The sequence below is a fragment of the Brassica napus genome, chromosome C5, assembly GCF_020379485.1.
Source record: "Brassica napus cultivar Da-Ae chromosome C5, Da-Ae, whole genome shotgun sequence".
NCBI lineage: Eukaryota > Viridiplantae > Streptophyta > Magnoliopsida > Brassicales > Brassicaceae > Brassica > Brassica napus.
Window position 1 is genome coordinate 36,635,831 of NC_063448.1, and position 62,099 is coordinate 36,697,929.

The window sequence follows — 62,099 nt, forward strand, 5'->3', positions numbered from 1 at the left end:
CAAAATTTGCATGTAACCCGCTGTTCATCCGCCCTCCAATAAATCATGCAGTTGTCGCTGCATATATCTATTACCTGATACGATAAACCAAGACCAGCTACGAGTTTCTGAACCTCGTAGTATGAACCAGGAGCTACATTATCCTCGGGTAGAATACCTTTTACAAAATCAGCAATCGCATCCACACAGTCTTCAGCCAAATTATAATCTGTTTTAATGCCAGTCAATCTTGTAGCAGATGATAAAGTTGAATGACTATCTCTGCAACCTTCGGACAATGGTTGCTTTCCAGCATCCAACATATCATAAAATCTCCTAGCTTGTGCATTGGGTAAATCTTCTCCTCTAAAATGATCATTTACCATCTCCTCAGTACCTACACCATAATCTATATCCGTTCTAATTGGTTCTTCTAATCTAACCGTTGGCTGAGTTTCGCTAGTACTACCATGTTCATAACAGTTTCCCCATGATGATACCAAATTTTGTAACTTCGTGTAAACCCACTCAAATATAGATGAGTCCAAACATCCCACTCTTTAATAACCTTTCTATTTTTACAATTAGAGCAAGGACATCTTAACATACCTGTTTTTGCTTCCGGTTGTCGGTGAACTAACCCCATGAATTCGGTTATACCTCGTTGGTATTCTTCCGTAAGCAATCTCGTGTTCGGATCCAAATGAGGTCGATCGATCAAAGAACGAAAATAATTTGAAGAAGACATGTTTTTTATGAATCAAATTCGTGTGTAAAGAGAGTAAGAGGGAGGATGAAGATATGGAGTGAATGAAGAGGAAGAGGGGTGCTTGTATTTATAGTTGAAATCCTGCCGACAGACCGAGAAAATTCCGACGGAAACGGCTAGTTCGTCGGAATTTCCTCGGAATTTTTAAAATCCTCCAACGGCTCTCTAACGGATATAATATATCCTCGGAATTCATCGGTTTTTTCCGAGGAATACGTTTTTCCTCGGTATTCCATAAGAATATTCCGACGGATTAATATTTCCTCGGAATTCCGTCGGTATATTCCGAGGAAATTCCGAGGAAACCAAATTTTGGGTTTCCTCGGAATATCCTCGGAAATTCCTCGGGATATTCCGAGGATTTCATTTTCCGTCGGAATGTCCGTCAGAATACCGCTGTTTTCTTGTAGTGTTCCAGGACATGTTAGAGATCTCAGACATCGAATGTCAGGTTAGTGTCTTCCTTTTTAAACTTTTATGATTATGATCGAGTCTTGCTATCGGAACTTTCACAAACTCGATCACAGATGTGAAGAATCAATGTAATTGCACTTTGTATTAAGAATCAATTGAGAATCGCTGGCTTAACCCAGATGAGTTCTCCTCAAGTCTCGCGACTCAATCCAAAATACAAAGCTATCTTTCCCGAAAGGACGATCATGTGCTTTTATACTTGATTCTTGTTCAACTGCAAAGTCTGTGAAGCAAGTAGAGTATCTCCTCAATGCTAGCTCAGCAAATGAAGACTTCACCAAGCTATCAGATTAACTCATGTAACCTCAGAGCAGAGATAACCGTTTTGTTTTGGTGAAACTGTATCTTACTACTATAAATCTCCAAGTAATTTTGTTAAACCATTCAGTTAACCTTACCATGTTTCTGTATCAGATAGCCATATATAAATACTAAAATGATTTGTTTCAAGTTCAACTAGATACTGTGTCATGAATAAGTACACTCTTGACATAACACAAAACGCATATGTACTGACCCATATATTTCACGTGATACGTAGGTGGAAGTGAAATTTGTACTCGATGATCCATCCAAAAACTGCTGTCTGTGGGTACATATCTTAGGTGGTCTGATGAATTAGATGATGTGTCGGTAGATAAAACAGGGAGTTTTATTGGCGAGGGTTTTGTTTTTCAGAAATAAATGTTTAAAGGTTGTCTTATTGGTGCGGACTTGGTGTGTTCAAGGATGAAAAAGAAGCAAAAGGAAAAAGGAATCAGATAGAAATTCTAGTGATTCAGGTTGAATTAATCGAGTCTGTCTAACGTTAGTTATGTGTATAGATTTCTCCCCGTAATCTTTGTTACTGAATTTCACAATCAACATTGTAAATTATGATCATTGATTAGACCAAGAACACCCATGAATGTCACCCTCATTTTCTTTAGTTTTGATAAAATGCAAATCATATTAGTACCAAAGGAAAATGTTCGATTACAAGAAGCATTAGCAGAGAGCTAACCCAAAAAAAGAACCCCAAGGAGTTGCTACAATAGATTAGACTTGTTTGAACAGGTTAGGACTTAGTTACAAGTAAACCAAGCTGATAATAGGAGCTGAGAACACTCTTTACGGTGCCTTTTTAGGGGTTTATGTTGTTTACTTTTCTGTGAGACCGTACAAAGCCAAGCAGCATATCTTTGGCCTCCACAATTGGCGTGCATGTTCATGATAGATGTGCCTAAGACTAAGACACAGACACAGTCTCCACTTTATACTGGTGCATGTAAGCATACCGTTTCCCAAAATTTCCCAGATCGAACCGGACTTTCGACTTAAGTATTATTTTGATTCTAAGTATATAATTTTTTTTGTAGATTAGTGTTCATAGAAACTAAAAATAGTAAATGACAAATGAGGGAAGAGCCACCGGTGAAGAAATTTCAACCCCACAAATCGTCAAATGCGGCAGAATTAATGGCCTTAGAGAACTCCTGAAAATTAATCCGGCCGTCTCCGTCGCTATCAGCCTCCTTAATCATCCCTGTTAATTCCGCCACCGTCAAGGCATGGCCAAGCCTAGCCATGGAATGAGCCAATTCCTTCGCAGTGATAAACCCATTACCGTCAGTATCAAATATCCTGAACAACCGGAGAAGCTGCTCCTCCGTGTAAGGAGTCCTCGTTTTCTCTTCTGAAAGAAGCTCCGGCGAGACCAAAGACACGAACTCTGGGAACTCCACGAGTCCGTTACTTTTAGTGTCAGCTTTGTCGATCAGTGTCTCGAATTGGTCTGGACTCGGTTTAAGCCCGAGTGCTCGGAGAAGTGATCCGAGCTCGAGCTGTGTTAAGCTTCCGTCTTTGTTCCGGTCGAATGAACGGAAAATCTCTCGGAGCTCATTGATTTGCTCTTCGTCTAACTTCTTGGAGACTTTGTGACTCATAATCACTTGCTTAATCTATACTTTTTCTTATGTTTTAAATCTGAGAAAAACACAAACGGAAACTTTTGTGTTTTGTGGTATATTCAGTTATTAAAAGATCAAGAAATGTGACAGATAGGTTTCAGATATGGGAAATTGGATTAGATTCAACGACAAAGGCAAGGTCTTGTTCTTTGGCTCCTTTTTTGGTGGATCTTCCTTTTTACTAGGATCCAAACTTAAACTTGTTTTAACCAAATAATAATAATAATAATAATAATAATAATAAAATTTGTTTTATAGTTCTAGTAGATTTTGATCTGTGCTTTCAAAACGCGGGATTATTCCTTTGTTGATTAAATTGATAGTTTTTATAAAATTGTAAGTTTTTATTATAAAGTATAGAATTTATAAGAGTTATATTATAATGTTTTTCATAAATTTGTGTCAATCATTTATTTGTTTTTATTCAATAGATTATAATTTTGGACGGCGTAGAGAATATTTACTTGTGCTATAAATGATACTTTTAGTTTAAATATTTAAGTTTTTGCCAAGTTACAAAAAAAAAAAATTAAGTTTTATATGAATTTTATTTTCTTGTAACAACAAATATAGTTGTTAATGTTTAGCTATTGATCTTAAATTTTAAAAAGTAGATTATGTTTTTAGTCAAAAACAAATACATTTTAAATATATTCAGTTTTTGAAACTGAAGAAATAATTTCTATAGAAACTACATTTTGGACCGTATTATATTGCATGTTATGCCACTAAAAACCACATTTTTTTATTTCTCATTATTTTTACTCAATAGATTAAAAAATTTGACGGTATATAGAATATTTACTTGTTCTATAAATGATACTTTTAGTTTAAATATTTATGTTTAATATGAATTTTATTTTCTTGTAACTACAAACAGTTGTGAATGTTTGGCTATTGATTTTAAATTCATAAAAAGTAGATTATGTATTTAGTCAAAAACAAATACATTTTAAATATATTCAGTGTTTGAAACTGAAAAAGTATTTCAATAGAAACTACATTCTCAACCGTATTATAATACATGTTAGTAATTCAAAAAACGCAATCTTTTATTTTAATAAGATACTCATTGTATTTTTGGAGACTATATTTCTTTCGACTAATCTATAAATGATGGTAAAAAATTGTTAAATCCATTGTATAAACATCATTTATAATGGAGATATTTTTAATATGCTATAAAGTTGTTAAGAAGTATGATATAACAATTTATAAACTAAGCATAAGATTCAGATATTAAATACTTTTCAATCGTATACAAATATAAAATATGGTTATTATTATTGAATGACCTCTCTCTCAAAAGCAAAATGAATATATTATTATGTTCGCGTAATGTTGGTTATTGCTAGTAATTTCGAATAAAAATAAAAAAGCTTAAAATAGTTCACTGTAGACCACATAAAAATGCATGTTGCTTATATTTAGGAATGAAATCTGTTCATATAAAATGTACGCGATTTTGTATACACTACAAGAAAATGTTTCTATAACAACGAAGATTTACGAGGAAAATATTTCCTAGTAAATTTACATGGCGTTTACAACGAAATTACGACGAGTCCAAAATTCGCCGTAAACTCCATGTAATTTTACGAAGAAACAGTTTCGTCGTAAAGTCAATGTAAGTTTACGATAATGTAAGTTTACGATGAAAGTACGTGGAAAGAGAAATTTGTCGTAACCGTTACATCGACATTACAACGAAACATGTTACCGATATATTTAGGTGAAAACGTGTATTCAATGTGCTTTAACTTACCTAACTTCGTTGTAAATTCATTATTATATATTCGTTGTAATTTCGTTGTTATATTTCACCTACCAAACTCGAAAATTTCTATATATATATGTCATTTCCCACAACTATCTTCCTTACAACACAGAAACGAAAACAAAAAAAAAAATCAGAAAAAAAAATTTTCAAAACAAAATCTAAGAAAAAAATGGCCGGTGGCGGTAGTATTTACGAGTTACGGAGTTGAATGTATTTGCACAAAGAGTCCGACGGGAGGGTGACGAACACATTTCTGAGCGGGCTAGAGACATTCATGCACCAGGCGGGCTGTACATCGATCACACAGGAAAGCGGTAAGATGTTATGCCCTTGTCGGAATTGCAAGAATTCAAAATTTGCACGTAGTGAAACTGTATGAAAGCTTTTAGTAAACAGAGAATTTACACCACAGTACTACATTTGGTATCAACACTGAGAGGGTTATGGGGGAAATGAAGCTAGTAGTAGTAATAATAATTTTGAGGATGCTCATCATAATGAAGAACCGAATCATTTGCATAATGAATATAATTATCATTAGGAGGAGCATATGGTAGACCATGATAGGGTTCAAGATATGATTAGTGATGCATTTTTAGAAACAACTACAACAATAGCTGATGGAACTGGAAAGATACATCACCTCTATTGCCCCTTTATCTTGTAAGCCAATCTCTGAAGGACCTTAGTAAAAACTATTTTCTTTTTGAATTATTTTTAATTCGAAAAGTTGGTTGACTACATTTTTGTCTCTGATTATTAACCCTAAATATCTATGAATCAGTTTCTATTTACTAATTATCCTATTTTTCCTTTTCTTTCTCTCTTCTTCTACGACGTCTTTTCTCTTCCTCTCTGCAACTTCTCTTCTTTTTTTGTTTCTTCTCCTTTCTTCTTCGATATAAAATCCGATAGTGAAGATTTCTTCTTTCTTTCTTCGTTTTATATCTAATAACCACATAATCAAAGATGGCAGAGAAGCTACAGCGGTTATAAAGTGCATGTGGTTGAACATGATATTAGATCTGAAAACAAGAAAAAGAAACAGATCCACGATGGCTCAGCCTGATGTGGCGACGAAGAAGGTGACAAAAACAGAGAAAGAGATCGGATATTCTTAAGATCTACTTAGTTTTAGGGTTTTTATTGTTCTGGTGTTTTTCGATTTAGGGTTGTTGAATATATTTCTGGGTTTTTATGATTTAGGGTTCTTATTGTTCTTGTTCCTTCGTGTTTGTAATTTATTTTCATCTTCAGATCTGGATTCAGTATAACTTGGTATTACTCTCGGTACAACTAACTCAGTAATACTTAGTAGAACTCATTAGTACTTAGTAGAACTCAGTAGTACTTAGTAGAACTCAGTAGTACTTAGTAGAACTCAGTATAACTAATAGAACTTAGTATAACTAGTAGAACTCAGTATAACTAACTCGAGTAGTAATCAATTTTACATAGTATAACTCAGTAGAACTTGGTATAACTGCACTTAGTAGTACCACTCAGTAGTACTTACTTAGTAATACTTAGTAATACTCAGTATAACTCAGTATAACATAGTATAACCAATATAATTCAGTATAACTAAACATCAGTATTACCCAGTAGAACGAAATATAACTCAGTAAAACTATACCGTATACTTTGAAATTTTTGAAATTTTGAAATTTTGAAATTTTGAAATTTTGAAATTTTGAAATTTTGAAATTTTGAAATTTTGAAATTTTGAAATTTTGAAATTTTGAAATTTTGAAATTTTGAAATTTTGAAATTTTTTATTAAAAAATAATTTCGAAAATGAGAAGGGCAAAACCGGATATTCATGTTTCATTAAAGCAATGAGGGTATAGGAGATTTGAGAGGCCCATAGGAGATTGTCTCTAGAGATAATGGGGGCATGAGAGAAGTTGGCTCAACTGGAAATGTAGAAGAACCTAATTTGGATGCAAAAAAGTTTTATGAAATGCTAGATGCTGCAAATCAACCAATCTACACTGGTTGTAGAAAAGGTCTCTCTAAATTGTCTCTAGCAGCTAGGATGATGAATATTAAAACGGATCATAATTTACCTGAGAATTGCATGGATGCATGGGCGGAGTTGTTTAAAGAGTATTTGCCAGAAGACAACGTGTCTACTGAATCTTATTATGAGATTCAGAAATTGGTTTATAGTCTAGGGTTGCCTTCGGAGATGATTGATGTTTGCATCGACAACTGCATGATCTACTAGAAGGAAGATGACAAGTCACAAGAGTGTCGATTCTGCAAAAAAACATGATTCAAACCGCAAGGCCGTGGGAGGAATAGGGTACCGTACCAAATGATGTGGTACCTACCAATTACAGACAGGTTGAAAAGATTATATCAATCTGAGAGGACTGCTGCATCGATGAGGTGGCATGCTGAACATGTCCAGAGAGATGGTGAGGTTGCACATCCTTCAGACACAAGAACGTGGAAACATTTCAACAAGGTACACCCAGATTTTGCTACATATATTCGGAATGTCTATCTTGGGTTATGCACGGATGGATTTAGTCCATTTGGAATGTCTGGGAGACAATATTTTTTGTGGCCAGTCATTCTTACGCCGTACAATTTACCGCCGGATATGTGCATGGAACAATAATTTCTATTTTTGACCATATTAATCCCTGGGCCGAAGCATCCAAAACGGTCACTTGATGTTTTTCTTCAACCGTTGATAGAAAAGCTAAAGCAATTGTGGTCGGAAGGGGTGAGGACGTACGATTGTTCCTTCAAAAAAACTTTTACGATGCGAGCAGTTCTACTGTGGACGATAAGTGATTTCCCTGCTTATGGGATGTTGTCTGGCTGGACAACACATGGAAGATTATCTTGTCCATATTGTCTTTGATCGACGGATGCTTTTCAATTGAAGAATGGTAGGAAGAGTTATTGGTTTGATTGTCATCGTCGCTTTCTTCCACTTTCCCATCTGTACAGAAGAAATAAAGCATTGTTTCGGCACAAAAAGTTGTCAGAGACAGTCCTCCTCCATATCTCACCGGCCAGTAGATCGAAGCGGACATTGATTATTACGGAGCTCAGGAAATAGTTAAGGTTGGAGGAAACTGGCATGTTCCTGGAAATATGCCTGATGGGTATGATGTCTCTCATAATTGGAATAAGAAGAGTATATTTTGGGAGCTATCCTATTGGAAGGATCTTCTCTTACGCCACAATCTGGATGTCATACATATTAAGAAGAACTTTTTTGATAACATCATGAATACAATACTGAACGTCCCTGGGAAGACAAAAGATTAAAAAAAAAGTCAAGGATGGACTTACATGATATTTTCTCAAGAATTGAGTTACATATCAAGGGCAATGGAAACGTTCATGTTCCCATCTTCTGGTTGTCATCAGAAGCCAAAACAACTTTGTTTGACTGGGTTGCATCAGAAGTTAAGTTTCCTGATGGTTATGTTTCAAATCTGTCAAGATGTGTTGAACGAGGTCAAAAGTTCTCCGGAATGAAGAGTCATGATTGTCATGTGTTTATGCAACGACTACTTCCATTTGCTTTTGCCAAGCTCCTTCCAGCAAATGTCCATGAAGCACTTGCATGTAATTATAAATTAATAATATATATACATATGTTATGAAATGTTATTAATTTGATTACTTTTGCAATATACAGCCATCGGAGCATTCTTCAGAGATCTTAGCACACGTACGTTCAAGGAAGAAGTCTTCGAACAACTTCATGAGAACATTCCGATCATATTGTGTAACCTGGAGAAGATATTTCCTCCTTCATTTTTTGACGTCATGGAGCATCTAGTTATCCACCTATCGTATGAAGCATTGCGTCGTGGACCTGTTCACAACGGATGGATGTATCCGTATGAGCGACAGATGAAACATTTGAAGGGGAAAACAAGAAATCTTGCAACGGTGGAAGGTTCAATAGTTGTGGGGAGTTTGACAGCCGAAACATCTAACTTCACATCATACTACTTTGCTCCAACTGTTCGTACGAGAAAAAGAGTTCCTAGAAGATATGATGATGGTGGAGTACCGACATCATATGCAATGATGGTGTTCCTGACATTTTCTGCCAAATTGGATGGTTTGGTGGTAAAACGAAAGAAGTATGGTGGTCATGTGAAGAGGATAAACATAGTGCCCACACTTATATTCTGCTCAACTGCGAGGATGCAGTGACCCGTTACTTTGAAAGGTAAATATTTTTGTGAATGTTAACTATGTGAATGTTAATTATATGAATTGAAGTTAATTATATATGACTTGATCATTTGTTTAATTTGCAGCATGTTTGTATCTCAAGTTGAATAAGCAATACCAGGAATATCTGCAACTGATGTGGACATACGGAAAGATAAGCACTTTGTCAAGTGGTTAAAATCACATGTACGTAATATATCTCATTCATATATTAATTAAGCAAGTTTTTTAATACTTCAATATTAATTAAGAATATCTGTTTTTTGCAGGTTGATTATGACGATCCATATTATCCCGTATGGTTTCACGATTTGGTTCAAGGTCCAGTAGCAAAGGTCACCATATCACCTATGTATTTCACACGAGGATTTACCTTTCACACATACGTGTATGGGAGACATCGGGCAACGAGTAACTAAGGAATATGTGTGAAAGGTGAAACAAACATTTACAGGATCTTGCAGGAGATTATTGAAGTGGAATTTCCGGGGTTATTGAAGCTAAAATGCGTCCTCTTCAAATGTGAATGGTTCGATCCTGTTGTGAACCGAGAGATTCGGTATAACAAATTTGGTGTTGTGGATGTCAATTTTGGGAGAAGATACAACAAATTTGAGCCTTTAATTTTAGCTTCACAAGCCGACCAAGTTAGCTTCCTTCCTTATCCTCGCCTTCGAACTTCCGGGATAAACTGGTTAGCTGCTATCAAAATTACACCTCGTGGACGCATTGTCGCTGAAGAAGAACCGCCTTTGCAAGAAGAAGACGCTATCACTGAAGTTGAGGTACCTGAACAACAAACTGATGAAATCCTTTTGATCGACCCGAAAAACATTCAATATGAAGATCTTCCCGAAGATGCGACAGATGAAGCACGTGAAGACGAGTTCGAGGGAAGCGACGATGATGATTGTACTGATATTGATGAGAATGAAAACGATTTAGAGTGATGTAATATTGATGAGAACGAAAACGATTTAGAGTGATGTAATATATGTAACAAATGTTGTATTTCTCTATTGTAATGTTTGTTTAAGGAAATATTGTTTTTATATCATCTTAATGTATGTGTAACAAATGTTGTTTTATATAATATGTATTTCTTTAGATTTTAAAAAATTATTTGGAGTTTTAGGGTTTAAGTTGGAGAAAGAGTAAGAATAAGTAAAGAAGAAGATGATGATGTTAGATGATATGGTACTTTGGGGTTTAGGGATTTCATTCTCGGGGTTTAGGGTTAAGCGTAGTAAAGTCCTTGTAAAAATAATTCGGGGCTGGTAACTTCGTCGTAAATGAAAAAAGACGGGCCTGGTAACTTCGTCATAAATGGTTAAATCGATTCCTCGTAATTTCGTCGTAAATGAAAAAAGACGGGCCTGGTAACTTCGTCGTAAATGGTTAAATCGATTCCTCATAATTTTGTCGTAAATGAAAAAAGACGGGCCTGGTAACTTTGTCGTAAATGAAAAAAAAACGGGCCTGGTAACTTCGTCGTAAAATTACGTGGAGTTTACGACGAATGCCTTTCTCTATATATTGAGACGCCGCAGAACGAGGCAGCCTCGTTCATTCCTCCCAAGCTCCTTTGCTCTCTCCCTCTAAGGTACCCCTGTCTCTCTTCCTTTTTTTTTTTAGTTAGTTAGTTTAGGTGGTTAGTTAGGTAATTAATTTAGGTGATTAGTTAGGTGATGGAATAATAGTTTAGGTGATTAGTTAGGTGACGGAATAATATTTTAATTATGTCATAATTGATTAAATTTATTTTAATTTTTTTAGATGGCTCCTAAGAGGAAACCAGCAGCACCTACTTATTCTCAGTTGTTTGGCGATGGTTCCGGAGCATCTTTTTCCGGTTCATCATCTTCCGATGCAGTTCCAGACTCTCAGACTTCTCAGAGAGTTTCTTGGAGTCCTCCTCCTCCACCGCAGATGCCTCCACCTCCTCCTCTAGCGGCTGCATCTCAGCCTGCCCCAGCAGGTGCAGTTCATCCAGATTTGCGTGTGCCTTCATATGCACCATACGCGAGATATATGGTGGAGGATTTGCTTGGCCGGCCTGGACGGGAGGGTTTGGATGTTCTAGACCCCGATAAACCGCGAGGAACTTTTTGGTAAGTTATTAATTTTTATTACATTAAAATTTAAATTATCTTTATTTTCTAACAATTAAATTGTTTTTTTGTTTCAGGTTTTGGGCTAACAACCGTGTTAGCCGGAGCGTTTCGGAGACGATTAAGGGTTACTACGACAGGGCATATCCGAACTGGAGCATGACACCAGATCACATTAAGACCACTTGGTTTAAATGTTTTGCAGTAAGATTTTTAAATTTAATTAAATTTTCACTTTTAAATATTACTTTTTATTTTTAAATATTTATTATTAATTGTAATTTCTTCAAAATTTTTGTGTTTCAGCAAAAGTGGCATTGGTCTTTGGGAATCACCGAGATGGTGAAGAGGGAATTCGTTGCAAAGGCAAAGATTCGCCTTTGCAACACTGTCTCCGATTGGAAGGACAAGTGGGAGATCTACGGGTATGAGGGAAAGCCCATTGAGTTCACGACGGATGTGTGGGATGGCCTCATCGCCTATTGGAAGCTACCCTCTTCGATCAAAAAGGCCAATTCGTGTTCTGCTTTTCGAAGAACGAAGGATAAAGATGGTCATTTTCCCATGGTTCACAGAACCGGACAAAAACCTCATGCATGAATCCGTCTAGAAGCTGTAAGTTTTGTTTTTAATATTTATTTTAAAATTTTCAATTAATTTAAATTTTAATATTTAATATTTTTTTGTGTAGTTAGAGAAGACGGGAGTCTTACCATCTCTGTCTGAGCTATTCAAGATGACTCACGCCACATCCGACGGAGTTTTTGTGCATCCTGCATCTGAAAAACTCTTCCGTGCAGTGGCTGCTCGGATTGAAGAACGAGAGACGCAACTAACCCAGCAGTCTCCCGATGGATTACCCGTCACATTGACCACCGAAGAGGTCGATAGAATCTTCGAAGAGGTACAACTTAAAATTTTTGTTTACAATAATTTTAATATTTTAACATAATTAACTATATTAATATATGTTTTAATTTTATAGGTGGCTCCTAAAAAGAAGGGACGGACAGTCGGCATTGGCTCTGTTAACGAAGTTGCAAGGGCAACTTCGTCATACACTTCGAGACGGGATGAAGAGAATTCTCAGATGAAAGCTCGATTGGATAGCCAGCAGGTTCGTTTAGACTCTCTTGAGGATCTGCTAGACGTGATGGCGGTGGGAAACCCGACTATGCAGAGAATGTTGAGTGAGAGACGAGCCGCTCTTGGGTTGCCAGTACGGGATCCCGAAGAGTCCGATCCAAACCGTCAACAGCCGAGAAACCCCACCGACTACTTCGAGAATATGTAGTTTTTTTATATTTCGGTTTGTATTATGAATTTAAATATTATTGTATGACTTTTAAATACTTTTTTAAAATATGTTTTTCATTTTCATATTTCGTTTTAAAATTTAAAATATTCTAAATTTCGAATATTAAATATAAATTTAAATTTATTATATATAATATAATAAGAATCGTTGTAAACTCCTCGTAAACATTACATGGAGTTTACATCGAAAATTTACGAGTGATTAACATCGAAACTTTTACGAGGGTTTTACATCGAAACGTTTACGTGGGCTTTACAACGAATTCGTTTACGTGTGCTTTACATCGAATGCATTACGTGGGCTTTACCACGAAGCGTTACGTGTCTTTTACGACGAAACCTTTCCTTTCGCTTTACGAGGAATTTATTTTGTCATAAACATAACGAATCATTTACGACAAAACCTCCGTTACAACGGACGTTTAACAACGAAACGTCTTTCGAGATTAATTCTTCGTAACCCACCGTTTACGACGAATTAACCTCGAATACTGCCCTCGTAAAAAATATGTTTTCTTGTAGTGATATACAAAGTACACGATTTTGTATATTCGGCGTGATATTTTGATCAAAAGTTGAAGATGAAATTATGGTACTTAATAAGAAGGTAAAAATGATACAAATCTTCAGTGACTTATAATACAAAAGTATATTGATTTTTTAGGATTTATGGGGTAGAATATAATTTTGTGAATAAATTAAAATAATCAAAGCTAAAATTATTTTAATCATTGATACTGAAGTAAACATATCATTATTCTAAATTTTCTGGGTTCTTCTATATTCAAATACTTTAGTTTCATTAGTTCTAAAACATAGTCTGCCATGTCATAAAGATTGTCTAAAGTCTAGCGGTCTCATATGCACACACTAACGTCTCATCCAACTCAAGAACTACATGTAAACACATCTTCTGTTCTAAGACCTACTTCAACACTACCAATAGCTACTACAGCACATATCTTGATTGCTCACACCCAGACTCAGCCAAAGGATACACCAAGGAACTTTTAAAGGTTCCCTTAATATATTTCAGAAATAATTTTCACCTTGAAGTATAAAAGGAGAAAACCAAACTAAACCAAACTAAAGGTTCCCTTAATATATAGCACAAGAACTCAAATTGAAGAGTTGAAAAACAACAATTCGCTTAATGTTTTATAATTGTTTGTTTACTGAAATATATTTCTAAAATTTATATTTCTACTAAAACTTACGGCATAGTTCTTTGGGCTCTCAACTTTTCATTTAATTTTGGGGAGTTTACTAAAATGACACAAATTTATTGTGTTATTACTAGAATGACTCATATTTTTTGAAAATTATTAGAATATTTTTCTAGTCGAAATTGTCCTTGCTCATAGTTTTTAAAAAAAAATTACCAAAGTACCCTTAGCATTTGTCGGCGGCAGATTTATTTTTAAAAAAATAAATCTATCGAGTAATAAGTCTGTTTATAAAATCTATTTAGAAACAAAAATCTACCGTTAAAGTGGTGTCAGACTTTCGGAGAAACGTCAGATTTGTTTCCACGGTAGAGTTAATTGTCCGATTTGAATATAAAACAGATTTTTTATAATATGTCTGGCGAATGATGCAGCAGATTTGTTATAAATGGTAAATTTTTGTGGTCAACTTATTTTCTTATGAACCGATTTATTTTCTTACGTTCGACTTGTTTTCTTATGGCAGAGTTATATTGTGGGAACCGAAATTCGCACTGTCGATTTACGTTTAAATTAGGAAACTAGGAAAACCCTAATTTCCCAGAGGTCTCGGAACTCTGCGAGAGCCAACGGCAGGCGACCAAATATATGCGGAAATCATGAAAAGATAACAAACGAGTTTAGAGAAAACAGTAGATCTTATTTCGTGTCCGCGTGAGAGCGTTGCGATCATTACAAGAGATCATAAAAGCTTTGGCCGCAAAGGCTGTCAGCGAGTTACCTAGTTCTAGCGGCCTAAAAGATCAAACCTAGTTGACTCGCAGCTCGATAACTAAAGACGAAGAAAATACAGAAAAGGTTTTTGATTGATTTCGGACTGAACCTTATGAAAGGCTGCCTACGTACCCTTTCGAGGATCAAGCCGAACGTACTTCAAGAGTGAACCAAGAGATCGAACTGCTTGTGCACGTTCGTCTGGTAATCGGGTGCCAGTCATGGAAACAGATCATGTTGATAATAATGCCTCAGAGTTTCTAAGTGCCGAGAGTTCTGAGTCACCAAAGTCATCTCCCGTGCCTCTCGCCTAGGACTCCTTATATACTCGCTCCTAGGTCGGTTTACGCTCTTTCCTCTTCTGCCCTTAAGCCGTCATAACTTAAAAATGGAGATATTCCGCGGAAACTTGACATTTATCTTTCCTTGCGAACCAAGCATAAACCGTCCTACGGTTTATGGGCTTTTGGTTAAGAAATCGTAAGTGGGTTTCGAATCACGTCTTAGGTCTCTTTGGGCCGTTGTTTGACTCGAAACGTTTATTACGGCTTCTTTCGATAAAAATAAACTTTCCGCGGATTTTATAGTAAAGTTCGATTGATGACTTCAAATGACGAGAAACATGAAATGGGTTGGCTACGGTCTTCGGGAGATAGCATTAAAGAGTAGACGAGAATGCATGGATTCGTGTTGTATCGATTTTTAAGAAAGCACGGTCGCTACGTAGTGACCGAGTCGTGTGCGTGCTCGGTCGCTACGTAGCGACCGAGCTCTCCCCTAAGCTCGGTTAGCGACCGAGCTTCGGGGAGAGCTCGGTCGCTACGTAGCGACCGAGCTTCGGGGAGAGCTCGGTCGCTACGTAGCGACCGAGCTTCGGGGAGAGCTTGGTCGCTACGTAGCGACCGAGCCGTGTACGTTCTCGGTCGCTACGTAGCGACCGAGCTGTGTACGTGCTCTGTCGCTACGTAGCGACCGAGCCGTGTACATGCTCGGTCGCTACGTAGCGACCGAGCTTTGGGGAGAGCTCGGTCGCTACGTAGCGACCGAGCTTCGGGGTAGCGACCGAGCCGTGTACGTGCTCGGTCGCTACGTAGGGACCAAGCTTTGGTGAGAACTCGGTCGCTACGTAGCGACCGAGCCGTGTACGTGCTTGGTCGCTACATAGCGACCGAGCTTCGGTGAGAGCTCGGTCGCTACGTAGCGACCAGATTTTGCGCTGGTTGCTACGCGGCAACCTTGTTCGCGTCTTTCTCCGATTTTTCGTGAATGTGTTTTCTCCGCAAGATTCTTCGTAAAAATAAATCTTTTTCTAAGATTTATTTTTCGTAAAAACGTTCATGCCAATTTTTACGGACTTTCAGACATTGATTTCGTCGTGACCGATTTTGACCCCAACATATATAACCGACTTAAAATAGTTGGTAGACTTTTTTTTATGTGGTCGCATACTTTTTAATTTATGTTGTGGCAGATTTGTTGACGGAAATATGGGTTTAAGTAAACCACACTTAGTTTAATGTTCAATTTCGTCCCGGTTTATATTATTTTCGAATATTGTTTATTTTTAGGTTAATTACAATCATAATTAGATAAACCTTTGGTAATTGTCGTCATCTCTTTCATCCATCTTTTCTTCCCTATCAAGTTGTCCCTTTTCATGGTGGTTTAATCATTTGTTTGCAATCTTTATTACTTGGAGAAATATGGATCACATTATTTTCGTCTGCGGAAAGTGAAAATTTGAAAGAAAGAAATGGTTATTTTAAGTGGATAATGATCAAGATAGTAAATTACTTGCGGCCGAAGAAACTAGACATGAGGATTTTCTAAAATTCATATATGAGGATTTTCTAAAAATCATATATGAGAATTTTGGAGTTGATTTCTCAGAACACGAGTTGGAGCTTACGGTTTCTGTAAGCCTAGCTTGTTTTTTTATTTTTCTTTCCTATGAAGATTACAGCTTTAAGAAAACTCTTACAGTTATCTATAATCTATCGAATGCCAAGTCTTGACTTTGGTACATACATAAATGATTCTTTTTTGAAAACTTTCAACTATCCTGAGTTTAGGGTTTCAAAGAATGAAGTACCTGACGAGTTTGGGTATGAACATTAAGGAAACAAAACACAAACCTTTCTTGGTAACACAAATGTTTTGCAACAAAGAATCAAGGAACAAAAACAGTGCCATGTTCCTTAATGGTATCAATACAATCCCTAGCTTCCCTTCAATTCTTTCACCCTTTCTTGGCTTATAAGACACAGCATACACGTCTGCTTCCATTGAACGATCAGCTATGAGCCTGCGGTATATTAATCCTTATATTTCTTGCATTTGTGGTGGCAACTGAAATGACTTTTCTTGTTGGCCTATGCATCACTTTGGCATGAATGAACTTCCTGTAGAAGAAGACATTGAGCAGGAAAGGTCTCATGTGCGTGTCTGTTCTTTGCTTCCATGACTCCCTGTTGGGTCTTTTAGCTGCTTCACTGCGTGATCTTCGAGTCCACGCAGCTTGTACAATAAGTCTCCTAAACAATCCATAAAAAATGTATCTTTAAGTTACCCAAGAGATAAAGAAACAAGCTTTGAAGAGAATAACTCTCAAGCATCAATGGCAGATGCATATAAGTGTTTATGACAATAGAATGTGAGACAGAGGCACAAACCAAGAAAGGCCATATTTTTATTCACATCAAGGACGACATGCAAACAAGAACTGAGTGGTTGTGTACAGATAAGGCAATAAGCTCAACATACAAACAAGAACACACACTAAGCTACGAAAACAAGAACGGAAGAACAATTACAGACAACAAGTAAAGGTGACTGCTTTACCTTAATGAACAAGAAGCTCAATATACAGACAAAAACACACTCTAAGCTACAAAGACAGAAAAGCACCGGTGGTTGTGTACAGACATAAGGGTTTACCTTGTTGACAATAGGAGATGAGATAATGATGGAATGAGTTAGCCGAGTCAGACTTGTGTCGAAGGGGACGAATGAGCAAGTTAATGAGACCAAGCAAGACATCTTCATCGAGCAGATGGAGAACGAGTGAGACAGTAATTGATCGGATAAGGCTCCCTCGGAGACTCTCGATTCACCCACGTCACGTGTTAAGTTTTTGCTTTTGCAAAAGTACAAAATTCAATTCCATTTTTTTTTCTCTTTTTCACACAAAATTCAATTCCAATATTTGCACCAAAACGCTATACAATGATCATTAGCTAAGCTCTCTATTAAGAAAAAATAGGAACCTTTGTTAACGTCAAAAATAGGAACCTTTATTAAGATTGGGGCTGCGCCTTATGACGGCTGCCTACGTACCCTTGTTGAAGGGATCAAGCCTTTCGTAGTTCGTCTTGGAGTTAAGGTTCATATGACTAGTTTTCCAGCGAGACCTTTACGGTCTGGTTTTTATGTAGAGGTTATCAGGCGTGTTGCTGCCGATGGCATTTTATATGGGTGTAGAAGGATGACTACGAGTTGTCATCTCGTAATCTAACTCTGTGTGAACTGCTATATCCGTGATCTGTTTCGAGAGTTTTCCGCAGTGTGTAAACTTGCGGGATTTCTGAAGACGCTCGAATATTGGCAAAGAGACAAATTTTAGGATCTTGTATCAAGGTTTTTGATACTATTCCTAGAGATGTTAGAGACCAGTGCGCTGGGTTTAGGGCAAGACCTAGGTTTACTCCTGGTTTTAGAGGGTGCGATGACTAATTCGACTTACGTATCCCATTTCAGTTTCATCCTGATTCCATACCGATTTAAAGTCCGCGATAGGTTCTCGGCTTATACGACTTGTATGGTTGGAACCGAGCATCTCTCCAAGGACAATTTTTAAGCCTCCTGGAAGTGCTGACCAAAAATTTTGGGTTTCGTTTATAGCGCTATTATCCTTGTGTCGAATGTACGAGAGTCATCTCTACGAGATGGCTAAGTTTGTTTAGGACGTTAAGAGTTTGTTGTGATCAGCAACAAATTTAATGGTTAAAATTATCATTTCGAGTCTTCGCGAACAATATGTTTTGAGAAGATGTTAGTGCGTATGACTGTCTGGTCTTCCAAGAAAGTGTTTTTATCGAGGAAGGAAATTTCGTCGAAGAACGAATCTTCAGGCGTCTGCGACGTCTCGCGATGCTGAAGATTTGTTATTCTTTCGTATGCCGCATTTAGTGCTTGAAATGTTCGTGGGCTTGAAGATGTTTCACGATGTTGCAAGGGATTAGTCTTAGCCCTGCGTTTGGGAAACATTCTGGTTTGACTACGGATGTTCGCAGCCAGAATTGTTGTTCCTGTTTGGATTTGATTTGCGATCGAGGAGTTAGGACCAAGGGGTCGCGTAAATTTGTCCCTGAAAAGAGGCATCCTCCTATACCGTGCTTTGTGTGGTGTTGACCTTCCGAGATTTCTTTCGTGTCTATTTGAGGATGTTCTGTATAGCTATAGGAGCTCTGTTACGAGTTTTCCTTACATGCCGCATTTTACGAGTAAAACACAACGGGCTTAAAGTGAATCGTAGTATATGGAACTTGGTCGATTTTTGAAAAGTGGAACCTTTCCGTTAACTGTTTGGTTGTTAGGACTGAGTTTTGTTAAGACGAATTTACCGTATGATTCCCGTTTTTGGGTGGTACAATAATTGTGTGTGTAATCGTTACTTGGCGTTTCAAGACAAATTCCAGATTACTGTTTAGCCGTCAAGTTATTGGAGCGGTGGTTGCTCTATTGTTTTGGCTTTGCATGAAGACTGTGCTCAGCTTTATAGCCAAGGACGTTGTTGCCAAAGGATTAGACCATGACACTTTCGTGCTGTCAATAAGGTCAAGTCGGTTAGAATCATCCTTAAAGGGGATGCTGTAACCTAGTTCGGCTTCGAAGGAAAGGCGTAATTGGGCGAGTGACGAATGGCGTTTATCGAGATTGATAGGCCGAGTATGCCCATGGTGGTAGAAAACATTTTTCCACTTTAGGGTTAATTTATACGATGAAAGTTTCGTATAATGTTTCCTTTATCCGTATGGAAGTTGTTTCCTTTGTTTCCGAGGGAGATAAAGCCTAAGAAGCTCGATACAGAGCCCGTGCGGAGTCGGTTGCGGGGTGATTTCCTGCTCGGACGTGACCAAGCAGAATGAGAGCGGATACCAGTGAGTCGCGGGGCTAAAGAATGAGACCTTTCAGATCGTGGTGCGAGGAAGTAAAGTTTATATTGGTCGTCCAATGTCGGATCATACAGCTTGGTTTTTTGCTATAAGGAAAGTACTCTTTCGTAAAACCTGTTACGTTTACTTTCGAAAGTTACTTCGTATGACATGATCTGGTTATACGAAGAATTTTTTGCGTAAGTAACGGGCGACCGGTTTTTACGAATTTATTAAATTGACGCGGCATATGGAGATGTCAAAATAACGATGTTTCCGCAGATTTTTGAGAAACGTTTTCGCTTTTGTTTTTATTCTTCGGTGAAAGTTTCTCTGAGTCACTCATGGAGTTTTACCAAAGGTTATTTCACCGAGATCTAGTTGCGAAACATTTTTGCAGGTTTCTTGAATGAATCAGTTAAACAGCGATAAACTTAGTCGACGAGCGGGGAGGACGTGTTCTCTTTGTCGTATTTTCTGTTACTTTTGTTCTTGATTTTGCTTTGTCGCAAATGTTTTTGATGTTTTTCCGTGAGTCGGTTGGTTCAACGGAAAATGAGAGTGATGCTTTGATGCCTGAAGATTTCTCGTATAATGATTCTTATACGAAACTCGTTTTATCAAATCGGAAAAGATCTTTATGACTTCAGCAAATCATCGACTTTCATTCTGAAGTTTGGCAGAGGTTTTCCAACATGGTTTGGATCAGCTCCTAGCGTTTAGACGAATCTCAGATTGTCGTTTGCTTTTAGGATGATCTTGACGAGACATCGCATTGTATGAATATTTCTCCGCATATTTCTACGAGAGTTTGCTTTGTCAAAAGCGTTTTCTTGATCTTGACGAGACATCGCAATGTTTGAATATGTTTTTGAAGTATGGGAGTATACGAGTATAGTATACGCACCTACTCCGTCCTTTTTTCGAGGAATAGAATGATCGACAGTCCGAGTCGGTTTGGAGACGACACTTGGACTGTGATTTGGTTGTTTCCAGGTTGAAGACTTGGAATATGTCGATTCCGAGAGAATTGCCAGAAACGAATCGGTTTTAAGACGACGTTCATGTCTCTAGTTTTTTTTTCTCTCCTTAGGAAGCGAGCTTGATATGCGTGGCGATCGTTTCTCGAGTTTCGGAGAGTTTAGATCGGTTTGCAAGATCTAGACGAACAGTTATGGGACAATATATCGAGACAGGAAAAATCACCTAAGACTTAGTTCGCTAGACTATCCACATAGGTTTTACGTTCCCTAAATTTTTTTGGCAGTCTCAAAGGCGTTTTTATTTTTTAGTAATTTTCTACAAAAAATCCAAGTCTGATTTCAAAAATTTCAAGTCGCAAATACCTTAGTTCTCTTGACGATGCAGTTTTGTCTCTTCTCAGTTTTGCTTGCTCATTTCCCCTTCCTCTTCTTGTGTATGTTCGCCTTTTTCGATATTGGTGTTTATCCTTTGAAACATGACATTTATCTTCCGAACTTGACTGATACGAAGTCAATAAAAAGGTTCAACGTAATCGTATAGTTGAGGCGGCTAAGGTGTTAAGTTAACCGTTTCCGTATTATACGATTAATCTGAATCCACGCGAGAAAACTAGTCTTTGCGGGTTTTTTTTATCGTAAAGTTTCAATGGTCACTCCAATCGAGACGAGACAAAAGATGCTTCGATTGAGATTTGAAGGAGAACACAAAGATGGAGGTAAGGGCGAGTAGGAGCAAGCGAAGGAGTTTAGACGAGTCTTACTTATTTTCGTCGTAAAATCTCAACGGAAACTCCGATTGAGACGAAACGAAAAGCGTTTCGATCGGGATTCAAAAGAAAACACAAAGGAGGAGCTTTTTGAGGCCTGACAGGTAGCTATGGAGCGTTCTGGAGGTCTGACAGGTCGCTATGTAGCGAGTAGAAGTAAGCGAAGAAGAGTCCTACTTGTTTTCGACGTAAAATCTCAACGGAAACTCCGATTGAGACGTAACGAAAAGCGTTTCGATGAGGATTCAAAAGAGAACGCAAAGGAGGACTTTTCTGAGGCCTGACAGGTCGCTATGTAGCGAGTGGAGGTCTGCAGGTCGCTACGTAGCGAGTGGAAGTAAGCCAAGAAGAGTCCTACTTGTTTTCGTCGTAAAATCTCAACGGAAACTCCGATTGAGACGAAACGAAAAGCGTTACGATGATGATTCAAAAGAGAACCCAAAGGAGGACCCTTTTTAGGCCTGACAGGTCGCTACATAGCGAGTGGAGAGTTGGCTTGAGCTCGGTTGCTACGTAGCAACCGACCTGTGTGCTTCCTCGGTTGCTACGTAGCGACTGAGCTGTGTAATCGATTTGTTAGGGGTTTTCTGCGGTTTTTGGGAGAACAAGTTTTACCCTTCCGAAATGTTTTCGGAAAACGTGTTTTGGTAAAACCCTTACGCATTGAGATTTCTTTTGTTCGGTAATGAGCAAAACATACGGGGTTTGATAAGATTTATCGTTTCCCTTTATGATTAAAAAGAGAAATCGCGAGCTCGTTTCATTGCACTTCCTGTGGCGAAATGTCGCAGCAAGGTTTTCGATTTTCTTAAGAATTGTGGCGTTTGCATAGGCATTGGCCATAGGCGCAGTGGCGGCTGGAGGTTTCTTACCAGCGTTGTTTTGATCAAGCGTTTTGCGGCTATGAGTTAGAGTAATCCGTACCCCCCCTCCTTCTAGCGCCAAACTGTGGGAAACGAAATTCGCACTGTCAATTTACGTTTAAATTAGGAAACCAGGAAAACCCTAATTTCCCAGAGGTCCCGGATCTCTGCGAGAGCCAACAACAAGTGACCAAATATATGCGGAAATCATGAAAAGATAACAAACGAGTTTAGAGAAAACAGTAGATCTTATTTTGTGTCCGCGTGAGAGCGTTGCGATCATTACAAGAGATCATAAAAGCTTTGGCTGCAAAGGCTGTCAGCGAGTTACCTAGTTCTAGCGGCCTAAAAGCTCAAACCTAGTTGACTCGCAGCTCGATAACTAAAGACGAAGAAAATACAGAAAAGGTTTTTGAATGATTTTGGACTGAACCTTATGAAAGGCTGCCTACGTTCAAGAGTGAACCAAGAGATCGAACTGCTTGTGCACGTTCGTCTGGTAATCGGGTGCCAGTCATGGAAACAGATCATGTTGATAATAATGCCTCAGATTTTTTAAGTGCCGAGAGTTCTGAGTCTCCAAAGTCCTCTCCCGTGCCTCTCGCCTAGGACTCCTTATATACTCGCTCCTAGGTCGGTTTACACTTTTTCCTCTTTTGCCCTTAAGCCGTCATAACTTAAAAATGGAGATATTCTGTTTTTCCCGATCTTTCTAATTATCTTCGAATACTTCGTATTTATCAGCGGAAACTTGACATTTATCTTTCCTTGCGAACCAAGCATAAACCGTCCTACGGTTTATGGGCTTTTGGTTAAGAAATCGTAAGTGGGTTTCGAATCACGTCTTAGGTCTCTTTGGGCCATTGTTTGACCCGAAACGTTTATTACGGCTTCATTCGATAAAAATGAACTTTCCGCGGTTTTTATCGTAAAGTTCGATTGATGACTTCAAATGACGAGAAACATGAAATGGGTTGGCTACGGTCTTCGGGAGATAGCATTAAAGAGTAGAGGAGAATGCATGGATTCGTGTTGTATCGATATTTAAGAAAGCACGGTCGCTACGTAGCGACCGAGTCGTGTGCGTGCTTGGTCGCTACGTAGCGACCGAGCCATATACGTGCTCGGTCGCTACGTAGCGACCGAGCTCTCACCTAGCGACCGAGCCGTGTACGTGCTCGGTCGCTACGTAGCGACCGAGCTTCGGTGAGAGCTCGGTCGCTACATAGCGACCGACCTTCGGGGAGAGCTCGGTCGCTACGTAGCGACCGACCTTCGGGGAGAGCTCGGTCGCTATGTAGCGACTGAGCCGTGTACGTGCTCGGTCACTACGTAGCGACCGAGCCGTGTACGTGCTCGGTCGCTACGTAGCGACCGACCTTCGGGGAGAGCTCGGTCGCTATGTAGCGACTGAGCCGTGTACGTGCTCGGTCACTACAAAGCGACCGAGCCGTGTACGTGCTCGGTCGCTACGTAGCGACCGAGCTTTGGTGAGAGCTCTGTCGCTACGTAGCGACCGAGCTTCGGGGAGAGGTAGAGACCGAGCTTCGGTGAGAGGTAGCGACCGAGCCGTGTACGTGCTCGGTCGCTACGTAGCGACCGAGCTGTGTACGTGCTCGGTCGCTACGTAGCGATCGAGCCGTGTACGTGCTCGGTCGCTACGTAGCGATCGAGCCGTGTACGTGCTCGATCACTACGTAGCGACCGAGCTTTGGTGAGAGCTCGGTCGCTACGTAGCGACCGAGCCGTGTACGTGCTCGGTCGCTACGTAGGGACAGAGCTTTGGTGAGGGCTCGGTCGCTACGTAGCGACCGAGCCGTGTACGTGCTCGGTCGCTATCGGTGAGAGCTCGGTCGCTACGTAGCGACCAGCTTTTGCACTGGTTGCTACGCGGCAACCTTGTTCGCGTCTTTCTCCGATTTTTCGTGATTGTGTTTTCTCCGCAAGATTCTTCGTAAAAATAAATCTTTTTCTAAGATTTATTTTTCGTAAAAACGTTCATGCCGATTTTTACGGACTTTCAGACATTGATTCCGTTGTGACCGATTTTGACCCTAACATATATAACCGACTTAAAATAGTTGGTAGAGTTTTTTTATGTGGTCGCAGACTTTTTAATTTATGTTGTGGCAGATTTGTTGACGGAAATATGGGTTTAAGTAAACCACACTTAGTTTAATGTTCAATTTCGTCCCGGTTTATATTATTTTCGAAGATGGTTTATTTTTAGGTTAATTACAATCATAATTAGATAAACTTTTGGTAATTGTCGTCATCTCTTTCATCCATCTTTTCTTCCTTATCAAGTTGTCCCTTTTCATGGTGGTTTAATCACTTGTTTGCAATCTTTATTACTTGGAGAAATATGGATCACATTATTTTCGTCTGCGGAAAGTAAAAATTTAAAAGAAAGAAATGGTTATTTGAAGTGGATAATGATCAAGATAGTAAATTACTTGCGGCCGAAGAAACTAGATATGATGATTTTCTAAAATTCGTATATGAGGATTTTCTAAAATTCATATATGAGGATTTTCTAAAAATCATATATGAGAATTATGGAGTTGATTTCTCAAAACACGAGTTGGAGCTTACGGTTTCTGTAAGCCTAGCTTGTTTTTTTATTTTTCTTTCCTATAAAGATAACAGCTTTAAGAAGACTCTTACAGTTATCTATAATCTATCGAATGCCAAGTCTTGACTTTGGTACATACGCAAATGATTCTTTTTTGAAAACTTTCAACTATCTTGAGTTTAGGGTTTCGAAGGATGAAGTACCTGACGAGTTTGGGTATGAACATTAAGGAAACAAAACACAAACCTTTCTTGGTAACACAAATGTTTTGCAACAAAGAATCAAGGAACAAAAACAGTGCCATGTTCCTTAATGGTATCAATACAATCCCTAGCTTCCCTTTAATTCTTTCACCCTTTCTTGGCTTATAAGACACAGCATACACGTCTGCTTCCATTGAACGATCAGCTATGAGCCTGCGGTATATTAATCCTTATATTTCTTGCATTTGTGGTGGCAACTGAAATGACTTTTCTTGTTGGCCTATGCATCACTTTGGCATGAATGAACTTCCTGTAGAAGAAGACATTGAGCAGGAAAGGTCTCATGTGCGTGTCTGTTCTTTGCTTCCATGACTCCCTGTTGGGTCTTTTCGCTGCTTCACTGCGTGATCTTCGAGTCCACGCAGCTTGTACAATAAGTCTCCTAAACAATCCATAAAAAATGTATCTTTAAGTTACCCAAGAGATAAAGAAACAAGCTTTGAAGAGAATAACTCTCAAGCATCAATGGCAGATGCATATAAGTGTTTATGACAATAGAATGTGAGACAGAGGCACAAACCAAGAAAGGCCATATTTTTATTCACATCAAGGACGACATGCAAACAAGAACTGAGTGGTTGTGTACAGATAAGGCAATAAGCTCAACATACAAACAAGAACACACACTAAGCTACGAAAACAAGAACGGAAGAACAATTACAGACAACAAGTAAAGGTGACTGCTTTACCTTAATGAACAAGAAGCTCAATATACAGACAAAAACACACCCTAAGCTACAAAAACAGAAAAGCACCGGTGGCTATGTACAGACATAAGGGTTTACCTTGTTGACAATAGGAGATGAGATAATGGTGGAATGAGTTGGCCGAGTCATACTTGTGTCGAAGGGGACGAATGATCAAGTTAATGAGACCAAGCAAGACATCTTCATCGAGCAGATGGAGAATGAGTGAGACAGTAATTGATCGGATAAGGCTTCCTCGGAGACTCTCGATTCACCCACGTCACGTGTTAAGTTTTTGCTTCTACAAAAGTACAAAATTCAATTCCATTTTTTTTTCTCTTTTTTCACACAAAATTCAATTCCAATATTTGCACCAAAACGCTATACAATGATCATTAGCTAAGCTCTCTATTAAGAAAAAATAGGAACCTTTGTTAACGTCAAATCAATAAAACCCAAATTGAAAGGCTTTTGTTTTTCAGGAGATAATTAACCAGATGACAAAATTAATTCGATTACCAAAGATTCATGACTTACAGATTCAAAGGTTATCTTTTAAAGAGATTTAGAGATCTCCAATGATGATTGTGTGGTTTACGATTCGCTACAGAAGTAGTTGGAGAAGGTGAGGGAGGTGATCGCAGACCTGAGGTAGAGATGACGGAGAAAGTGCAGGCAGAGGTGGACGTGATGAAGAGGACGGCAATTTAGGGTTATCTAGGTGAGTCAGAATATGATTGAGATGAAGCATTTGTTTTCTCCCATAATGAGAAAAAGAGAAGTTCTATTAAAAAAAATATTAGACATGGTGTTTTGTGTACATTTGCTTGATAGATGTATTGTTCTAGTAATTACAAAATTATAAGAGTTAGTCCAGTAATAACATGAATGATTAGAGTCATTACAAGTCATTTCTCTTTAATTTTTCATCATATATATTACATTTCATCTGTTTATATTGAGATAATGAATAGCGCATGAAAAATGACTTACCAATTTAATCGTCGTGTTAATACGTTAATTTTATTATTATATATATACTAGGGGCGTAGCCTTGCGCAAGTACAGGATCGTGGATGTTGTTGTTGCTCTATCTAATTCTGTGGAGATGTTTGTGAAGTTGATGTTTTGATGTTGTCATTGATTCCCAAGATTTGTAATGTAATATGGTTGAGGTGGAGTGATGAAATGTGCTACTTTTTGTGGTTGCTGTTGTGTATTTGTTCCATAGGCAGAGTAGTGTACATTGTTGGGTTTATTTGATGGTGTATTTATTTTCAAATAATGTTTATATTCCCAAATTTGGTAGATATTTGTGTTATTTCTTTGTAATTCATAATTGGTCGTAATTTATGTGAAAATTAGATACGGTAAGTGTAAGTGGTTGTTGGGCTTTAATTGCCGAAAATGTAGCGAACTTTTTTTTAGAAAGATGAAATTTACAGGTCGTACTGATATTGGGCCTGTAAGCCCAATTCATAATAAAAGGTAAGCGAAATGTTGGTGGTGATCTTGCCGCATTTATTAGCTCATAAGTTGTTTCTGAATTTTATTGTTGTGCATGTGTTTGACTGTGTTATTTTGTTGGCATAATACATATATTAAGTTCGGGTTTAGCTGAATTTACTTTTATAATCAATTATAAATTTGTAATGTATTACTGATACTCAATTTTGTATTGATAAAAACTGGTTTCTTTCCTTGTAAAACTAAATTTAAGCATATAAGGGCTGTTTAGATTGGAATTTGTTTTTGGTAAAAAAATGAATGGAATTTGCCTAATCTTTAATGTACAACATTTGATTGGTACAAATATAAAAATAGACACTGGGCTCGAGCATGATTCACCATTTTCTCCTATTGTGATGTTTAATTGTCTTCATCTCATTATTCTTCTCAACTGACCTAAAGCCGTCAAACAAAAATAGCACGCAGTACATTACAGCTTCTATGTTCTTCTTTCTTACAACTACTGTATTCCAAGGTTCTCTTTTGAATGCATTTACTCTATTTTGTATGTATATTTTGATGAGGGACAATTTGAAATGGTGGTCATCCCCAATTCCTATCTATAGTGACTAAACCATCATATATAATTGATTGGTGCAATTATAATTCAAATGTATATTGTCAACTAAAGATGATTCTCAGGTATCTCTCTTGATCATAAAATCATAACTCTTGTACTTTTCTAAATGTAAAGAAATTTGAAAAATATAGAAAAGTACTATCTAAATGACAACATGAAGCATCGAGGAAAAACAAACAAACAAATGTCAATGAAAGTTGAGCTTAAGATTTTATTAAGATTGTAAGCAACAGAGGTTTCTCTGAGCTAATAGATACTATGAATTCGTACAGAACATGATCATGATCTAATTGCTTCTTTTTATAGCATCATGTACCATACCCATTTCTATTGACTATTGTACCTACTATGTGTCAACCTTCTCGTTGTCATATCTGAACGAAGTTGCCAATATCACCAGCGACTGTGCATTCTTGTATCAGACTTGAGCTTCTTATGAGACAGCTAGAAGACAAAAAAACGCATTTTCGAATATCGTAAATGTATGAGAAGAAAAACCTTAGAAAGGAAAAACTCTGTAAGAGAGTTGTCGATAAGAAGAGATTGACCTTGAATTCTAGATAGATGTTTCTTCACTTTGCCTTCACAACCTTGACAGTGACAGTGAAGAGACACTTTAAGAACAACCACCTGCTTTTCCAAAACAAACACACAACAAAATCAACCCTCAATACGGCAAACCCTGGTTCGAACCCCGCTGGCCACACGGATATGGGCTATTGCTTTCGGCTCATTTGAATGCCCAGGAGAGGGTCTATCCGTGAACTGTACCTCCATCCAGGGGTTAGGTCTGTGTCTTTAATAGACCCGGGTTTAACCCTTTTTTCGTCCAAAAAAAAAACAAAATCAACCCTCAAATCTCTCTTTGTTTTACATTCAAGCTCTACTCTACTTTACTTCACTTGCCTTGTTGTCTGAACAAGAAAAAAAAACTTCTTTTTCTCTTCCACGGCAGCATTAGAGCCTCCTCTTACCTCAGAAAATTCACCTTCCTTCGCTACAATCGTATCCTTACCCGAAGACTCAGATAAAGAATCTGAGTCGGTTCCAATTTCTTGTGAAGGAGTCCGGTAATGCCCCCAAACACACTTAGACACACAGACGTGTCCCTGCGTAGTTGTAAAGTGGTTAGTTTGGAAATCGGTAGTAGTTGTTCTAATAAAGAGACAGCAACCTGAAAAACTCAGTTGGGATAGGGACATCAAATACAGATAAATCAAATTCTCACCTCTCTGATCTGTGTCTGTTAAGTTTGGGGTTTGGAGCTGATGATGGCTTAAAACATTTATATTGTTACGTCTTCCCCAAATTTCTATGAAGATATCGATGATCAAGCTCTATATTATGATACTGAAACAAATAAATCAATAAATAAAGATACAAAAGTCTTATCTAAGGTCTCAGTATCTAAACCAAAGTCAAATGTTTTTCATCTTTTAATCTTGTTCCAGTAAAATTAAAATACATAAAAATCAAACATGGCTGAAATCAAACAGATAAACTGAGTAGAAGCCAACCAACTATTGGTATGTGGTATTGAGAGAACGGCTGCTTTCTCAAAATTAATGTTCTACTGAGTGGCTTTTTACTTTTGCCTGAAGGCATCATATATACCATTGGAAAGATACGGCGTTGAAGTGATGTTTCTTATGAGATATTGGGAATCGTGTCTCCACAAGGCAGAGAGCTTTGCAATATGAGATGAGAAGTTCTCTCCGGGCGGAGCGAGACGGATCGGTGACGCGTTGAATATTGGAGCTGAGGCTCTTTTAGGGTTTCTAGATCATCTTCTAGAAGCTGCGCTTTGCGCTCGGAGTAAGTGAAAGCAATGTACTTGCGGAGAGGACGGCAGTGATCGAGTGAGTTCGTCTACTTCTCGTTAATGGCGAGCATCAGATTAGAGAGCACCGACGAAGCCATGGCGGATCATAAGATTCTGATGATCGCTCTTCCGATTGCTTATGGAAACCCAAAGGAGCACTCTGTTTCTCAGATGAGTCTGAAGCGATGGAAACCCATTAAAGAGGAAGATTAAGGAGTAAGGACCAAACATGCCTACTAAGCCATTTATTTTTATTTTTTAACCAAATCCATTTCATCCTGCTATATAAAAGGGACTAAATCCCTGGTTCCTAAGCCCTGCCACATGGGCAAAAATATTGTGAGCCAATCAATATACCATGTCACTACCGTTCTGGGCTTTAACCCAATGAATTGGAAACAGAGTTTTGTCATTTTCATTCTCGGGTTGGCCAAAATCACTAACTCACTCAAGCCTAAAAAGCCTAAAGTCACTCCCCCGTAACCCTAATCGATATCTCCCTCAGAACAGGAAACTCTTTCGTCGGAGATCACCTCTTCTCTCTTGCAGGCAATCGGCATGGACTGGTTAAAATCTGTCAAGAGCTTTATCTTCACCGTTCATCTCCATGTTCAAGGTAATGACAATCACCACGAAGGCACAGATTCGCTCCGGCTTGCTTCTCCACCGATTCATCAACGGCGACGTCTCTTCTCCACTCGCTATGAATCTCGTGCTCAACCATCTTTTCCATGGATTTCTTCAAATCCAAGTACAGATCTTATGATTCCAAGGAGAACCAAGGAGAAGAGCATGAAGCCTTCTTCTTCTTCTTCGTCTCTCTTAGTAAGTTCTTCAGTATATATTTTGATTTTCATCTACGTTCAAAGACAAGTCTTTGTGATGATCTAATCATATTCTCTATACACTTTATCTTCGGTGCATTTTCCATGAAATCATCGGTTCTGAAAGAGAAGGATGAGATGCTGCGTGGAGGTGGCTAAGGGTCGTTGGCATTTTTATGTTTGTTAACGGTGGTGGTAGCTCCAGAAGATATTTTTTTAGGGGTTTGTTTATACGATCATAAGTAGCCCAGTGACTTTCATAGTTACTCAACAATAATTCAATAGCTTATTATCACTAGCCCAGTTTACAAAGCAGCTTGATAATTGTAATTCAGAAGGAAAAGAACTCATCGTCAGTTGGCTAGAGAATATAGAGATTAAATTCTTCTTCTCGGTTTGAAAACTTGAATCTGATGTCTTGGAGGTACCGGTATGAAAGAGAGCCAAAGGTTTCCACACATTAAGCATTGATCTTTATGATTTTCTTTTTCCGAAGTTTTTTTTTTTAAGAAGATTAGTTACAACTTATTTAATTTGATTTGTTCGTAATATGTTTCTAAACAATATAAAAAGTAATTTTATTTTGAAAATATAATAAGTTTAGACCTACTTTATATTTTAAAACCAAAAAATTAAATTAATATCTTCTAATGAAAATTCACATATATTAGAACAAAGGAAGTTTAAATGACTTAAAATCCTAATAAAACCAAAATTTTAACTCTCCCTTATTATCAGTTTTGAATCAAAAACATTAATATTATTGAAATATTAATATATTACTTTAACCCAAAACTCTAATAAAACAATTATACAAGTTGTAAATTCACTACATTGTTTCATCATAGCAGGTGTTTCTTTTATGTTTGTAGTATTTTGTTTATATTAAATGATGTATTTCGCAGTATTTAAACATAAATTTATATTGAAAATTAATCTTAGCAGTTATAATAAAAATTAACATTTAAAGTTCAAAATTTCCTAATTAAAATAATATATAGGTGGGTCAAAAATTTTCCAATTTCAAAATCTTAGCATCCCTTAAAAATAAAGAAAATAAATTTATAAATACATAAAATATATAAACATATATGGAACTATAATTTCTATAAAAATAAATTTGAAAAAGGAAAATAATTTTTCCATGTTGTTGTTTATTTCTAGAGTTTGCCCCGTGACCGTACAAAAATTTGTAAAGAAAGGATCAAAAGATCGGAAGGGTTAAAAACATAGTCTACAAAGAAATATACAACGGTCTACCTCACTTACCAGGTAATCCATTATTATTTGCAACACAATACACAACATTATCCAAAAATACTAAACTCCTTTCTCTCCCTCCCCCAGAATCACGATCAGATGCTCACCCAGATCAGGCTCCCCGGAATCACGAACAACTTTCTATACCATAAGATGCAAGCAACAAGTAAGTCTGCCGACCAAAAATCTCCAAACTCAATAATGAAGTTGTACTAACAAAATTCTTTTTAACAATAGGTCCGCCCCCAATAGAAAGTGCCAGCTCTACAAGACCATTCACAGTATACTTCCCAGACATCGCCTACACCTTAACTTATTTTTATTCTTTTCCGTTATCTACCAAATACTATTCCCTTTGGACAATTACTTATTTCTACTCTCAAACTATTTTGTTTTAAACTGTGTGAACTGACTAACGTTTCTTTTAATTTTAAAATTGTCCACAAAAAAAAAATTATTCAACACATAAAGACAATAAAATTTTATGAAAATTTAAAATAAATCAATATGCGGCTACCAATCAAAAATAAAAATGTCTTAATTTGAACATGTTTTCCGCGTGTAGCGCGGACACCGACTCTAGTAAATAATAAAACTCATTATTACATTCCAATACACTTACATAGATTTTAGGGTGGGATCCATGTATGCTGAGGTGGACACTTTTAGAAGAGAGAAAACTCTCTCATTATATATAAATAATAAAACTCATTATTACATTCCAATACACTTACACAGATTTTAGGGTGAGATCCATGTATGCTGAGGTGGACACTTTTAGAAGAGAGAAAACTCTCTCATTATATATATATATGATTTTTCTGGAAACAAGTTGATTTTTTTCACTTATGTTTGATTTTCTTTTGCATTGTGGGTTAAAAAAGTTGTGACTAGCTGAGGATCTAGACAGTGACTTCTGGAGGATGTGGGACTCAGCTCGAATGTGCCTTTGGTGGTGATACTATGGTACACAGACTGAATTCGAACATTAGGAGACCATTAGTTTAGTCTTATATTAGAACCCGTTTAGTTTAATGTCAATTGTATTAGCTTACTATCTTTGTATTTCTAGATTGAATTTAGGGGTAGTAGAAGTGGTTCAATATTTCGGGTAGTGGGATGAACTTGCTCTCACTGTTGTGCTCTCACAGTTGTGGAAAATACAATGTAGTCTAAGATTAAGTAGCGTAGGATCTTTTTAATTGTACTTAGGTGATACTAGGCCACAACATTGTATGTGGGGTTAAAATCTCGATGAAGTTCTAATCGTGTATTCTATGTTTGGTTAATATAAAGTTGACGTTGAGCCAAAAATAAAAGTTGTGACTAGTGATATCAATTAGGCTGGTCCAGTCTGATTGGATCAAATCCCTAAAAATCCAAAATATTTGAGTCAAACATAACTCAGTACAAAAATATATTGGACATATAGTTTAAAGTCGGTCAATCTCAATAAAGCTTCGCGGAGTTTTTCAGACTTCTCAGTATTTTTCAGACTTCTCAGTATAATTTACTACAAAGTTGTATACAACGTTTCACCATTATAAAACGTCTAGGTTTTCATAAAGAATTAATTCCAATCTGTCATCTTGCAAATATAAATGTAATTTTAAACTTTTTTCTTTGATAATTATTTTGTTTCATACGCTTTAAAATCCTATTATAAACAAACCAAATTTAAAAAGAATTACAAAATCGAGCAAGTCGTCCAACTCGCCCGTTCGGCGAGTTGGAGCGAACGTGCAGTCCAACTCGCCCGTTGGATCAGCTAGCCTGCCTTTGTCCCGTCCTCGTAGCTCCCTCTTTCGGATTGGATCAAACCCGCTCTTGTTTCATCTCGAGCGGAGTTATTGTTGGAACTTTATGATTTAAAAACCGCAAGAACTCGTTATCTCGTATGAAGTTCGAATTGATAGTATGAAACGGCAATGGTTAACTAAACACCTCGAGCTGCCTCTTCTGTTCGAGAAATTCGAACTTTCTTCGTTTCGTAAGCACACTTTCAATAAATCTTAAAAACACTCAAGTCGTAAAACGCCCCAAAGGGTCCACGACGCGGCTAGAATCCCACTTACGATTTTATATAAATTGAGCCCAATCGTTATGACGGTTTATCCTTTACTTCACAGGAGAAGATAAATGTCAAGTACGGAAGATAAATGTGAAGTTTCCAAAGATAACCACGAAGATTGAAGAAAAATGGAATATTTTCGCGAAGTGATAAACTTGACCGAGGGCAGAAAGGTAAAGAGCAAACCACCTCTATAGGAGTATATAAGGATGTTGAAGGTGAAGATGCAGGGTGACACAATTTTTCTACTCAGAGCAAAACTTAGCACATAAAGAATTTAGGCAATTTTCCGTTTTTGCTATCGAGCTGCGACTCAACTAGGTTTTCCGCAGTCTTAGGTTGCTAGAACTAGGGATCTCGCCGACAGCTCTCGTAGCCAAGGCTCTTACCTTGTTGTAACGCTCATACGCAAATTCAGAATAAAACCCTTCTTGTTCTCTTTTCGATTGTCATATTTACTTTTAGTCTGTTCTTTCTTGTTCTGATTGCTTGACGTGTGGTTTAGCAGATATCTGGGACCTCTGGGAAATTTAGGGTTTCCTATCTTTCCTAAATCAACGGAAATCGACAGTGCAAATTTCGGTTCCCACAATTTGGCGCTAGAAAGAGGGGGGGGGGTACGGAAATTAATCTAACTCTCAGCCACAACGCTCGATCAAACATGTCAGCCGACGATCTCAATAGCCAACAAACACGTGATGGCAACAACGCCGACGACAACGTTGAAAATACTCTAGCAGTGAACGTTACCGCGAGTAACGTTAGCACCGCAGTGTTCGAGGAGGTCCAGAAGATGTTCTCGACTTTCGAAAAGAAGTCAGCAGAACGGGACAAGGTCATGAGTTCCCTTGCTAAACAGGTCGAAAACCTAACAGCAAGAACCAGGGTCGTTCTTCCGCGCGGAACAACCTGAATCCGTGGAAGAAGACTAGATTTTGCGACTCCTTTAAACCGGTTCAGCAACGCACAGGGAAAATCGTCTGGACAAAATCTCGACGAAATCACTCCTGCGCCAACACGGAAAGACCCGGGAATTGACCCCCAATTGCGGAAGATAAAGAAGAAGGAGAAATAGAGCACATCGATGTGGAGTCTAGCAGTCACTCCGAGCCTACGGACGAAGACGCAGACATGCATCCACGTCGCACAACGAGCCGCGCGGCCCAAGACGATTCCCAGTTCGATAACCCTATGACCAAAGAAGAAGAAGCCATCTTCTAGGACGAACAGGAAGAACTGGCAGAGGAGCAAACTCGGAACACTTGCGGCAAACGCCGAAAAGTTCAGAAATTTACTAGCAAAAAATCCGAGATTTGCGATAGTAGAGGTTAGAGCGGTGAAATCTGAGATCCATCACGCTACCAGCACCGCACCCGAGATCGATCTACTGCTCGAGAAGTCTCAAAAAACACCCTTCACTACTCGCATCACCGGAACTAGGGTTTCGGATCCTGGAAAGATCAAGGTAACACCTTACGACGGTACAACCGATCCAAGGGCACATCTACAAACTTTCCAGATCGCGATGGGGAGTGTTGGGGAAAAATACTCAGGTATTGAATTTCTCCAGACCCCAGGTAGGACACCGGCCTCTGGGTCCCCGCTAGGAGGTACCCCGGTTCCCCGCTACGAAGTGCTCCAGGTCCGGTCCCTGGAACCGCCCCCTTCCCCCGGGAAAAGGAAAACTTCCGATAAGGAGAACTTTCCATATTTTCGAATATGGAAGAGTTTAACCTCCTCCAACCAACTAAGGCCCGCCTTAAGAAGACTATTTAAAGGGAACCTAAGCCCTAAAGCAAGGGATCGACACTTGGAGACTTAGAGATTAGAGCTAGGCGGCTAGAACTAGGGTTCTTACTCAAAACTGTTGTAGTTCCAGCTCTTTGATCTAATAAGACATCTCTTTCTACTTTCTTACTTGCAAATAAACACAAATACCAGCCTTGTCCATCGTTCTGTGGTACTCACAAAGATCCTACACAAAAATCCCCTAACAGTTTGGCGCTAGAAGGAGAGGAGTAATCTAAACTACGTGATAATGGCGGTGGACGAGCAGAACGAGCTACTCGAAGCTACCCAAAGAGAGGCCGAACTCCAAATGCAAATCGATGGTCTGCAAAGTCAAGTAACCGAGTTGCATAAAACTCGGGAGGAGGCTAATTCTGAGCTCTCCTCAGAATTCCAGAGCCTGAAGGAATTCTGAGGAGAGCTCAGCGAACACTGCAAGCAACTGGAGCAGAGCGCCGAGAAGCTCAGCCAGCTCGAATCGGAGAATCTTAACTTCCGAGATGAGAATCAAGCCCTCAACACGACGAGTAACAAGAAGCGTTGATTCCAGGCTAAGGGCCACCCCATGCCGACTGTGGAGACACCCAACTCCGGAACGGGTGTGAATCTCCCACCTACGGCGTCAGGAGGAGACACATCAACGCGCGAAAAGGCTAAGGATGCTCAGAACTACGACGTGGAGGACAGCGAATCTGAGTCGGAACCCGATAAGAAAACACCTGACGGAGCAACGAAAGCGGAGTCTCCTATGGTCACTTACCTGGGACAGATGTTCTCCAAGAGACTCGATGCCATGCAGTCCATGGTAGAGAGGCTCCCAGTAGTAGCTCCCCCCATCTAGAAGAACAACCCCGACTCTTATGCCGATACTCCTTTTACGGATGAGATCACCTTGATCGAGATGCCCATGAAGTTATCCTTCCCCAGCATAAAGGCGTATGACGGCACCACTGATCCGGATGACCACGTCGCCCAATACAAAAAAAGGATGCTCGCCGTAGCTTTCCCAAAGGAGTCGCGTGACGCTACCATGTGCAAAGGGTTCGGCTCAACCCTGACCAGACCCGCTCTGCAATGGTACATCAACCTACCCTCCAGGTCCATAGCCTCCTTCGCGATTCTCAGCGGTAAGTTCGTGGAACAATTCGCCAGCAGCATGGACCTGGAGAAAACCTATGATGGCCTCTACGAAATCCTCCAGCACCGGGCGGAACCCCTACGAGGCTATATAGCCCGCTTCAATCAAGAGAATGTGGCTATTCCCGAATGCAGCATCCCCACTGCTATCTCTGCCTTCAAAAGAGGCATGCTCCCCGACGGGGACCTCTATAAGGAGTTAACCAAATAGCAGTGCAAAACCTTGGAAGACGTCCTATCTCGAGCCTGGGCGCAGGTAAAATGGGAGGAAGATGTCGCCAGCCGCGCTAAGGCGCAACAAAAGCAAGATCCCTAGACGATCAGATCAGACCGAACCGAGCGAGACGACAATCCCTCTCAAAGACCAGCCAGGGACTCCGGAAATCGAAACTGGGGCAGATACCATACCGGCCGATCGAGAAGGCAGAAGGGATGGCAGTGTCCACGTGGCCAGACATCTCTCACCTCTCCGTCTCAAGGCTGGAGCTGATCAATGTTCTGAGGCAGATGGGCCAACAGGTCAAGTGGCCTCAGAAGATGAAAGCACCCCACTCTTTCCGGAACCCTGGTTTCTGGTGCAACTTCCACCGAGACCACAGTCACAAAATGGAGGACAGCGTCGCACTGAAGATCGAGGTGAACGAGTTGCTTAAGAAAGGACACCTCAGGGAGTTCCTTTCCGAGAAGGTCAAGAGCCATCTAAGCAAGGAGGCAACAGGAAAGCCCACTGAAGCTGCTCCTGTCTCGCCACCTCGACATGACCGAGTGATTCATATCATATCGGGCGGTTCAGAGATAAGCGGCATAAGCCACGCAGCCGCGAAGAAAAGCACCTGGAACGCCAAGCACATCCTAGAGGCAGCCAAGCCAAAACGCCTGCTCCTAGGTACGGACGAAATAAGTTTCACGGCCAAGGAGCAGGAGAAAGTTCTCACTCCACATCACGACGCCCTGGTCATATCGCTCACTATAGCGAACTACCTAGTGAAAAGGATACTGGTAGATAATGGAAGCTCCAGCAACATCATCTTCCAGGCCGCATACAAGGATCTGGTGCTGGAGGAAAGCGCTCTAACTAAGAGGATAACCCCACTTATAGGGTTCTGCGGAGAAGTCAAACAAACCGCCGGAGAGGTGACCCTCCCTGTATACGCTGAAGGGATCAACATGCCAACCAAGTTCCTTATTGTTGACTGCGTCTCATCCTACAATATGATCCTAGGACGACCCTGGATTCACGGCATGGGAGCCGTCCTTTCGACCCTTCACCAGATGGTGAAATTTCCTACACCCTGGGGCATAAAGGCGATCAGAGAGGATCATGAGTATTCCCGCTCCTGCTACCAGACTACTCTGAAGGGAAAGACCAAGGTCTTAGAGCAATTACAGAGTAAGCCTCCGGCTCATCACACCGAGGAACCGGAGTTAGAGGAAATGGACGATGTGCCATTAACCGAAGGAGATCAGACCCGACATCTCAAGATCGGCTCCAAGCTGACCGAAGGATTGACGAGGAGATTAATAGACTTCCTCAGGTCTAACTCCGACTGCTTCGCTTGGTCCCATGCAGATATGCCTGGGATCGACCCGGAGATCATCATGCACAAGCTACAGGTGGATCCCCCACATCAACCCGTCAGACAAAAGAGAAGGAAGTTTGCCCCCGAAAGGGACGCAATCATCAACGATGAAGTGAAAAGCCTGCTCGGCACGGGGTTCATTCGTGAGGTGCAATATCCAGAATGGCTAGCCGGCGTCGTCGTAGTCAAGAAAAAGAACGGGAAGTGGAGAGTTTGCATAGACTTCACGGACCTCAACAAGTCATGTCCAAAGGACCCTTTCCCCTACCTCATATCGACAAGTTGGTCGATGCCACCGCGGGGCATCACCTGATGAGCTTCATGGACTGTTCTCCGGCTACAATCAAATATTTATGCATCCGAAAGACCAGGAGAAAACATCCTTCATGACGTCCAGAGGGATCTACTGCTACAAGGTTATGCCCTTCACCTTAAAGAACGCAGAATCAACCTACCAGCGACTGGTGAACATGATGTTTGCGGACCAGATAGGGCGAACCATGGAGGTCTACATCGACGACATGCTGGTCAAGTCCCTAGAGGCTGAGGACCACATATCTCTTCTGCAGCAAGCCTTCTCCACCCTCCGGAAGTATAACATGAAGCTCAACCCAGCTAAATACTCATTCGGGGTCAGTTCTGGCAAGTTCCTTGGGTACATTGTAACCCACCGGGGCATCGAAGCTAACCCGGAGCAAATCAGGGCCATTCATTCAATCCCTTCCCTGAAGAATGTCAAAGAGGTTCAAAAGCTAACAGGAAGAATGGCGGCCTTGAGCAATTCCATCTCCAGACTCTCCGAAAAATCTCACGCCTTCTTCGGAACCCTCAAGAATCCAAAGGACTTCCAGTGGACGGAAGAGTGCGAACCCGCTCTCCATGAGCTAAAGGCATATCTCACCAGTCCTCCTCTCCTATCCAGGCCACTACTCGGTGAGGTCCTGCTGATATATCTAGCAGTCTCGGAACACGCCGTAAGCGCCGTCCTAATACGCGAGGAGGGAAGCAAGCAGCTACCAATCTACTACGTAAGCAAGGCTCTTCTGGATTCGGAAACCCGCTATAGCCTGATAGTCGCCGCTCGTAAGCTACAACCCTACTTCCAGGCTCACCCAATCGTGGTCGTCACCTCCTTCCCTATAAAGTTGGTTCTACACAAACCCAAAGTCTCCGGACGCCTAGCTAAATAGGCTGTGGAACTAGGAGAGTACGACGTAATCTTTCGCCCTGCCACAGCTATAAAGTCACAGGTCCTAGCAGAATTCGTGGCCGAATTCTCCCCTGCCTTACTCCCAGCTTTGGAGCAAGAAATACGCCTCCGAAGCAAAACCAAGGAAGAGGTAGAATGGATCCTAAACGTTGATGGATCTAGCAACGTCAGAGGAGCCGGAGTGGGAATAGTGCTTACCTCACCGACGGGGAACACGGCCTCAAGGGCCGTGAGATGCAACTTCACAGCGAGTAAGAGGCCCTAATCGCAGGACTAACTCTCGCCCATCAAATGGAGGCTGAAAACATCCAGGTCTTCGGCGACTCCCAGCTAATAATCAACCAAGTACATGGAGAGTACCAAGCTAAAGACGACAGCATGATCTAGTATCTGGCGGTCGCCCAGCGACTGATCAAGAAGTTCAAGAGTTGCAAGCTCACTCAAATCTCCCGGGAACAAAACTCGCAAGCCGATGCCCTGGCTAATGTAGGGTCCACCCTCGAAACACACAGCCATATGAGCATACCCTTGCTTGTGCTTCAATGGCCAGCCACCCTGGAGGAACCCCTGTCAGAGGAGGTTTCCGCTGTCGAAGAAGGCAAAACCTGGATGACCCTCGTAGTCCGGTATCTAGAGACCGACGTTCTCCCGGAAGATCGTAACGAGTTCAGAAAAATTAAGAAGCAAGCCGTAAGGTACTGTATCTCCCAGGAGAAGCTATACCAGAGATCCTTCTCACGCCCGTACCAAAGGTGTGTCACACCTCGAGAAGCCGCTAGAATCCTTGTAGAAGTACATGATGGAGATTGTGGATCCCACTCTAGCGGTAGAAGCCTGCTGCTCAGAGCCAGAAGGGCAGGTTACTACTGGCCCACGATGGCCGCCGACGCCGACAGACAAGCCAAACACTGCAACCAGTGTCAGAGGCAAACTCCAGTTTCAAAACTTCTTCCGGAGAACCTCAAGTCCATAAGCTCACCGTGGCCCTTCAGAAAGTGGGGCATTGACATAGTAGGGAAATTCCCTATGGCGCCGGGGCAGAAGGTCTTCCTTCTGGTAGTCACTGACTACTTCTCCAAATGGGTCGAAGCATAAGCACTCAGCCGGATAACAGACCTCCAGATCCGCAAATTCTTGTGGACCTACGTAATCACTCGCTTCGGGGTCCCCCATGAGATCGTCACCGACAATGGACCACAGTTCACGAGAAATAACTTCAAGGAGTTCTGCAAGGACTGGGGCATAAAGCTCACCTTTGCCACATGCCGATACCCCCAGTCTAACGGACAAGTCGAGTCCATAAACAAAACCGTGGTCAACATGCTTAAAAAGCGACTAGAGGGCTCTCATGGGAAGTGGGCGGAAGAACTACACGGAGTCCTCTGGGCCTACCGGACCACTCCCAAAACAGCGACAGGAGAAACTCCTTATTCGCTGGTCTACGGCTCTGAGGCCATAATACCCACAGAGATGCACGTGAGAACAACAGTCTCAGGGTCTACCTCTCAGGAGGAGAACAACGAGCAGATGGCGCTGAGCCTCGACTTACTCGCTGAAAAAAGAGAGGCCGCTCGGCTAAGAAACTGGTCCTACCAGCAAGACTTCACCAGGACGTACATTAAGAAAGTCAGAACCATGACCTTCCAGCAAGGGGATTGGGTTCTACGACGAGCATAAAAAAAAAAACGGGGAAACTCACCCCCGGGTGGGAAGGACCCTATAAGGTCATCGAGGTGCGGAGAGCAGGAGCCTACGGGCTGCAAAATAGCAAAGGTAAAATACAACCCAACTGCTGGAACGCCCTGCACCTCAAAGCCTAGCATTTTTAATACGGTCCCCGGACCATGATTTCTATTATACTACTATATACTATTTAAGCATTATGATTTCCTACTCCTATGTATGCTAAACATTTCCGGAAAAATCTTATAATAAAATAGTTCTGACTATAAGGGAAATCATTATACTTAAAGGGGCATACGAGCTGGATCAGGTCTCCAGAGACCTCTGATCCTTGCCAACCCTTGCAAGAAGTGGCACGGCCACAGTGGCACGTCCACAAAATCAAAATGGGTATGAGACATAAAACAGGAATGGGTATGCGCAAGCCTGAGTATGCTGTCGAAACTACCTAAAACCCCTGTGCAGCCTAAGACGCATCGAGGTCCCTAGAGTACCAATGTGAAAAGTACATGTATTAAACCGCTACGAGCTACACAATACATGGAACACATGGTATATTTATTGCAAAACTACTGTGAAATATAGGGAGCAATCAAAATCCTGCTTCTCCAGACGTGGAAAGCAGAGAAGCCTGGCACTTGGGTCATAACACCCACACCAGCACCCTCTAAAACCTGCCAATGACTTCCCGCAGAAGTAGAATACAGCATAGGAACTCGATAGTGGCCAGCTTCCGAGCGGCAGAATGCGAAATCCAAACAGGTACCGGTCGTAGCCGAAGGCGGAATATGGTCCCTGCGAAAAACTAAATATTTCGGGTTCCCAAGGAACTCCGGGTCCTTATGCAAGCCCCCGATATAAAGAGGAAACCCACGGTTCCCCATACGATTTCGGGTCCTATGTGTAAAATCTGAGGAAGAACCTCCGGGTTCCCCTATAGCCTCCGGGTTCCAATCAAAGATCTCAGGATCTAAGGAAGAACCCCCGGGTTCCTTTAATGCCTCAGGGTCCCTAAGATAAAAAAGAAGCTAGAACCCATGTGCAGCTTAAGGCGCATCGGGGTCATTACAACTTCAAGAAACCTTCGGGTTCCAATCAAAAAATCTCCGGATCTAAGGAAGAAACCTCCGGGTTCCTATGCGGCCTCAGAGTCCTAATATGATTTTAGAAAGAGGATAGAACCCCTGTGCAGCCTAGGGCGCATCTGGGTCATTACATCCCTAAGAACCTCCGGGTTCCCATGCGACCTCAGGGTCCAAATACAAACACCAGGGTCCCGATACGATCCCCGGATCTAAAAGAAAATCTTGTATTCTCACACGACCTCAGGGTCCAGTCACGATCTCGAAAACCTCAGGGTTCCAATTACGATCTCCGGATCGATCAAGGAATCTTCGGGTTCCTATACCGCCCCCGGGATCCAGTCATGATCCTAGGATCTAGAAAAGGACCTCTGGGTCCCAAATAAGACCTCGGGGTCTAGGGGAACCTCCGGGTCCCGAATACGATCTCAGGATTTAAAGGAGAACCTTCGGACTCCTCCACGACCTCCGGGTCCCCAGACGATCTCCGGGTCCTCACGCAACCTCCGGGTTACAAGAACAATCTTCGGACTCCAAGAGTTCATATTTTTGCTCGAAACCTCTGGGTTTACAGCCCATCTCCCGGGATCCTATTATTTAGCCTACGGAAAGAGAGGGATCATGGACTACACAGCCCCACCTCGATCGAGAAACAGGCGGAAGGATATCCTCTTAAAAAGAAACATGCAAAACACTACTATCAGAAGCATGCGAAGCAACAGGAAGGAGTGGAAAAAAGGGAAAAACTATAAAGCATCATTATACATAATCAAAGGGGGCTACAAAGAACCTTTATTGAAAAAAAAAGAGAGCAACAAAAGCTAGAGTGTCAGAAAACAAAGAAAGGAATCATTCAAAAAGAAGGCTCCTCCGAGAATCGCGACCCTACAACGGATCTCGGGGTTGCAGCCTGGGAGAAGCTCCCTGACTGATGGTTGATCCCTCCAGATAGGAACAGATGACGCCGATACTCTTCGTCCGGATTCCAATGTTCCACACGCTTCTCCAGCCATTCCTTCATGAGATCCCATCTAGCTGAGGCTTTCACTTGCTTAACTTGTAGATCCCGGCGAGCCATCATGTCCTGCACCTGGCTACGAAGAAGGAATACCTCGCTGATCAATCTCCGGTGAGCATCCACCAAAGGGTCACGGTTAGGCATAACCTCAGCACTTGTTGATGAGGTGGAAGACTGACCATTAGCCGATAAAGCAGCCCTCGCTAGTCTTGGCGGAGGAGTGTAAGAAAGACGCCGCTTCCACGCTTTAGCCTTCTGATACTCATCATAGACAACCGATACCGGGAGCCTCGCCACATTCCCTGGAAAAATCTATGTAAGGAATAAACGAGACAAAGTCTTACCGGATAAAAAGGGAAGGCTTACCCCAAACACGACTATGACGCAAGGCTTCCCTGCTCACCAAAAAGGTCACGCATCGGAATCGTCAAGGAACTCCCATTATAAGCTTCGCTACTGCTTCTCCAGCAAAGGAAACCGGAAGGGACACATCTGACAAAGCAAAAGCCAAACATCAAATCGGGTTCCCAAAGGAATGGTAAAACTCAAAATCCGAAGGAGAACTTACCAACGATACGCCAAGACGTAGGATAACCAGCCGGCTCATGGATCTTCACGAAAACGTACCGACTGTTCCAACAATCCCAGAAGGGGTAATTGCCCCTGACACCCCTCGAGGGGTCCTCGACCAGAGGGGTGCCATCACGGGATCGAAGGTGATAGAAGCCCGCTTTGTTCATCATAGGAGCAAAGTAATAAGAGTATAAAATCTCATGCACCCCTACAGAAAATCCATAGAGTTTCCCAAGTACTTGGATGGCCATTAAAGTCCTCCAGGTTAGAGGAGTAAGTTGAGAAGGACAGAAACCAAAGAAAGTTGACACTTCGCCTATAAGAGAAGGGATAACGCCCCGGAAGCCTGCTTCCAGATATGCCTCGTAGACAGCTACCTCACCCGCTCCCCCATCTGGAGCACATTCGAACTTAGTCGGACTCCTCATCCCCACTAAAGGATTAATCGCATACTTCCTCCTCATATTAGCCAGGTCTCCCTCTCGGATCTCAAAACGGGGACCGTCGTCGAAGAAACAAGAACGGAGCCTTCTCAGGGGCGCCATCGGAACCGCTTCACTATCAGCCGCCGAAGCGAAACCAAGGAAGAGGGAGAATGGATCCTAAACATTGATGGATCTAGCAACGTTAGAGGAGCCGGAGTGGGAATAGTGCTTACCTCGCCGACGGGGAACACGGCCTCAAGGGCCGTGAGATGCAACTTCAATGCGAGTAAGAGGCCCTAATCGCAGGACTAACTCTCGCCCATCAAATGGAAGCTGAAAACATCCAGGTCTTCGGCGACTCCCAGCTAATAATCAACCAAGTACAGGGAGAGTACCAAGCTAAAGACGACAGCATGATCTAGTATTTGGCGGTCGCCCAGCGACTGATCAAGAAGTTCAAGAGTTGCAAGCTCACTCAAATCCCCCGGGAACAAAACTCACAAGCCGATGCCCTGGCTAATCTAGGGTCCACCCTCAAAACACACAGCCATATGAGCATACCCTTGCTTGTGCTTCAATGGCCAGCCACCCTGGAGGAACCCCCGTCAGAGGAGGTCTTCGCTGTCGAAGAAGGCGAAACCTGGATGACCACCTAGTCCGGTATCTAGAGACCGACGCTCTCCCGGAAAATCGTAACGAGGCCAGAAAAATTAAGAAGCAAGCCGTAAGGTACTGTATCTCCCAGGAGAAGCTATACCAGAGATCCTTCTCACGCCCGTACCAAAGGTGTGTCACACCTCGTGAAGCTGCTAGAATCCTTGTAGAAGTACATGATGGAGATTGTGGATCCCACTCTAGCGGTAGAAGCCTGGTGCTCAGAGCCAGAAGGGCAGGTTACTACTGGCCCACGATGGCCGCCGACGCCGACAGACAAGCCAAACACTGCAACAAGTGTCAGAGGCAAGCTCCAGTTTCTAAGCTTCCTCCGGAGAACCGCAAGTCCATAAGCTCACTGTGGCCCTTCAGAAAGTGGGGCATGGACATAGTAGGGAAATTTCCTATGGCACCGGGGCAGAAGGTCTTCCTTCTGGTAGTCACTGACTACTTCTCCAAATGGGTCGAAGCAGAAGCACTCAGCCGGATAACAGACCTCCAGATCCACAAATTCCTGTGGACCTATGTAATCACTCGCTTCGGGGTCCCCCACGAGATCGTCACCGACAATGGACCCCAGTTCACGAGCCATAACTTTAAGGAGTTCTGCAAGGACTAGGGCATAAAGCTCACCTTCGCCACACCCCGATACCCCCAGTCTAACGGACAAGTCGAGTCCATAAACAAAACCGTGGTCAACATGCTTAAAAAGAGACTGGAGGGCTCTCACGGGAAGAGGGCGGAAGAACTACACGGAGTCCTTTGGGCCTACCGGACCACTCCCAAAACAGCGACAGGAGAAACTCCTTACTCGCTGGTCTATGGCTCTGAGGCCATAATACCCACGGAAATGCACGTGAGAACAACGGTCTCAGGGTCTACCTCTCAGGAGGAGAACAACGAGCTGATGGCGCTGAGCCTCGACCTTCTCGCCGAAAAAGGAGAGGCCGCTTGGCTAAGAAACTGGTCCAACCAGCAAGACTTCACGTACAACAAGAAAGTCAGAACCATGACCTTCCAGCAAGGGGATTGGGTTCTACGACGAGCAGAAAAAACAACGGGGAAACTCACCCCCGGGTGGGAAGGACCCTATAACGTCATCGAGGTGCGGAGAGCAGGTGCCTACAGGCTGCAAGATGGCAAAGGTAAAATACAACCCAACTGCTGGAACGCCCTGCACCTCAAAGCCTATCATTTTTAATACGGTCCCCGGACCATGATTTCTATTATACTACGATATACTATTTAAGCATTATGATTTCCTACTCCTATGTATGCTAAACATCTCCGGACAAATCTTATAATAAAATAGTTCAGACTATAAAGGCAGAGGGGAAATCATTATACCTAAAGGGGCATACGAGCTGGATCAGGTCTTCAGAGACCTCTGATCCTTGCCAACCCTTGCAAAAAATGGCACGTCCACAGTGGCACGTCCTAAAAATCAAAACGGGTATGAGACATAAAGCAGGAATGGGTATGCGCAAGCCTTAGTATGCTGTCGAAACTACCTAAAACCCCTGTGCAGCCTAAGAAGCATCGGGGTCCCTAGAGTACCAATGTGAAAAGTACATGTATTAAAACGCTACGAGCTACACAATACATGGAACACATGGTATATTTATTGCAAAACTACTGTGAAATATAGGGAGCAATCAAAATCCTGCTTCTCAAGACGTGGAAAGCAGCGAAGCCTGGCACTTGGGTCATAACACCCACACCAGCACCCTCCAAAATCTGCCAATGACTTCCTGCAGAAGTAGAATACAGCATAGGAACTCGATAGTGGCCAGCTTCCAAGCGGCAAAATGCGAAATCCAAACAGGTACCGGTAGTAGCCGATGGCGGAGTATGGTCCCTGTGAAAAACTAAATATTTCGGGTTCCCAAGGAACTCCGGGTCCTTATGAAAGCCCTCGATCTAAAGAGGAAACCCACGGTTCCCCATACGATTTTGGGTCCTATGTGTAAAATCTGAGGAAGAACCTCTGGGTTCCCCTATAGCCTCCGGGTTCCAATCAAAGATCTCACGATCTAAGGAAGAACCCCCGGGTTCCTTTAATGCCTCAGGGTTCCAAAGATAAAAAAGAAGGTAGAACCCATGTGCAGCCTAAGGCGGATCATGGTCATTATAACTTCAAGAAACCTTCGGGTTCCAATCAAAGATCTCCGGATCTAAGGAAGAAACCTCCGGGTTCCTATACGGCCTCAGAGTCCTAATATGATTTTAGAAAGAGGATAGAACCCCTGTGCAGCCTAGGGCGCATCGGGGTCATTACATCCCTAAGAACCTTTGGGTTCCCATGCGACCTCAGGGTCCAAATACAAACACCAGGGCCCCGATACGATCCCCGGATCTAAAAGAAAACCTTGTATTCTCACACGACCTCAGGGTCCAATCACGATCTTGAAAACCTCAGGGTTCCAATTACGATCTCCGGATCGATCAAGGAATCTTCGGGTTCCTATACCGCCCCCGGGCTCCAGTCATGATCCCATGATCTAGAAAAGGACCTCTGGGTCCCAAATAAGACCTCGGGGTCTAGGGGAACCTCCGGGTCCCGAATACGATCTCAGGATCTAAAGGAGAACCTTCGGGCTCCTCCACGACCTCCGGGTCCCCAGACGACCTCCGGGTCCTCACGCAACCTCCGGGTTACAAGAACAATCTTCAGACTCCAAGAGTTCATATTTTTGCTCGGAACCTCCGGGTTTACAGCCCATCTCCCGGGATCCTATTATTTAGCCTACGGAAAGAGAGGGATCATGGACTACACAGCCCCACCTCGATCGAGAAACAGGCGGAAGGATATCCTCTTAAAAAGAAACATGCAAAACACTACTATCAGAAGCATGCGAAGCAACAGGAAGGAGTGGACAAAGGGGAAAAACTATAAAGCATCATTATAAATAAAATCAAAGGGGGCTACAAAGAGCCTTTATTGAAAAAAAAAAAAGAGAGCAACAAAAGCTAGAGTGTCAAAAAACAAAGAAAGGAATCATTCAAAAAGAAGGCTCCTCCCAGAATCGCGACCCTACAACGGATCTCGGGGTTGCAGCCTGGGAGAAGCTCCCTGACTGATAGTTGATCCCTCCAGATAGGAACAGATGACGCCGATACTCTTCGTCCGGATTCCAATGCCCACACGCTCTCCAGCCATTCCTTCATGAGCTCCCATCTAGCTGAGGCTTTCACTTGCTGAACTAGTAGATCCCGGCGAGCCATCATGTCCTGCACCTGGCTACGAAGAAGGAATACCTCGCCGATCAATCTCCGGTGAGCATACACCAAAGGGTCACGGTTAGGCATAACCTCAGCACTTGTTGATGAGGTGGAAGACAGACCATTAGCCGAAAAAGCAGCCCTCGCTAGTCTTGGCGGAGGAGTGTAAGAAAGACGCCGCTTCCACGCTTTAGCATTCTGATACTCATCATAGACAACTGATACCTGGAGCCTCCCCACGTTCCCTGGAAAAATCAATGTAAGGAATAAACGAGACAAAGTCTTACTGGATAAAAAGGGAAGGCTTACCCCAAACACAACTATGACGCAAGGCTTCCCTTCTCACCAAAAAGGTCACGCATCGGAATCATCGAGGAACTCCCATTATAAGCTTCGCTACTGCTTCTCCAGCAAAGGAAACCGGGCGGGACACATCTGACAAAGCAAAAGCCAGACATCAAATCGGGTTCCCAAAGGAATGGTAAAACTCAAAATCCGAAGGAGAACTTACCAACGATACACCAAGACGTAGGATAACCAGCCGGCTCCTGGATCTTCACGAACACGTACCGACTATTCCAACAATCCCTGAAGGGGTAATTGCCCCTGTCACCCCTCGAAGTTTCCTCGACCAGAGGGGTGCCATCACGGGATCGAAGGTGATAGAAGCCGCTTTGTTCATCAGAGGAGCAAATTAATAAGAGTATAAAATCTCATGTACCCCTACAGAAAATCCATGGAGTTTCCCAAGTACTTGGATGGCCATTAAAGTCCTCCAGGTTAGAGGAGTAAGTTGAGAAGGACAGAAACCAAAGAAAGTTGACACTTCGCCTATAAGAGAAGGGATAACGCCCCGGAAGCCTGCTTCCAGATATGCCTCGTAGATTGCTACCTCACCCGCTCCCCCATCTGGAGCACGTTCGAACTTAGTCGGACTCCTCATCCCCACTGAAGGATTAATCGCATACTTCCTCCTCATATTAGCCAGGTCTCCCTCTCGGATCTCAGAACGGGGACCGTCATCGAAGAAACAAGAACAGAGCCTTCTCAGGGGCGCCATCGGAACCGCTTCACTATCAGCCTCCGGAACATCTCCCCAAGAGGGAACAGAAGATGAGAAAGGGTCGGTGAAAGGATGACGCGGCCTTGGACGACCACCCACAAGTGAGGACGGGAACATGAGCAATTCGGGATTCATCTTTCTCAATTAGGAATCAGCGCTGAGGTTGGGTTGAGGCTAGTTAGAAGATATTGCGAGTCCTTATATACATCTGGATCCTTCCCTTTTGCGGGGTGAGAAAAGGAAATAGGGATTTTCCCAAATATTGTGCTGAATCCCTGACATAAAGGATAAGCAGCGAAAAGGAAATTTGTTCCTTGTAGAAAAAAAGGGAAATCCTTCCTACAAAAAGGAAAGTTTCGAGAAAAGATACGCGCTTTTGAAGAGTAAGAAGAGCACCTAGTATCATCAATCGAACGGGCACCAGCCTCCTGATTTATTCCCACGCATCAAGCCTTTAGGCCTCCTCTTCAGGAAACATCAGAGCTCATGGCTCCTCCTTCTCCAAGACGCCATCAGAAGCCCAAAGCTTCTTCATCTTCGACAAGAAATCATCGGTTCAATAGCGCCAGACCCCGATCTGGAATAAGGGAACTGGTCCTCCCCCGGGTTCAGAGTGTGGATCCGGCCTGAGTGGAACCCGGGATTGCAGGATTACTAGAGCGATGTCCTGCCTAAGGGAAGCCTGCTGAGAATGAGCAACTACGGTTGACTTGAGTGCACAGGTTATTCTCCGAGTTCGATGACGAAATCGAGCAATAAGGGGCAAAGTGTTGGGGAAAAAATACTCAGGTATTGAATTTCTCCAGACCCCAGGCAGGACACCGGCTTCTGGGTCCCCGCTAGGAGGTGCTCCTGGTCCGGTCCCTGGGACAGCCCCCTTCCCCCGGGAAAAGGAAAACTTCCGATAAGGAGAACCTTCCATATATCCAAATATGAAAGAGTTTAACATACTCCAACCGACTAAGGCCCGCCTTAAGAAGACTATATAAAGGGAACCTAAACCCTAAAGCAAGGGATCGACACTTGGAGACTTAGAGATTAGAGCTAGGCGACTAGAACTAGGGTTCTTACTCGAAACTGTTGTAGTTCCAGCTCTTTGATCTAATAAGTCGTCTCTTTCTACTTTCTTACTTGCAAATAAACACAAATACCAGCCTTGTCCATCATTCCGTGGTACTCACAAAGATCATACACAAAAATCCCCTAACAGGGAGAGCCAAGTTTAGAGAAAGCAAAAGAGATGCCGGCGAATGCATCCTCTTCGTCGAAAACTTCCGAGGAGCAGCACTCGAGTGGTTCTTTCGTGTGAGGCGAAATTCCATCGGAAGTTTCCGCCAACTCGCCTCAGATTTTCTCAAGCAGTACTCTATGTTCATAGATCGAGAAACCTCTAATGTCGATCTCTGGAGCATGTCCCAGGGAGAGTACGAATCTCTCCGCGACTTCATAAAAAGGTTCAAGACCAATATGGCTAGAGTCAGCGGAATAAGCGTCAAAGTAGCCGTAGACGCGCTCCGAAAGACGCTCTGGTACAAGTCGAAGTTTAGGAAGTTGATAACTTTCGATAAGCCGCGTACGATCCAAGACTCGCTCCACAAAGCCACAAACTACATAATCATCGAGGAAGAGATGAAAGTCTTGTCGCAAAAACAGAGGCTGACGAAGACATTGTCAAAGGATCCTGGGTCGGATCAGAAGTCTAAAAGGAAAAACCCTCGGAACGACAAAAACGTCCATCACAAGGAAGAAGAGACCCATGGAGCGCATAACTACGCCATCAACTCTGGATCGGAGCAAGGCCAGACAACGGGCAATACATGGACCCGGAATCTAAATTACGACGAGAACTCCTTCTGCGACTTTCACCAGGCCCGCGGCCACTCGAGCGTAAACTGCAAAGTTCTCGGCGCTAGGTTGGCCGCGAAGATGCCTGCGGGAGAACTCGCCGAGGTATCTAGCGTAAAAGATTTCGTCCGCGATTCAGACCGCCCCCCAAGAAATGATAAGGCTCCTCAAACGGAGAACTCTCTCCAGGGGAACAAATCGGGAGAAAAGCGTGGAAGAAGGCAGGACGAGAAGGGCAACGACAATAGTCATCGCAGAGTAAACATGATCATCGGAGGATCACAATACTGCTGCGATACCGTCTCCACTATCAAAGCTTGTCAGCGCAAGGCAGAGACAAGCGCGGATTCGCTAACCTGGTCCGTGCCCGACGACTTCCCGAAAGAAGCGAACACTTTCGATGAAGAAGAGGCTGGCGGGATCGACCAGCCCCACTGCGATCCACTCGTGATCGATCTCGTGATAAGAGATCTCGAGGTCGCCAATCTTCTCATCGATACGGACAGCACGGTCAATATAATCTTCCGCGATACTCTCAAGAGGATGAAAGTCGAGTTAGGATAAGTTGTACCATTGCCCAAGCAGTTAACTGACTTCTCAGGCACGACGTCGATGACTTTCGGATCGATCAAATTGCCCGTTGCGGCGAAAGAAGTCACCAAGATCGTTAACTTCGCGGTCGTCGACCACCCGGCCATTTACGACGTCACTATGGGCACACCTTGGCTAAACGCCATGAAGGCAGTCCCGTCGACTTATCACTTAGGCATCAAATTCCCAACCCATAACGGAATTGCCGCGATCTGGGGATGCCAAAAATAGTCGAGACGGTGCTTCCTGGCCGAACACAAGCTGTGACAAATCACGACCACCGCAATGGTGAAACCCAAACGGGCGAAGCTAACTCAGGCACCAACTGAAAACACTCCGGAAGAAGACGATCCAGAATCGTCGACTCAAGCAAAGGCCAAGAAACAACCAGTTTCAGAGCCCAATGTTGGGGTCGAAAAGGGCTACGACGAAGTTAACGTCCAAATTCCCGAAGAAGAAAAACGTAGAAAAATTATTCGACAAATATATTTTCAAAATAGATTCTTCTTTACGAAAAACATTTGCGGAAGAAACGCGAATCATCAGACAAGAGCTCGAGAAGGATCGTTACGCAGCGACCAAACGCGTGCTCCGCTCGGTCGTTACGTAGCGACCAAGTTCGAGCCAAAGCTCAGTCACTACATAACAACCAAACGCCCATTCCGCTTGGTCGCTACGTAGTGACCGAGCTCGAACCAAAGTTTGGTCGCTACGTAGCGACCGAGCTCTTCCGAAACGTCAATACGACATCAGTCCATGCATTCTCGTCTACCCTTCGATGCAATTTCCCGAATACCGTAGTGAACCCATCACACGTTCCCCGCCATTTCTAAGTTATCAATCAAACTTTACCGTAAAATCGCGGAAAGTTCATTCTTTATCGAAAGAAGCCGTAATAAACGCTTCGAGTCGAAAGACGGCCCAAAGGGACCTAGGACACGACTCGAGGCCCAACTTATGATTTCTTAACCAACAGCCCGTAAACCGCATGTCGGTTTACGCTTGGTCCGCAAGGGAAGATAAATGTCAAGTTTCCGCGGATAAATACGAAATTTTGAAGATAATTACGAAGATCGGAAAAAATAGAATATCTCCATTTTTATGCTATGGCGGCTTAAGGGCTGAAGAGGAAAGGCGTAAACTGACCTTGGAGTCAGTATATAAGGGGTCCTAGGCGAGAGGCACGGGGGAGAACTTTTTCAGAGCAAACTTAGCACTTAGAGCAATTAGGCATATTTCCGTTTTTGTTACTCGAGCTGCGACTCAACTAGGTTATTGCCGTCTTAGGGTTTTAGAACTAGGAATCTCACCGACAGCTCTCGTAGCCCAGGCTCTTACCTTGTTGTAACACTCAAACGCAAATTCGGAATAAGATCTACTTTGCTCTCTTTTTGATTTCTTATACTTTATCGTTGTCATTATTGTGTTCTGATTGCTTGGCGTGTGGTATTAGTAGATATCCGGGACCTCTGGGAAATTAGGGTTTTCCTAGTTTCCTTATTTAAACGGAAATCGACAGTGCGAATTTCGGTTCCCACAGTTTGGCGCTACAAGGAGGGGGGGGTACGGATCAATCTAACTCTCAACCACATCACGCTCAACCAGACATGTCAACTGACGACACGGATAACGTGCAGACTCCTCTCAACGGAGGCAGCGGCACTGATCTCCACACTCCCGCAGCGGACGTATCCTCGGCCAACGCACCAGCCAACGCCGCGGCGCTCGAGGAGTTTAAAAAGATGTTCGCCACCTACGAAAAAAGGTCGGAAGAACAGGATAAGCTCGTGAGCACCTTGACCAAACAAGTAGAAACTTTAACGGCATGGACTCAAGCAATCCGCCCCCGTGGAACCACTAAAGTCCGCGGAAAAAGACTTGACTTTGCGACCCCACTCAACAGGCCCGGAGCCGCCTAGGAACGACCTTCGGGTCAAAACCCTAGCGAGAAGTCTCCCGTCGAAAAGGAAAATTCCGAAAGCCCTCCGCCTCCCGCGAAGGCTTCGGAGGACAACAAAGTCGAGCAAGTCAACCTGGATCCTAGCGATGTCACCAACAATACTGATGAAGACGCCGACAGACATCCAAGAAGGACCAGAAGCCGGTTCACTCGGGAAAGCTCCCCGTTCGACAAACCAATGACAGAAGAGGAGGAAATCCTCTATTGGAACGAACAGGAAGAGCTGGCTGAGAAACAAACCGAGCTCACTCGTAGTAAATGCCGACAAGCGTGGAAACCTGCTTACGAGACGTCGGATATACGCGATCTTCGCGACTATATCACCAAGACTGCGGCAGAAGTAAGAGCCGTAAAATCTCAAATCCATCATGCTACGAGCGCGGCCCCCGAGATCGACAGACTACTGGAAGGGGCTCGGAAAACCCCTTTCACCGCTCGCATCTCAGATACGAGGGTATCCGATCCAGGAAAGATCAAAGTACCGAAGTATGATGGTACGACCGATCCGAGAGTGCACCTTCAGGCTTTCCACATCACGATGGGAAGAGCGAGGCTGAAGGACGGCGAGAGAGACGCTGGCTACTGCCGCCTGTTCGTCGAGAATCTGGAAGGAGCAGCCCTCGAATGGTTCGCGCGCCTTAAACGAAACTCTATCGGGAGTTTCCGACAGCTCGCATCAGAATTTCTCAAGCAATACTCTATGTTCATAGATAGAGAAACTTCCGATGTCGATCTCTGGAGTCTGTTCCAGAGGGAAGAGGAACCCCTCCACGAGTTCATCAGCCGGTTCAAGTTGGTGATGTCCAGGGTCAGCGGGATAAGCGACAAGGTGGCCATCGACACGCTCAGGAAGGCGCTCTGGTACAAGTCGAAATTCAGAAAATGGATATCCCTCGAAAGCCCGCGGACGATCCAAGACGCCCTCCACAAGGCGACGGACTACATCATGATTGAGGAAGAAACGAAAATCTTATCGCAGAAGCATAAGTCGGTGAGATCGTCCTCGAAAGATGTAGACCCAAAAACAAGGAAGAAAAACCCTCGTAACGACAAATATGTCCATCACGAGGGGGAAGAACTCCAAGGAGCACATAATTACGCGATCGGCTCAGACCAGGGCCGAACCACGGGTAACACGTGGACTCGCAACCAAGGATATGACGAAAATACCTTCTGCGAGTTCCACCAATCCCGAGGACACTCCGCGACTAACTGCAAGGTCTTGGGAGCGAGGCTGGCCACGAAGCTACTAGCTGGAGAACTCTCGGAAGTAACCAGCGTGAAAGATCTCATCTTCGAGACCGATCGCCCCCCGAAGCCGGACAGAAATCTCCCCGCGGAGAGATCTCCCCAAAGAAACCAATCCGGGGATAAACGCGGCAGGAGGCCAGACGACAAGGGGAACGATAACAATCGCCGTAGAGTCAACATGATCATCGGAGGATCGCAATTGTGCAACGATACGGTCTCCGCCATCAAGGCGTACCAGCGGAAGGCGGTGTCGAGCGCAAACTGGCATACATGGTCTCCTACCAAAGATGATCAGAACTACTCAATCACCTTCACAAAGGAGGAAGCCAGCGGGATCGATCAGCCTCACTGCGATCCGCTCGTCATAGATCTCGTCATACGAGATCTGGAAGTCGGAAGAGTACTCATTGACACAGGGAGCACGGTAAATGTAATCTTCCACGATACTCTCAATCGGATGAGCATTGAACTCGGAAAAGTAACTCCAACTCCGAAACCGCTCACAGGCTTTTCTGGCGAAGTATCGATGACCCTCGGATCAATTCAGCTACCTGTCATGGCCAAGGAGGTCACAAAAATCGTAGAGTTCACGGTAGTCGATCATCCTGCCATCTACAACGTGATCATGGGACCCCATGGCTCAATGCTATGCAAGTCGTTCCATCGACGTACCACCTGGGCATCAAATTCCCGACCCCAAACGGAGTCGCAGCTATCTGGGGATGTCAGAAACAGTCGCGACTGTGCTTCCTCGCAGAACACAAGTTAAGACAGATGACAGCCTCTGCAACGGCAAATCGCAAACGCACGAAGATCGATAAATCTTTGACCAACAACGTTTCGAGAAAAGACGATTTCACATCGTCTGCCGACGCAGACGCTTCGGGTGTCGAAACTCGACACGAGGCCGGAGCCGACACTACAATTCAACCGGAACATCCGGAAGAGAACACTGACCCTGCCACGATCATCTCGATCAAGACGGTCAGCACGGCGACAACCGCCGAGTAAAAACGCTCGCGGCATAAAACAGAACTACGAGATGGCTTGATCCTCGAAAGGGGTACGTAGGCAGCTCGTCGAAGGACGAGTTCAGCTATCCCCCTCTCCAAAAAGGGGGGAGTGGGTGCGTATACTCGTATACTCCCACATAGGAAAAGATGCGTTATTGTAATCGAATTCTATCAAGATTTCAAACATTTTTACGAAATATTCGTCACTCTTTTTAAGACAAAATCGCAAAACAATCTCACTTCAGCAATATGCGTATAGTCTTCGAAATAACTGCGAGACGTCGCCAAGTTAAAAATTGAGATGATACGAACAAATTGTCCGAACGCGACCACTACGAATCTTACACTCCGTTTGTCGATTGGCCCCGATGAACACATCAGCCGTCTTAAACAAACGCAACCTGATCACTCTTTTGATCTTCAAACGTCCAACACAAGGACGAAAGCGCGCTACAAAAAAATCCGAAATTTTGGTCTAGCACTTCCAGATGGCTTAAAAATTGTCTCTGGAAAGATGCTCGATTCGTACCATACAAGTCGTATAAGCCGAGAACCTATCGCGGACTTTAAATCGGTACGAATCAGGTAGAAATCGCAACAGAAAAACCGATAGCCGGCTAGTCACCGCACAAACCTTAAAACCGAGAGTAAACCTAGGTCTTGCCCTAAACCCATCGCATTGGTCTCAAACATCTCAAAGACATGATATCTAAACGATACGAGATTCCTAAAACATGTCTCTTCGTTCATATCTCAACGTTCCCGAAAAATCGTAAATAATTTTTACGAAAACTCACGTCTCGAACGAACTAACAGATCGAACGCACTCAACGAAGATAAATATGAGACGACAACTCATGTTCACTTAAAACCCACTCTAAACAAAGTAACCCAAACAGACATCCATTATATAAACCGCATGGCGGTAGGGGTTCAAGGCCACCAACGGCCAATCCCGATAAAAGCGGCCAAAAAAGGCCCGTAAAAAGTTCAAGGCCACACTCGGCCAGACATATATGAACAAAGGCCACACTCGGCCGCTAAATACTAGATAAAGGGAAAAACTCCTTCCCGCCAAAACACTCACAGGTCAAAGTTAAAACTCCCGGACAAGGAAGCCCCGAATGCATCCGCGGGAAAGTTCACTTCCTCATCATCACCAGCAAAATCAGCCGTAGTCTCTACGGTATCAGGAGAAACCGGGATGGGATCCCAGAATCCCTGGATCTTCCCGTCGATCGGAGGAATGGTCGCCTCAGCGTGAGCATGATCCTTCTTGCCACCCTTCATTAACTCCATTTCCCTCTCGAAGACGTAGTCATCTTCCTGCGTCCTCCAAAGGCTCCCGACGGAGCCGCGACACTCACGGAAGTCGTCCAGCAAGTTGAAAGCACCCTTAAGATTCTCGTAATCAACCTGAAATTGAGAAGCGCGAGTCTTCATCACCTCGACAATTTCCCTCTTGCCCTTCCGTTCCTCCCTGCGAACAGCCCTGGGATGATCACGAGCGAGTTGAGCGTCTCGCGCCAACATCTCGTCTCGCATGCGAGCAAGATCCTTTTCCGCCTTCTCCACTTTAAAGCGATAGATCATGGCCTCTCTATGGCTCGCCTCAATGGCCGATCCAAGCAAGTTTAAACCCTGTAAAAACGATTGATATGTTATAAGCGAAAAATAATAATAACGATCGTCGGGATTCTTAAAAATTATACCTCATTAATGATGCGAGATCCTTCCGCAACAACTCTCGGCCTCCCTGACTCGCTCGTGGCCTGAGGAGCATCAAAACCCGACGGAAGACCAGCAAAGAAATCATCAAAGTCCGGAATAGGGACCTCGCTCGTACCACTTCCATCGCCGAAAGCAAGGTTCGGATCCCATCCTGGAAGCATGCAATCGTCCACCGAAAACTCCAGGTTGCCGAGATCAATATCTTTCCCCTTCGAAAAATTCGGCCCCGTCATAATAGTGGGAGCGGCGTTGGGACCGGCGTTGGGATCTTGGTCTTCAGGTTCGGAATCACTCCTTGTTTCTCCGCCCAAAGCAGGACCAGGATGCACAAACCTCAACGCCTTACGAACTCTCTTCGGCGTAAAAGAAGTCCAGAAAAAAAGACCATTCCTGAGCAGATCCGTCATCGCAACAGGAAACAGAGCAAGAGGGTTGATAGAGGGACGATCGTTCGGCAACCTCCGAAACAGTGGGATACAACTCTCCTCAACGGACGCTGCGTCTACACGAACGAAGAAGAAAAACTTCCTCCACGAGTTGAAATTAGAAGTGAACCCCTTTACCACTGACATGAAGTTCCGAGGAACTAGCCTGTACGTGTCCGTGTCCCGGATGATCTGTAATCGAAGAAGCGCTTCGAAATGATCAACGGTGAGAGAGAGACCATGCTCGTAGCTCAGGACCAGGATCCCTATGAGGTGCTGGATGCTAAGAGGATTCAGCTGGCTTATCGCCACCCCGAAACGACCCAACACACGGACGATGATCTCGGGGATCGGAAACCATAAACGGCAACGCACTACAAATGCGTTTCCGCATGGGAAAATAAATGTCAAGTTTCCGCGAATTAATATAAAACTTAGTCATCCTCAGAGTTGTTGCGGACCAAGCGTAAACCGACATGCGGTTTACGGGCTGTTGGTTAAGAAATCGTAAGTTGGGCCTCGAGTCGTGTCCTAGGTCCCTTTGGGCCGTCTTTCGACTCGAAGCATTTATTACGGCTTCTTTCGATAAAGAATGAACTTTCCGCGGTTTTTATGGTAAAGTTTGATTGATAATTTAGAAATGGCGGGGAACGTGAGATGGGTTCGCTACGGTATTCGGGAGATAGCATCGAAGGGTAGACGAGAATGCATGGACTGATGTCGTGTCGACGTTTCGGAAGAGCTCGGTCGCTACGTAGCGACTGAGCTCCGGCTCGCTCGGTCGATACGTAGCGACCGAGCGGAATGGGCGTTTGGCTGTTATGTAGTGACTGAGCTTTGGCTCGAACTTGGTTGCTACGTAGCGACCGAGCGGAGCACGCGTTTGGTCGCTGCGTAACGATCATTTTCGAGCTCTTGTCCGATGATTCGCGTTTCTTCCGCAATGGTTTTTCGTAAAGAAGAATCTATTTCGAAAGTATATTTGTCGAAGAATTTTTCTATGTTTTTTCTTCTTCGGGAATTTGGACGTTAACTTCGTCGTAACCGTTTTTGACCCCAACAACGTTGCCTAGATCTTCTAGAATATGCTCTCAGTCTGTTCATGACTATAAGTTACAAACGCTCGTCGATTGGCCCCGCCGAGCACTTTAGCCATCCTAAACAAACGCATTTAGATCCATCCTAAGGATAGATCCTCTTACATCTGACTAGGATAAATAGCGCGCTATAAAAGAAATCCAAAATTTTTGGTCGGCACTTTCGGGTGACTTAAAAATTGTTCTCGAAGATATGCTTGATTCCTACCATACAAGTCACGTGAGCCGAGAACATATCGCAGAATTTAAAGCGGGACGGAATCAGGTCGAAAGTGATTCGGGAAACGTAAGTTGAAGTAGTCATCGCACTCCCTAAAGCCGTGATTAAACCTAGGTCTTACCCTAAGCGCAGCACACTGGTCTCTAACGTCTCAAGACATGATATCCAAAAGATACGAAATCCTGAAAACATATCTCTTCGTCCGCATTTAAACCCTCTCGAAACTTTGAGAACTTCTTAAACATCTTGGATGAGCAATGAACAGGACGATCCACAAAAGGGCAAGGAGCGAGATGACAACTCGAATCCTTCCCCCACACTTAACCAAAAATCTATTTATTCTAGAAACCCTTTCCTTATAAAGCATGGTTCATAAAAACGCCGGTAAACGTCAGGGATTCGAAGCCACACACGGCCAGTCCCACTACATAAATCGCAGCCACACCCGGCCGGAAAATAAAAAACAACAGAGATATATTACAAGGGAACATTCACCCGATAAGTCACAGAAGGCTTTACAATCAACCGTCGAAATCAAAGTACCCAGTCATCGATCCCCCCCATCGAGTAGTCGGTGAAATCAAGGGGAACCTTCGGCTGGTTCACTTGTCCCGTCTCGTCGGGGACTCCTGTCTCAGATTCCACCGTGCCGGGAGAAACAGAAGCCTGCATGAGGAACAATCTGCCCACGGTACCACGACACTCGAAATAATCCCAGAGAGCTTGATAACTCTCCTTAAGCTCCCCACACTCGCACGAGAACTAGTCGCGACGGTTCTTCATAACCTCAGCCATCTCCCTCTTTCCTCGCCTATAGGCACGATGAATCTCCGTCACAGCTGACCCTCTCTCGCGACGATGAGGACACTCCAATTTGTCTTTTAGACCGGCAATCTCCTTATCAGCCATCTCGGCCTTGAATTGAGCCATGCAAGCCTCCTGGTTGCTCACGTTAAGGGCTCGGTTAATCATGAGGAGGCCCTGTGAAAGTTCTCGAAGTTAAATATGTATATATATATAGTTTGGCCATCGAAAACGTTCAAAGACAAAAACTTACCCCGTTGACCATCCTCGACGCCTTGGTAAACTCCGGCAAGGTCAATCAAAGTCAAGCAGCTTGTCGAGGTCAATCTGGTTACTGCCGCTCCCACCTGCTTGAGTATGTTGTCAGTAGGATAGCCTTGCCCGACAGCCACGTCATCATCGACAATAACATGTTTGCCTTTGCGCGGCCTCGACCTCTCCCTCTTTGCTGGAGCCACATACAAAACGAACCCGTCCATGCTCGACTCTGCCCCTTCTTCGACCGGCAGATCCGGCCGGAACCAAAAAAGGTGGAGAGCAACAGCGCGACGAACCCGTTTCGGAGTGAACAAGGCCCAAAAGGATGAACCACTAAGAAGTAAATACCTAACGGTGCGCAACCCATCCGGAGTCAGGGGGAGAGGGTTAGTCACTGCGAAAAAATAAACAAATACGTAAGACCAAATATCATCGAAATCAAAACTAGCGTATATCTGATCGGGAATACCTTTCCGACCCCATCTTGTTCTAAAGATGGGGATGACACCAGCTTCCACTGATGTGTCGTTGACACGAACAAAGAAGAAGTGATCTTTCCAATCATGGAAGTTCGACAAGAACCCCGATATGATCGTCATGTTCATCTAAGGCCTCAGCTGAACTATGGCCGAATTCCCCAGGGGCTGCAGCATCACTTCAAGATGATCGGCGTCAAGGTTCATACCCATTTCGTAACTCAGCACCAAAATCCCGACAATGTGCTACAAACCGAACGGGTTGACCTGGCTGATCGGTAACTTGTATCGATCAAAAAGATGCACGGCGATTCCCGGGATGGGAAACCATAGGTGGCACTGCATTAGGTATGCCTCATAGCACGTGAAGTAGCCTTCAGGTGGAGACCCGTCAACTTCCCCAGCTTCTGGGAGACGAAACTCGACTGACTCCGGAACTCTGCAGAAAATCCGAACGGCGGCAAGCCCATTCGGACAGCTCTTGCTCGGACAACCCTCCACGGGGTCTGCACGAAACAGAGGAGGAGCCCATGTCCCGCATCTAGGAGGCTTTAGTTCGCCCCTAGCCGCCCAGTACGGTTCGGCCTCCTCGGGATTAACCGAATGTTCCGCAAACTCAACCTTTGGCGCAGCATCGTCATGTTGCAGGCTAGAGCAATCAGGAACTGAACGATCGCGACGAGACTTGGTGGAACCCTTTTTCCTTGAAGATTTGATTCTTATTTAAAAAAAAAATAATTACCAAGGGGAGAGAAGAGAGAAAATAGTCTTTCTATCTTAAGAAGAAGTTTGTGGAAATGAGCAAGTAAAGAATTTGAAAAATTAGTCCACATACTTATATACAAGAGAATCCACTATTCACCTTCGGATTTTTAGACATTGGATTCCGCCTAACTTACCCGACATGCTCAATCCGCTCGCAAGAACATCATGATTCTAACGAGCTGGGGGGACAACTATTGGAGTCAAAATCGGTTACGACGAATTCAACGTCAAAAACTTCCGAAGAAATGTCCTCTTTGAAAAAAAGAAATAAAATTCAAAAGAGAAGAGAAGTGGGAGAACTTAAATCGAGTTTCGTAATAACTCTGAAAAAGATTCAC

General features: G+C 43.0%; 4 protein-coding genes and 1 pseudogene across 4 annotated transcripts; 4 read left to right on the forward strand and 1 right to left on the reverse strand.

Moving 5' to 3' along the window:
- Positions 1–1,770: 1,770 nt before the first annotated feature.
- Positions 1,771–3,582, reverse strand: LOC111206044 (probable calcium-binding protein CML17). The gene has a single exon (XM_022702340.2). It carries the CDS (start codon positions 3,145–3,147, stop codon positions 2,647–2,649), a length of 501 nt encoding a protein of 166 aa, XP_022558061.1. The 5' UTR covers positions 3,148–3,582; the 3' UTR covers positions 1,771–2,646.
- A 33,665-nt stretch (positions 3,583–37,247) lies between these two features.
- Positions 37,248–40,023, forward strand: LOC125587231 (annotated as a pseudogene).
- Positions 40,024–44,963: 4,940 nt separating this feature from the next.
- LOC125587232 (uncharacterized protein K02A2.6-like) lies at positions 44,964–45,659 on the forward strand. Its single transcript, XM_048757441.1, has one exon. The coding sequence runs from the start codon at positions 44,964–44,966 to the stop codon at positions 45,657–45,659; it is 696 nt and encodes a 231-aa protein (XP_048613398.1).
- Positions 45,660–45,740: 81 nt separating this feature from the next.
- LOC125587233 lies at positions 45,741–46,912 on the forward strand. The gene is made up of 2 exons (XM_048757442.1): positions 45,741–46,185; positions 46,689–46,912. Exons 1-2 carry the CDS (start codon positions 45,741–45,743, stop codon positions 46,910–46,912), a joined length of 669 nt encoding a protein of 222 aa, XP_048613399.1.
- Positions 46,913–50,735: 3,823 nt separating this feature from the next.
- On the forward strand, positions 50,736–51,734 carry LOC106432380. The gene has a single exon (XM_013873212.1). It carries the CDS (start codon positions 50,736–50,738, stop codon positions 51,732–51,734), a length of 999 nt encoding a protein of 332 aa, XP_013728666.1.
- The last annotated feature ends 10,365 nt before the right edge of the window (positions 51,735–62,099 follow it).

What these genes read in the sequence shown, in the direction of transcription:
- LOC106432380 (XM_013873212.1), top strand. Translation starts at nt 50,736, where the DNA reads ATGTCCCAGGGAGAGTACGAATCTCTCCGCGACTTCATAAAAAGGTTC.
- LOC125587232 (XM_048757441.1), top strand. Translation starts at nt 44,964, where the DNA reads ATGGCCAGCCACCCTGGAGGAACCCCCGTCAGAGGAGGTCTTCGCTGT.
- LOC111206044 (XM_022702340.2), bottom strand. Translation starts at nt 3,147, where the DNA reads ATGAGTCACAAAGTCTCCAAGAAGTTAGACGAAGAGCAAATCAATGAG.
- LOC125587233 (XM_048757442.1), top strand. Translation starts at nt 45,741, where the DNA reads ATGCTTAAAAAGAGACTGGAGGGCTCTCACGGGAAGAGGGCGGAAGAA. An exon ending in CAGGCTGCAAGATGGCAAAG is followed by an intron (nt 46,186 to 46,688) that starts GTAAAATACAAC and finishes TGTGAAATATAG; the next exon opens with GGAGCAATCAAAATCCTGCT.